At 40.3% G+C, this 72,089-nt stretch overlaps 1 protein-coding gene across 1 annotated transcript; it reads right to left on the bottom strand.

Moving 5' to 3' along the window:
* Positions 1–33,141: 33,141 nt before the first annotated feature.
* Positions 33,142–57,142, bottom strand: LOC100586364 (zinc finger protein 675). Its single transcript, XM_004089253.2, is given in 5 exon segments — positions 33,142–33,300; positions 33,302–34,760; positions 41,964–42,059; positions 43,178–43,304; positions 56,939–57,142. Coding segments are annotated over 5 exon segments (1,773 nt in total). The 5' UTR covers positions 56,942–57,142; the 3' UTR covers positions 33,142–33,212.
* Positions 57,143–72,089: the final 14,947 nt, after the last annotated feature.

Below are 72,089 nucleotides of genomic sequence, written 5' to 3'. Positions count from 1 at the left end.
CATATTTGCACTGGTTTTTCCTCATCTTTGTGGATTTATCTACCTTTGAGATTTGAATGAGGTTTTTGTGGGGTCTTCTTGATGTTGCTTTTTTCTTTTTTTTTTTTTTTTGAGATGGAGTCTCGCTCTGTCGCCCAGGCTGGAGTGCAGTGGCACAATCTTGGCTCACTGCAAGCTCCGCCTCCCGGGTTCACGCCATTCTCCTGCCTCAGCCTGTCCGAGTAGCTGGGACTACAGGCGCCCACCACCATGCCTGGCTAATTTTTGTATTTTTAATAGAGACGGGGTTTCACCGTAGTCTCGATCTCCTGACCTCGTGATCCGCCCGCCTTGGCCTCCCAAAGTGCTGGGATTAGAAGCGTGAGCCACCGCCCCCGGCTTTTCTTTCTTTTTTAACAGTCTTCTCTTCTGCAGTTCTGCTGCAGTGTGCTGGGGGTCAGTCCACTCCAGATGCTGTTCACCTGGGTATCACCAGTGACGGCTGCAGAACAGCAAAGATTGCCACCTGCTCCTTCCTCTGGAAGCTTCTTCCCCTGGAAGCTTCTTCCCACAGGGACACTGACCTGATGCCAGCCTGAACTCTCCTGTATGAGGTGTCTGGGAATCCCTGTTTGGGAGGTCTCACCCAGTCAGGAGGCACAGATTCAGGAACTGATTTAAAGAAGCAGATTGGATGCCCCTCACTGGTGTCAGTGTATTGTGCTGTGGGGAATCTCCCTCGTCCAGATCATCAGGACACTTCAGAGCCAGCAGACAGAAAAGATTATATCCACTGAACCTTAGATTATGACCGCCCCTTCCCCAGGTGCTCTGACCCAGAGAGATGAAAGTTCTGTCTGTAAACTTACAGCTGAAGTTCCTGGAATTTGTCCAGGGAGACTCTGCCCAGTAAGGAGAGATGTATCTGTTTCCCACTTAAAGAAGCAGTCTGGCCATGATCTGCCACAGCCACTGTGGCTGTGCTCTGGGGACTTTCACCCAGTCCAAACCTGTCTCTCTACCATTGGTAGAGGAAAACTACCAACTAGAGCCACAGTTATGGCAGTCACCCCTCTCTCCAAAATAAACTTGGTTGCATTACACATACTTCAGGCTGCTTTGCTGGCCAGCAGGTGTTCCAGTCCAGTGGTCTTAACTTGTGGGATTCAATGGGAGTGGGATCTGCTGAGTGAGACCACTTGGCACACTGGCTTTAGTCCTCTTCCCACATAAGTGGATGAATCTCCTGCCTCATGAGTTCTAGAAGCCACTGGAGTTTGCAAAAATTCCTGCAACTAAGTGCCTGCCTGAACGGCCGGCCGCTGACCCTAGCAGGTGCCACAGGTCCACACGGCTTTGTGCTTGGAATGCAAGGGCCTGGTAGTTTGGGAGCAAAAGGGACTCTCCTAAACCAGAAATTGCAAAAATCCATGGGAAAAGTGTAGCTTTTCACCTGGTAACATGATCTCTCACTACCTTTCTTGGCTGGGGGAGGGAGTTCCCTTTCACCCTGTACAGGTCCTGGGTGAACTGTGGCCCCACCCTGCTTTTTCTTGCTCTCTGTGGGTCACACCAACTGCCTAGCCAGTTCCAGTGAGAGAATCTGGGTACCTCAGTTAGAAATGCCGAATTCACCTGCTGTTTAAATTCGGTGGGAGTTGCAGACCGGAGCTGTTTCTACTTGGCCATCTGGGCCCTTCCCAATATAATACATTATTATTAACTATAGACACCATGCTGTACAATATATCTCTTGAATGTATTCTTCCTATCCAACTACAATTATGTATTATCTGACAGACATCCTCCCAAACACCCCTTCCTTTTAAATTCCTTGGGATCTGGTGGTCACCATTTTACTCTCTACTTCAATGAAATTTTTATAGAATCCATGTGTAGGTGAAATTATGAAATTTTAATCTTTCTGTGCCTGGCTTATTTCAAGTAATATATGTCCTCCAAGTTAATCCATGTAATTGAACATAATAGAATTTTCTTTTTTAAAAATAAATAGTATTTTATTGTGTGTATATACCATACTGTCTTTATTTACTCATTAGATGTTGAACTGCTGATTCTATATTTTGGCTATTGTGAAGAGTGTTGCAAACAACAGAGAGGTGCAAATGTTTCTTCATTCTCATTTTGTTTCTTTTAAATATATATGCAATAGTGAAATTGCTGTATTATAGGGTAGTTTGATTTTAAATTTTTTGAGAAATCTCTACTTTGTTTTTCCTAATGGCTGGCCTCATTTACATTCACATCAACAGTGTGCAAGCATTCTCTTCACATATTTATCTCTTTTTTCCTTTTTCTTTCTAATAGGAGTCATTCTAATAAGAGCGAGTTGATATATTATAGACTTTTTGGCTTTCCTTTCCCTGATAATAATTGACATTGAGGTTTTTCGTTTTTGTTTTTGTTTTTGACTCAGTTTCACTCTGTTGCCCAGACTGGAGTGCAGTGGTGCTTTCTCTGCTCACTGCAGCCTCTGCCTCCCAGGTTCAAGCAATTCTCCTGCCTCAGCCTCCCAAGTAGCTGGGATTACAGGTGCCCACCACCATGCCTGGCTAATTTTTGTGTTTTTAGTAGAAACTGAGTTTCACCGTGTTGGCCAGGCTAGTCTCGAACTCCTGACCTCAGGTGATCCACCTGCCTTGGCCTCCCAAAGTGCTGGGATTACAGGCATGAGCCACTGCACTCGGGCCACATTCAGCATTTTTTAGTATATCTACTGGCCATATGTATCTTTTCTTAAAAAATATTTAAAGGCTGGGCGCAGTGGCTCACGCTTGTAATCCCAGCACTTTGGGAGGCCGAGGTGGGTGGATCACGAGGTCAGGAGATTGAGACCACGGTGAAACCCCGTCTCTACTAAAAATGCAAAAAATTAGCCAGGTGTGGTGGCGGGCGCCTGTAGTCCCAGCTACTCGGAGAAGCTGAGGCAGGAGAATGGCATGAACCCAGGAGGTGGAGCTTGCAGTGAGCCGAGATCGCGCCACTGCACTCCAGCCTGGGCGACAGTCAGACTCTTGTCTCCAAAAAAAAAATATTTAAGCCCTTTGCACATTTTGGTAGTTATTTGTTTTTTGTTGTATAGTCATTTGAGTTTCTTACATATTCTTAATATTAACCCCTTGTCAAATGTATAATTTGCAAAAAATTTTTTTAGTTGTCTCATTTTAAGTGTGTCAGATTCTGCACAGCAGCTTTATAATTTGAATTAATTTTACTCATCTATTTTTTATTTTGTTCCCTGGGATTTTGAGTTTAAATCAAAAAAAGTCATGGCCCAGACTGATGTTATGGGGCTTTCACTCTATATTTTTTGTAGTAGTCTCAGAGTTTCAGGCCTTGCATTTAAGAATTTATTTGATTTTTATATATGCAGTAAGATGAGGGTTGTATTTTATTGCTCTGCATGTTGCTATTAAGTTTTCCTCAGTGCCATTTATTGAAGATACTGTTCTTTTTCTAAGAAATTGTTACCTTTATCTAAAATCAGTTAGCTGGAAGTGCATAGATATATTTCTAATTTCTCTTTTCTGCTCCACTGGCCTATGTGTCTGTTTTTGTTCAAGTACCATACTGTTTTATTTGCTTTAGTTTTGTAGTATATTTCAAAGTCAGATAGGGTGATAACTTCTGTCTTTCTTATTTGCTGGAGTTCTTTGACTATTCAGAGTCTTTTGTGGACCATAAAATTTTAGATTTTTAAAAATTTTCTATTAAATATGTCACTGGTATTTTGATAGAGGTTGTATTCTATTTGTAGATCATTTTGTGTAATAAATATATTTAACAATATTAATAACTCCAATGCATGAATAAGTAATGTTTTCCATTTTCATATGATTTTATTTTAATGTTCTTTAGATTATAATGTACAAGTGTTTCAACTTTTTAGTTAAATTTATTTCAAATTGTAGTTACTACAGTTATTGTAGATGAGATTGTTTTGCATTATAATTTCATTTTGAGATAATTATGAGTGTATAGAAATGCTACTGACAAACTGACACCTAATGAAACTAAAGTGCTTCTGCACAGCAAAACAAACTATCGACAAACAGAAACCTACAGTATAAAATAAAATATTTGCAAGCTGAATACAACATAAGATTAATATATAGAATCTATAAGAAATTTAATAAGAAAAAAGCAAATGATCTAAATAGACAGTACTCAAAGAAAGATATAAAAGCTATTAATAGGGCAGTTACAAGATGGCCAAATGGGAACAGCTCCAGTCTACAGCTCCCAGCATAAGTGATGCAGAAAGCGGGTAATTTCTGCATTTCCAACTGAGGTACCCGGTTCATCTCACTGGGGATTGTCGGACAGTGGGTGCAGGACAGTGGGTGCAGTGCACCAAGTGTGAGCCAAAGCAGGGTGAGGCATTGCCTCACCCAGGAAGTGCAAGGGGCCAGGAAATTCCCTTTCCTAGCCAAGGGAAGGGGTGACAAATGGTACCTGGAAAATTGGGTCACTCCCACCCTAATACTGCGCTTTTCCGATGGTCTTAGCAAATGGCACACCAGGAGATTATATCCCGTGCCTGGCTCAGAGGGTCCTACACCCCTGGAGCCTTGCTTATTGCTAGCACAGCATTCTGAGATTGAACTGCAAGGTGGCAGCGAGGCTGGGGGAGGGGCACCTGCCATTGCTGAGGCTTGAGTAGGTAAACAAGTGGCTGGGAAGCTCGAACTGGCTGGAGCCCACCACTTCTCAAAGAGGCCTGCCTGCCTCTGTAGACTCTGCCTCTGGGGGCAGGGCATAGCCAAACAAAAGACAGCAGAAACCTCTGCAGACTTAAATGTCCCTGTCTGACAGCTTGGAAGAGAGTAGTGGTTATCCCAGCAAGGAGCTTGAGATCTGAGAACGGACAGACTGCCTCCTCAAGTGGGTCCCTGACCCCGGAGTAGCCTAACTGGGAGGCATCCTCCCGTAGGGGCAGACTGACACCTCACAAGGCTGGGTGCCCTTCTGAGACAAAACTTCCAGAGGAATGATCAGGCAGCAACATTTGCTGTTCACCAATATTCATTGTTCTGCAGCCTCCACTGCTGTTACCCAGGCAAACAAGGTTGGGAGTGGACCTCCAGCAAACTCCAACAGACCTGCAACTGAGGATCCTGACTCTTAGAAGGAAAACAAACAAACAGAAAGAACATCCACACCAAAACCCCATCTGTCGGTCACCATCATCAAAGACCAAAGGTAGATAAAACCACAAAGATGGGAAAAAAAACAGAGCAGAAAAACTGAAAATTCTAAAAATCAGAGTGCCTCTCCTCCTCCAAAGGAACGCAGCTCCTCACCAGCAATGGAACAAAGCTGGATGGAGAATGACTTTGATGAGTTGAGAGAAGAAGGCTTCAGACAATCAAACTACTATGAGCTACAGGAAGAAATTTGAACCAATGGCAAAGAAGTTAAAAGCTTTGAAAAAAAAGTAGACGAATGGATAATTAGAATAACCAATGCAGAGAAGTCCTTAAAGGACCTGATGGAGCTGAAAACCAAGGCACGAGAGCTACGTGACGAATGCAGAAGCCTCAGTAGCCGATGCGATCAACTGGAAGAAAGGGTACCAGTGATGGAAGACAAAATGAATGAAATGAAGCAAGAAGAGAAGTTTAGAGAAAAAAGAATAACAAGAAATGAACAAAGCCTCCAAGAAATATGGGACTATGTGAAAAGACCAAATCTACGTCTGACTGGTGTACCTGAAAGTGACTGGGAGAATGGAACCAAGTTGGAAAACACTCTGCAGGATATTATCCAGGAGAACTTCCCCAATCTAGCAAGGCAGGCCAACATTCAAATTCAGGAAATACAGACAACACCACAAAGATACTCCTTGAGAAGAGCAACTCCAAGACACATAATTGTCAGATTCACCAAAGTTGAAATGAAGGAAAAAATGTTAAGGGCAGCCAGAGAGAAAGATCGGGTTACCCACAAAGGGAAGCCCATCAGACTAACAGCTGATCTCTTGGCAGAAACTCTACAAGCCAGAAGAGAGTGGGGGCCAATATTCAACATTATTAAAGAAAAGAATTTTCAACCCAGAATTTCATATCCAGCCAAACTAAGCTTCATAAGTGAAGGAGAAATAAAATACTTTACAGACAAGGAAATGCTGAGAGATTCTGTCACCACCAGGCCTGCCCTAGAAGAGCTCCTGAAGGAAGCACTAAACATGGAAAGGAATAACTGGTATCAGCCACTGTAAAAACATGCCAAATTGTAAAGACCATCGAGGCTAGGAAGAAACTGCATCAACTAACGAGCAAAATAATCAGCTAACATCATAATGACAGAATCAAATTCACACATAACAATATTAACCTTAAATGTAAATGGGCTAAATGCTCCAATTAAAAGACACAGACTGGCAAATTGGATAAAGAGTCAAGACCCATCAGTGTGCTGTATTCAGGAAACCCATCTCATGTGCAGAGACACACATAGGCTCAAAATAAAGGGATGGAGGAAGATCTACCAAGCAAATGGAAAACAAAAAAAAGGCAGGGGTTGCAATCCTAGTTTCTGATAAAACAGACTTTAAACCAACAAAGATCAAAAGAGACAAAGAAGGCCATTACATAATGATAAAGGGATCAATTCAACAAGAAGAGCTAACTATCTTAAATATATATGAACCCAATACAGGAGCACCCAGATTCATAAAGTAAGTCCTTAGAGACCTACAAAGAGACTTAGACTCCCACATGATAATAATGGGAGACTTTAACATCCCACTGTCAACATTAGACAGATCAATGAGACAGAAAGTTAACAAGGATATCCAGGAATTGAACTCAGCTCTGCACCAAGCAGACCTAATAGACATCTACAGAACTTTCCACCCCAAATCAACAGAATATACATTCTTCTCAGCAGCACACTGCCCTTATTCCAAAATTGACCACATAGTTGGAAGTACTCTTCAGCAAATGTAAAAGAACAGAAATTATAACAAACTGTCTCTCAGACCACAGTGCAATCAAACTAGAACTCAGGATTAAGAAACTCACTCAAAACCACTCAACTACATGGAAACTGAACAACGTGCTCCTGAATGACTACTGGGTACATAATGAAATGAAGGCAGAAATAAAGATGTTCTTTGAAACCAATGAGACCAAAGACACAACATATCAGAATATCTGGGACACATTCAAAGCAGCCTGTAGAGGGAAATTAATAGCACTAAATGCCCACAAGAGAAAGCAAGAAAGATCTAAAATTGACCTCCTAACATCACAATTAAAAGAACTAGAGAAGCAAGAGCAAACACATTCAAAAGCCAGCAGAAGGCAAGAAATAACTAAGATCAGAGCAGAACTGAAGGAGATAGAGACACAAAAAAAACCCTTCAAAAATCAATGAATCCAGGAGTGGGTTTTTTGAAAAGATCAACAAAATTGATAGACCGCTAGTAAGACTAATAAAGAAGAAAAGAGAGAAGAATCAAATAGACACAATAAAAAATGATAAAGGGGATATCACCACCAATCCCACAGAAATACAAACTACGATCAGAGCATACTATAAACATCTCTATGCAAATAAACTAGAAAATGTAGAAGAAATGGATAAATTCCTCGACACATACACTCTCCCAAGACTAAACCAGGAAGAAGTTGAATCTCTGAATAGACCAATAACAGGCTCCGAAATTGAGGCAATAATTAATAACTTACCAACCAAAAAAAGTCCAGGAACAGAAGGATTCACAGCTGAATTCTACCAGAGGTACAAGGAGGAGCTGGTACCATTCCTTCTGAAACTATTCCAATCAATAGAAAAAGAGGGAATCCTCCCTAACTCATTTTATGAGGCCAGCATCATCCTGATACCAAAGCCTGGCAGAGACACAACATAAAAAGAGAGTTTTAGACCAATATCCCTGATGAACATCGATGCAAAAATCCTCAGTAAAATACTGGCAAACCCAATCTAGCAGCACATCCAAAAGCTTATCCACCATGATCAAGTGGGCTTCAGCCCTGGGATGCAAGGCTGGTTCAGCATACACAAATCAATAAATGTAATCCAGCATATAAACAGAAGCAACGAGAAAAACCACGATTATCTCAATAGATGCAGAAAAGGCCTTTGACAAAAGTCAACAATGCTTCATGCTAAAAACTCTCAATAAATTAGGTATTGATGGGACATATCTCAAAATAATAAGAGCTATTTATGACAAACCCACAGCCAATATCATACTGAATGGGCAAAAACTGGAAGCATTCCCTTTGAAGACTGGCACAAGACAGGGATGTCCTCTCTCACCACTCCTATTCAACATAGTGTTGGAAGTTCTGGCCAGAGCAATCACGCAGGAGAAAGAAATAAAGGGTATTCAATTAGGAAAAGAGGAAGTCAAATTGTCCCTGTTTGCAGATGACATGATTGTATATCTAGAAAACCCCATCATCTCAGCCCAAAATCTCCTTAAGCTGATTAGCAACTTCAGCAAAGTCTCAGGATACAAAATCAATGTGCAAAAATCACAAGCATTCTTATACACCAATAACAGACAAACAGACAGCCAAATCATGAGTGAACTCCCATTCACAATTGCTTCAAAGAGAATAAAATACCTAGGAATCCAACTTACAAGGGATGTGAAAGCCCTCTTCAAGGAGAACTACAAACCACCGCTCAATGAAATAAAAGAGAATACAAACAAATGGAAGAACATTCCATGCTCATGGGTAGGAAGAATCAATATCATGAAAATGGCCATACCGTCCAAGGTAATTTATAGATTCAATGCCATCCCCATCAAGCTACCAATGACTTTCTTCACAGAATTGGAAAAAACTACTTTAAAGTTCATATGGAACCAAAAAAGAGCCCGCATTGCCACGTCAATCCTAAGACAAAAGAACAAAGCTGGAAGCATCATGCTACCTGACTTCAAACTATACTACAAGGCTACAGTAACCAAAACAGCATGGTACTGGTACCAAAACAGAGATATAGACCAATGGAACAGAACAGAGCCCTCAGAAATATTGCTGCCTATCTACAACTATCTGATCTTTGACAAACCTGACAAAAACAAGAAATGGGAAACGATTACCTATTTAACAAACGGTGCTGGGAAAACTGGCTAGCCATATGTAGAAAGCTGAAACTGGATCCCTTCCTTACACCTTATACAAAAATTAATTCAAGATGGATTAAAGACTTACATGTTAGACCTAAAACCATAAAAATGCTAGAAGAAAACAAAGGCAATACCATTCAGGACATAGGCATGGGCAAGGACTTCTTGTCTAAAACACCAAAAGCAATGGCAACAAAAGCCAAAATTGACAAATGGGATCTAATTAAACTAAAGAGCTTCTGCACAGCAAAAGAAACTACCATCAGAGTGAACAGGCAACCTACAGAATGGGAGAAAATTTTTGCAATCTACTCATCTGACAAAGGGCTAACATCCAGAATCTACAAAGAACTCCAACAAATTTACAAGAAAAACAAACAACCCCATCAACAAGTGGGCGAAGGATATGAACAGACACTTCTCAAAAGAAGACATTTATGCAGCCAACAGATACATGAAAAAATGCTCATCATCACTGGTGATCCGAGAAATGCAAATCAAAACTACAATGAGATACCATCTCACACCAGTTAGAATGGCCATCATTAAAAAGTCAGGAAACAACAGGTGCTGGAGAGGATGTGGAGAAATAGGAACACTTTTACACTGTTGATGGGACTGTAAACTAGTTCAACCATTGTGGAAGACAATGTGGCGATTCCTCCAGGATCTAGAACTAGAAATACCATTTGACCCAGCCATCCCATTACTGGGTATATACCCAAAGGATTATAAATCATGCTGCTGTAAGGACACATGCACAAGTATGTTTATTGCAGCACTATTCGCAATAGCAAAGAGTTGGAACCAACCCAAATGTCCAACAATGAGAGACTGGATCAAGAAAATGTGGCACATATACACCATGGAATACTCTGCAGCCATAAAAAATGATGAGTTCATGTCCTTTATAGGGACATGGATGAAGCTGGAAACCATCATTGTCAGCAAACTATTGCAAGAACAAAAAACCAAACATTGCATGTTCTCACTCATAGGTGGGAATTGAACAATGAGAACACTTGGACACAGGAAGGGGGACATCACACACCGGGGCCTGTTGTGGGGTGGGGGGAGGAGGGAGGGATAGCATTAGGAGATACACCTAATGTAAATGACGAGTTAATGGGTGTAGCACACCAACATGGCACATGTATACATATGTAACAAACCTGCATGTTGTGCACATGTACCCTAGAACTTAAAGTATAATAATAAAAAAAGCTGTTAATAAACATGCAAAAAATTGCTCAACATTCCTAATAATCAGAGATACATAAATCAAAATGACAATGTCATATCATCCCACATCCGTTAGATTGGCTGTTGTTAGAAAGTCAAAAAATAACAGATGTTTAAGTTATGGAGAAAAAGGAAATCTTGAAACACTGTGAAAATGCAAATTAATTCAGCCCCAATGAAAAGCAGCTTGGGGATTTCTCAAAGAACTAAGAATATAATTGGCATTTGACCCATCAGTCATATTACTGGGTATATACCCAAAGGAAAATAAATTATTTAATCAAAAAGACACCTGCATTCATGTGTTTATTACTGCACTATTCACAATAGCAAAAACATAATTATTTTTTTGAGACAGAGTCTTGCTCTTGTTGCTCAGCATGGCACGATCTCGACTCACTGCAACCTCCACCTCCCAGATTCAATGGATTCTCCTGCCTCAGCCTCCCAAGTAGCTGGCATTACAGGAGCCCACCACCACATCTGGCTAATTTTTATATTTTTAGTAGAGATGGGGTTTTGCCATGTTGGCCAGACTGGTCTCAAACTCTTGACCTCGTGATCCCCCCAACTCGGCATCCCAAAGTGCTGGGATTACAGGCGTGAGCCACCACACCTGGCCAAACAAAATTAAATTAGATACCCATACATCTTAAATTGGATTTTTAAAAAATGAGGTACTTATACACTGTGCAATAATATGCAGCCACAGAAAAGAATGAAATAATGTTTTTTGCAGCAGAATGAATGCAGCAGAAGACCATCATTTTAGGCAAATTAACACAGAACAGGAAAAAAATCAACATGTTCTCATTTATACATGGGAGCTAATCACTGCATGAGCATGGAAACAAAGATGGAAAAAATAAACACTGGAAATTCTAAAAAAGGAGGAAGGGAGACAAACATTAAAAAATATGTATCAGGTATGATGTACACTACTTGGGCAATGGAATTATCAAGTCCCCAAACCTCAACATCATGCGGTATGTTACAGGTCTGCACCTGTACCCTCTGAATCTAAAATAAAAATAATAGAAAGCTCTGTGGTAAAATGACATGTTACATTTCTCCAGTTCTGGGTTACTAGTTGAAATTAGGAGTGAAAAACAGGATTATGTCCCCTTTGGCCATAAGGGTGAATGTTTCTGTACCCAGTCTCCCCACATTCTATAAGCCAATCTCAGAAAGCTCTAAACCTATATCCCAAGAAGTGTTTTATTTCCAAGTGTGAAGCTAAAATAAATAACTCTACATCTTTATTTTTAATGTTTTAACTGTTCACTAGACTACAGAGTTAATGTATTACCCTGCTTTTTTGGGGAAAAATGATAAGTGGTTTAATTACATTTCTTCTTTAGAATAAACCATTTATGAAAATGTGAGGCTGTGGAAATCATGCTAAATTACTGAATTGGAAAGACAAAATGTTTTTGTAAAGAAAAGCATAGAAGTTTTATAGCCATAGCCCAAATATGATGAAACAGAGTGTGGGATATTTAGGACCACACAGCTACTAAATGCTCACTTCATCACAACCCTTCTTGTGAAAAAAGGAAAAATGGGTCAGCAGGTACTTTTAGAATACTTTTCTGATTCTACTGTAGTGTTAAATTTTTTGTCTTTATTATATGACATATAAAAGTCTTTACTTCCACAAAAGATGTCATGAGTTCAAAGTTAATATGCTCCCAAATATATTCTCCCTAGAAGGGCACTACTCTGTTTGCAGTCAAGGTGTAGCATTTCTGGCCTTTTTTTTTTTTTACAGATATGTTTGGGTGAAATAGGCAGGAAGTAAAGCAAAGTTAATCATAACATTTCTAGATTCTATAACTATAGCATCTGAAATCTAGTATTATGTCAACTAAAAATAATGACAATATTTCAAAGCTGAAAAAATAAATTGATAAATACTTTATATGTTTATTTTTAATAGTTTATAAAAATTTATAGTTTCTAATTGTAAGTTAAACAAGTTGAACATGCAGATACCTAAAATTTCTGTTTGGATGACAGTATTAATATTTTAATATCTTATGATTGTGAATCACTACTGCCTTATTGGGTTTACTGTAAAGCAGTTATTTATCTTCTAAATGTAAACAGAGAAGAGGATTTTTATAATCTTAAGCATACAGATTTACTAAGATTAGCACTTTTTTAGATTTGAATAAAATTTATAGGTTTTTAGTAATAAAAAATTAAGCATTTTTTCTAGTAGAAATAAAACAGCAATATAAATATGTTGTTAAAAATGTGTTTAAAAGAAACTTTACATGTGTTTGTTAAATAACATTTAAAACCACATTGTAAGTGACTGATTAGTAATTCCAATCTTTATTTTAGTCACTGAGAAAACTTAGTATACTTTTTCAATAGAAAAGAGTATTCTTATATTAGTGTTCCTGAAACTTTCAGAAACTATAGACCACTCAATAGATGATGATGTAGATGCAGAACACAAATGTTCTATATAATAATAGACTCATCTTAGCCTTTTTTTTTTTTTTTTTTGAGATGGAGTCTAGCTCTGTCGCCAAGGCTGGAGTGCAGAGGCATGATCTCGGCTCACTGCAACCTCTGCCTCCTGGGTTCAAGCGATTCCCCTTCCTCAGCCTCCTGAGTAGCTGGGATTACAGGCGCCTGCCACCACGCCCGGCTAATTTTTGTACTTTTAGTAGAGACAGGGGTTCACTGCGTTGGCCAGGCAGGTCTCAAACTTCTGACCTCATGATCCACCCGTCTCGGCCTCCTAAAGTGCTGGGATTACAAGCGTGAGCTACCATGCCTGGCCTCATCCTAGCTTTTAATATAAACATTCAAAAGTAAAATTAATGGCCTTTTTTTTTTTTTTGAGACAGAGTCTCACTTATCGCCAGGCTGGAGTGTAGTGGCGCCATCTGGACTCACTGCAACCTCCGCCTCCCATGTTCAAGCGACTCTCCTGCCTCAAACTCCCGAGTAGCTGGGACTACAGGATCGTGCCACCACGCCCAGCTAATTTTTGTATTTTTAGTAGAGACGGGGTTTCACCATGTTGGCCAGGATGGTCTCGATCTCTTGACCTCATGATTCGCCTGCCTGGACCTCCCAAAGTCCTGGGATTACAGGCTTGAGTCACTGCACCAGGCCCTTTTATTTTTTATTTTTTTATTTATTTTTTTGAGACGGAGTCTGGCTCTGTCGCCAGGCTGGAATGATGCAGTGGTGCGATCTTGGCTCACTGCAACCTCTGCCTTCCAGGTTCAAGCAATTCTCCTGCCTCAGCCTCCCAAGTAACTGGGACTACAGGGGTGCGCCACCACGCCTGGCTAATTTTGTATTTTTAGTAGAGATGGGGTTTCACCATGTTTGTCAGGCTGGTCTCTACCACCTGACCTCAGGTGATCTGCCCGCCTAGGCCTCCCAAAGTGCTGGGATTACAGGCGTGAGCCCCTGTGCCCAGCCAATTAGTGTCTCTTTTAAGTCACGAAAGGGATAACATTGTTAGAATCCATTTACCAAAGTATTTGTGTTAGGCTTAGTAATGAGAACTTTAAACCAAATATCAGGTTCTACGTACTACCTAAGTGTGAAAAAAAAAACCCTTGTTTTAAAATTTCTCTTTATTTCTACGAAATTAGAAAATTCAAAGCTAAAAATGTTATGTCAGGAATAAAAACAAGTATTGGGTGAGAGGGTGTTGGGCCTAATGGTTCAGATTGAAACTCATTATCAGGGAGTTCCTAATTGCATCTCACTGATACAAAGTGAAGAAGGTATGAAATAGTGAAAAACAGTGATATAAATTGAGTACTTACATATAAAATACAATTTTTAATACAAAGTAGCATTTAATGTACAGCTATAGATGAGAACTTTTGGTCAAATATTACCTGCCTTCAATAGAAATCAAAAAAATATTATTTTTTATTTTTATTTTTTTTTTGAGACGGAGTCTCACTTTGTCGCCCTGGCTGCAGTGCAGTGGCAATCTCCGCTCACTGCAACCTCCATCTCCTGAGTTCAAGCGATTCTCCCATCTCAGCTGCACAAGTAGCTGGGACTACAGGCACATGCCACAGCCCAGCTAACTTTTGTATTTTTTAGTAGAGACGGGGTTTCACCATGTTGGCCAGGCTGGTCTCAAGCTCCTGACCTTAAGTGATCTGCCCTTCTCAGCTTCCCAAAGTATTGAGATTACATTCTTGAGCCACTGCCCTCGGCCATAAAAAAAATTCTTTATTTTACCACAAGCATTTTATTATTGATGCATATGCTTATTTTGCTTAACATACAGTATCTTTTGATGAAAGACTTATACTTTTCCTTCAGTGTGTTGTTTATTGCTGAGAAGTGGCTGTCCGGCTAAGAAACTGCTATTCTCGGCAACACCCACATTGACTAATAGTGAATGGAAGTGATGTGTGGATAAGAAGCAAATGTGTCTTCCCTGCATCTCTTTTTTCATCCATTGGCTGAAGAACAAGAAAGATGTAGAGAGAAAATGGAAGAAGATGTAATTCCTGAAAAATGATGAAGTCCTCTTTTGTTTTTTTTTTTGTTTTTTTTTGAGACTTAGTCTCACTCTGTCACCCAGGCTGGAGACCTCCACTCACTGCAACCTCAGCCTCCCGGGTTCAAGCGATTCTCCTGCCTCTGCCTCACGAGTAGCTGGGACTACAGGCTCTGTGCCACCACGCCCAGCTACTTTTTGTATTTTTAGTAGGACAGGGTTTCACGGTGTTAGCTGGGATGGTCTCGATCTCCTGACCTTGTGATCTGCCTGCCTCAGCCTCCCAAAGTGCTGGGATTACAGGCGTGAACCACCATGCCTGCCTTTGAAGTCCTCTTAACAACAACAAAAACTTACCCAGGAGGCTGGAAGCAGTGGCTCATTCCTCTAATTCCAGCACTTTGGGAGGCCAAGGTGGGCAGATCACTTGAGGTCAGGAGTTCAAGACCAGCCTGGCCAACATGACGAAACCCCATCTCTACTAAAAATACAAAAATTAGCTGGGCGTGGTGGCACGTGTACCTGTAATCCCAGCTACTCGGGAGGCTGAGGCAGAAGAATCACTTGAACCCCGGAGGCAGAGGTTGCAGTGAGCCGAGATGGCACCATTGCACTCCAGCCTGGGTAACAAGAGTGGAACTCTGTCTCAGGGGAAGAAAAAAAACTTACACAGGAGATAGTGACGTGAGCAGAAAATATATTATTTTGCGAATCCTCCGAAATTGTAATATACAACCCAAACTGCTTTAACAAATATTCCTTCAGTTCTGACTCATCAAGATATGATTCAATTACCTGGTGAATCAAAGCTGAGAGGATAATAACTTATTTTACTTAGCATAATGTCCTCGAGGTTCATCAATATTGTCGCAAATGACAATAGTTTCTTTTTAAGGGCTAAATAGCATTCTATTGGGTAAATATACTACATTTTCTATATTCATTCACCTGTTGAAGAACACTTGGCTGATACAATATCTTAGCTACTGTGAGTAATCCACTTTCTTCTTTTTTTATTTGTTTTTATATCTTTTTTCTTTACTTTTTTAATTTCTAGAAGTATTTTAACTTTATTTATTTATTTATTTAGAGACGAAGTTTCGCTCTTGTTGCCCAGGCTAGAGTGCAATAGTGCGATCTCAGCTCACCACAACCTCCGCCTCCTGGGTTCAAGCGATTCTCCTGCCTCAGCCTCCCGAGTAGCTAGGATTACAGCATGTGCCACCATGCCCAGCTAATTTTTGTATTTTTAGTAGAGACAGGGTTTCTCCATGTTGGTCAGGCTGGTCTCGAACTCCTGACCTCAGGTGATCCGCCCGCCTCGGCCCCCTAAAGTGCTGGGATTACAGGCATGAGCAACTGAGCCAGGCCATTTTAACTTTAAAGTATAAATTGTGTCTTTTGACCGGGCCCGGTGGCTCACGCCTGTAATCCCAACACTTTGGGAGGCCGAGGTGGAGGATCACCTGAGGTCGGGAGCTCAAGACCAGACTGACACATGGAGAAACCCCGTCTCTACTAAAAACATAATTAGTTGAGCGTGGTGAGCGCCTGTAATCCCAGCTACTCAGGAGGCTGAGGCAGGAGAATCACTTAAACCCGGGAAGTGGAGGTAGCGATGAGCCGAGATAGCGCCATTGCACTCCAGCCTGGGCAACAAGAGCGAACTTCCGTGTCAAGAAAAGAAAAGAAAAGAAATAAAGAAACAAATAAATAAAAACTCTCTGCTCTGCTTAATCAGCGGTCACATTATTTTCACACTTCAAAGGCATTTTAGCTGCCTGAAAAGCAGAGTTACAGTTCAAGTGAGCGTGCTGAGCTGGTCCTCAACAGTGTCAGTCTATTCAAATTCACACAGATGATCTGGTAAAAATAGTGCACTTCAACAGCATTACCACAGCAATGTGGAACACACGTAATAAAACAAAAGGCTGGACACGGTGGCTCAGGCCTGTAATCCCAGCACTTTGGGAGGCTGAGGTGGGCTCGACAAGCACCAGCATGCCTGGCTAATTTTTGTATTTTTAGTAGATATGGGGTTTTGCCATGTTGACCAGGCTGGTTTTGAACTCCTGACCTCAAGTGGTTGCTTGTCTTGGCCTCCCAAAGTGCTGGGATTACAAAAGTGAGCCATTGTGCCCGGCCCAGTTTACTCCTTTTAATTTAAAATATACTGTACTTTTGTGTTGGATCATCATGGAGGACAGGAGGCAGGACTAGATTGCAGCTCCAGACAGAACAGCTTGCTGAAGCTTGCATTGTGAATTTTAGCTCTGAATCTATTGCAAGAACAAGCCAGAAATCCCAAGAGGACCCACAGACCCTCTGAAGAAAATAGAGTGCTCCTGCAGGATCCAGGAGACTCTCCAAATACTGTGAGTGTCCCAACTGTGGAAGTGGGAAAGGGAGATTCTCCTCTCCTGAACACACGCCCCCACTGGAGAAGCTAAAGTTCTGTTTGTAGAAGAAGTTTCTGAATTTACATGGAACTGAGTCAATTTAGATAGCCAAGTGAAATATAGGGGTAGAGGAAGCAGCAGAAAGGCCTGGGAGCTCACTGAATCCCCTAGTGGGCCATTTTTGTCTGGCACCAAAGGGATCCATCAGGAGGGTGACCAGAGGAGCAGGGGGTAAAACTGCACAGGGAGAAGGAAATCTCTAGCTGAACTTTGTGACAATTCGAATGGGGAAAGAAGCTTCTCTCCTGTATCCACAGCTGAGAAGCCCTCTGGGGGGAGGGCACAAATCTGGTGTGCAGATTTCACAAGCGGGGTAAGAACCAAGCCCCTTTCTTACACATTTGGGAGGTGGGTAGCTGGGGGCAAGTTTTCAAGCCCATCACACCCTCTGCCTGGAAACAGACTCGGGGCTGTTGCGGGGTACATGGTAGGAGGGAGACCAGCCCTTTGGTTTGTGTGGGAGCTGGCTGGGGCCTGTGACTGTCAGCTTTCCCCAACTTCCCTAACAGCATACATGACTCAGCAGAGGCAGCCATAATCCTCCTAGGTACACAACTCCAGTGACCTGGGAATCTCACCCCTATACCCCACAGCAGCCACAGCAAGACCTGCCCAAGAGGAGTCTGAGCTCAGACACACCTATCCCCGCCCCCACCTGATGATCCTTTTCTATCTACCCTGGTAGCAAAAGTCCAATGACATATAATCTTGGGAGTTCTAGGGCTCCACCCTCTTCTGGTCCCTCTCTATATTACTACAGCTGATGATTTTCTGGAAAGCACCACCTCCTGGCAGGAGACAAACCAGCACAAAACTAGAGCATTAAACCACCAAAGCTGAAAACCTTCACAGAGTCTATTGCACCCCGCTGCCACCTGCACTAGAATAGGTGCTGGTATCCACAGCTGAGAAGCCTATAGATGGTTCACATCACAGGACTCTGTGCAGACAACCCCAGTACCAGCCCAGAGTCACATAGACTTGCTGGGTGGCTAGACCCAGAAGAGAGACAACAATCACTGCATTTTGGCTCACAGGAAGCCACATCCATAGGAAAAGGGGAAGAGTGCTACAACACCCAGTGGGACAAAAGAATCTGAAAACAGCCTTCAGCCCTAGACTTTCCCTCTGACAGAGCCTACCAAAATGAGAAGAAGTCAGAAAACAAACCCTGGTAATATGCAAAACAAGGCTCTTTAACACCCCCCAAAAAATCACACTAGTTCACCAGCAATGGATTCAAACCAAGAAGAAATCCCTAATTTACCTGAAAAATAAATCAGGGGGTTAATTATTAAGCTAATCAGGGAGAGGTCAGAGAAAGGTGAAGCCCAATGCAAGAAAATCCAAAAAAAATCATACAAGAAGTAAAGGGAGGAATATTCAAGGAAATTGATAGCTGAAAGAAAAAACTAAAAAATTCAGGAAACTTTGGACACAATTTTAGAAATGTGAAATGCTCTGGAAAGTCTCAGCAATAGAATTGAACAAGTAGAAGAAAACTTCAGGGCTCTAAGAAAAGGTCTTTGAATTAACCCAAACCAACAAAGACAAAAAAAAAAAAAGAAGAATAAGAAAATATGAACAAAGTCTCCAAGGAGTCTGGAATTATGTTACATGACCAAACAAGAATAATCAGTGTTGCTGAAGAAGAAGAGAAACCTAAAAGTTTGGAAAACATATTTAGGGGAATAATTGAGAAAAGCTTTCCTGGCCTTGCTAGAGACCTAGACATCCAAATGCAAGAAGCACAAAGAACGGAAATTCATCTCAAAAAGATTGTTGCTTAGGCACATTTTCATCAGGTTATCTAATGTTAAGATGAAGGAAAGAATATTAAGAGCTGTGAGACAAAAGCACCAGGTAACCTATAAAACAAAACCTATCAGATTAACAGCAGATTTCTCAGCAGAAACTCTACAAGCTAGAAGGGATTGAGGACCTATCTTCAGCCTTCTCGAACAAAGCAATTATCAGCCAAGAATTTTGTATCCAGCAAAATTAAACTTTACATATGAAGAAAAGATAATCGTTTTCAGAAAAACAAATGCTGAGAGAATTTGCCACTATCAAGTCACCACTACAAAACAGCTAAAAGAGAGCTAAATCTTGAAACAAATTCTGAAAACACATCAAAACAGAACCTCTTTAAAGCATAAATCTCACAGGACCTAAAAAACAAAAATACAATTTAAAAAACAAAAACAAAAAAAGAGTATACAGACAACAAATAGCATGATGAATGGAATGGTACCTCACATCTCAATACTAACACTGAATGTAAATACACTAAATGCTCCACTTAAATGACAGAGAATTGTAGACTGAATAAGCATTCCCCAACCAACTATCTGCTGCCTTCAAGAGACTCACCTAACACATAAGGACTTGCAAAAACTTAAGGTAAAGTGGTGGAAAAACACATTTTATGCAAATGGACACCAAAAGCAAGCAGAAGTAGCTACTCTTAAATCAGACAAAACAAACTTTAAGGCAACGGCAGTTAAAAAAAACAAAGATGGACATTATATAATGATAAAAAGCCTTGTCCAACAGGAAAATATCACAATTCTATACATATATGCACCTAACAGTGGAGCTCCCAAATTGATAAAACAATTACTAATAGACCTAAGAAATGAGACAGACAGCAACACAATAATAGTGGGAGACTTTAATTCTCCACTGACAGCACTAGAAAGATCACCTGGTTGTGGTGGCTCATGCCTGTAATCCCAGCACTTTGGGAGGCTAAGGTGGGCAGATCACCTGAGGTCAGGAGTTCAAGACCAGCCTGGTCAACATGGTGAAATGCCATCTCTACAAAAGTAAAAAAATTAGCTGGGCATGATGGCAGGTGCTGGTAATCCTACCTACTTGGGAGGCTGAGGTGAGAGAATCACTTGAACTTGGGAGGTGGAGGATGCAGTGAGCCAAGATCATGCCATTGCACTCTAGCCTGGGTGGGAGAGCAGATTTCATCTAAAAAAAAAAAAAGTCATCAATACAGTATACAAAGAAACAATGTACTGAAACTATACACTGGAACAAATGCGTCTCTCTCTCTCTCTATATATATATATATAGAGAGAGAGAGATCTATCTATCTATCTATCTATATATCTATCTGTATATATATATCTATCTATCTACCTATCTATATATATCTATCTCTATATCTATCTATCTATCTATCTATCTATCTATCTATATATATATATATAGAGAGAGAGAGAGAGAACATTTCATCCAACAACCACAGAATATACATTCTATTCAAAAGTGCATGGAACTTTCACCAAGACAGACCATATGATAGGCCACATAACGAGCCTCGATAAATTTAAGAAAATTAAAATTCTATCAAGCACTCTCTCAGACCACAGTGAAATAAAACTGGAAATCAACTCCAAAAGGAGCCCCCAAAATCATGCAAATACATGGAAATTGAATAACCTGCTCCTGAATGATTATTGGGTCAAAAATGAAATTAAGATGAAAATTATAAAATTCTTCTAACTGAATGAAAAAGGGGACAAAATCTATCAAAACCTCTGGTACACAGCTAAGGCAATGCAAAGAGGAAAACTTATAGCCCTAAATGCCTGCATCAAAGTCTGAAAGAGCACAGACAATCTAAGGTCACACCTCAAGGAACTAGAGGAACAAAAACAAACCAAACCCAAACCCAGCAGAAGAAAGGAAATAACCAGTATCAGAGCAGAACTAAATAAAGTTGAAACAAAGAAAACAACACAAAAAATAAATTTAACAAAAAGCTGGTTCTTTGAAAAGATAAAGAAAATTGATAGACCATTAGCAAGATGAACCAAAAAAGAAGAGAGAAAAGCCAAATAAGCTCAACAAGGAATGAAACAAGATATATTACAACTGACACCACAGAAGTACAAAAGATCATTCAGGGTTACTATGAACACTTTTATGTGCATAAACTAGAAAACCTGTAAGAGATGGATAAATTCCTGGAAAGATACAACTCTCCTAGCTTAAATCAGGAAGAATCAGATATCCTGAACAAACCAATAACAAGCAACAAGATTGAAATGATAATTAAAAAATTACAAACAAAAAAAAGTCCAGGACCAGACAGATTCACAGCAGAATCCTACCAGACATACAGAGAAGAGTTGGTACCAATCCTATTGACACTATTCCACAAGATGGAGAAAGAGAAAACACTTCCTTGGGTTTTCCTTCATTCTATGAACCCAGTATCATTTTAATGCCAAAACCAGGAGAGGATATAACCAAAAACAAACAAACAAAAAACTACAGACCAATATCCCTGATGAACATAGATGCTAAAATCCTTAACAAAATACTACCTAACTGAATCTGACAACATATCAACAAAGCATGATCAAGTGGGTTTCATACCAGGGATGCAGGGATGGTTTAACATTGCAAGTCAATAAATGTGATATACCACCTAAACAGAATTAAAAACAAAAACACATGATCATCTCAATAGATGCAGAAAAAACATTTGACAAAATCCAGCATCCCTTTATGATTAAAACTCTCAGCAAAATAGGCATACAAGGGACATACCTCAATGTAATAAAAGCCATCTATGACAAACCCACAGCCAACATAATACTGCATGTGGAAGAGTTGAAACCATTTTCTCTGAGAACTGTAACAAGAAAAGGATGCCCACTCTCACCACTCCTCTTCAACATAGTACTGGAAGGCCTAGCCAGAGCAATCAGACAAGAGAAATAAATAAAGAGCATCCAAATTAGTTAAGAGGAAGGTCAAATTGTCACTGTTTGCTGATGATATAATTGTTTACTTAGAAAACCCTAAAGTCTTCTCCAGAAAGCTTCTAAAACTGATAAAAGAATTCAGCAAAGTTTCCGGACACAAAATCAGTGTACACAAATTAGTAGCTCTCCTATATACCAACAGTGACCAAGCTGAGAATCAAATCAGGAACTCAACCCCTTTTACAATAGCTGCAAAAAAAAATTAAATGCTTAGGAATATGCCTAACCAAGGAGATGAAAGCTCTCTACAAAGAAAACTACAAAACACTGCTGAAAGAAATCATAGACAACACAAACAAATAGAATTACCTCCCATGCTTAGGGATGGGTAGAATCAATATTGTGAAAATGACCATACTGTCAAAAGCAATCTACAAATTCAGTGCAATTCCCATCCAAATACCACCATGATTCTTCAGTTAGAAAAAACAATTCTAAAATTCATATTAAACTGAAAAAGAGCTCACATAGCCAAAGCAAGACTAACTAAAAAGAACAAATCTGGAGGCATCACATTACCTGATTTCAAACTGTACTATAAGATGATAGTCACCAAAACAGCATGGTACTGGTATAAAAATAGGCACATAGACCAATGGAACAAAATAGAGAACCCAGAGATAAATCCAAATACTTAGAGCGAACTGATCTTCAACAAAACAAACAAATACATAATGTGGGGAAAGGACACTCTTTTCAACAAATGGTGCTGGGATAATAGGCTAGTCACATGTAGGAAAATAAAACTGGATCCTCACCTCGCCTCTCACCTTATACAAAAATCAACTCAAGATGGATTAAGGACTTAAATCTAAGACCTGAAACTAGAACATTGAAAAAAACCCTTCTAGACATTGGCTTAGGCAGGACTTTATGACCAAGAACCCGAAAGCAAATGCAATAAAACAAAGATAAATTCTGGGACTTAATTAAACTAAAGAGCCTTTGCATGGCAAAAGTAAAGTCAGCAGAGTAAACAGAAAACCCACCGAGTGGGAAAAAATCTTTACAATCTATACATCTGACAAAGAACTAATATCCAAAATCTACAATGAACTCAAAAAAAGCAACAAGAAAAAAAAAGAAACAATCCTTCCAAAAAGTGGGCTAAGGACATGAATAGACAATTATCAAAAGAAGATATATAAATGGCTAACAAACATATGGAAAAAATGCTTAACATCACTAATGATCAGGAAAATGCAAATCAAAACCACAATGTGATACCATCTTACTCCTGCAAGAATGGCCATAATCAAGAAATCAAAAAATAGTAGATGTTGGCATGGATTCAATGAACAAACAACACTTCTACACTGTGGGTGGGAATGTAAACTAGTACAACCACTATGGAAATCAGTGTGGAGATTCCTTAAATAACGAAAAGTGGAACTACCATTTGATCCAGCAATTCCACAACTGGGTACTCAGAAAAAAAGAAGTCATTATATGAAAAAGATACCTGCACATGCATGTTTATAGCAGCACAATTCACAGTTGCAAAATCGTGCCCAAATGCCCATCAACTGAGTGGATTAAGAAACTGTGGTAGATGTATATGATGGGAATACTACTCAGCCTTAAAAAGGAATGAATGAATGGCATTCTCAGCGACCTGGTTGAGATTGGAGACTATTATTCTAAGTGAAGTAATTCAGGAATGGAAAACCAAACATCATATGTTCTCACTAATAAGTGGAAGCTATGTTATAAGGATGCAAAGACATACTAATAACATAATGGACTTTGGGGATTCAGGGAGAAAGGATAGAAAGGGAGTGAGGGATAAAAGACTACAAATAGGGTTCAGTGTATACTGCTCAGGTGATGGGTGCACCAGACTCTCACAAATCACCACTAAAGAACTTACTTATGTAACCAAACACCACCTGTTCCCCAATAACCTTTGGAAATAAAAACAATTTTTAAAAAATGTCAGCCTCAGCACATGCAGTATCAGCTGTGCTTCAGAGACCTGAATTCCTTTGATTCGTTGTCCAGCTAAAATTAAATTAACTTACATTTTAAAATGTCAGCGTTTTCAAAGGAAGTAAAATGAGCTTGAAAATATTTTAGATAAAAATATTTTTGTAAATTTTACAGGTTAAGGCCGGGCACGGTGGCTCACGCCTGTAATCCCAGCACTTTGGGAAGCCGAGGCGAGTGGATCATGAGGTCGGGAGATCGAGACCATCCTGGCTAACATGGTGAAAACCCGTCTCTACTAAAAATACAAAAAAAAAAAAATTAGCCAGGCATGGCGGTGGGCGCCTATAGTCCCAGTTACTCGGGAGGCTGAGGCAGGAGAATGGCATGAACCTGGGAGGCTGAGCTTGCAGTGAGCCGAGATTGCACCACTGCACTCCGCACTCCAGCCTGTGTGACAGAGCGAGACTCCATCTCAAAAAAAAAAAAAAAAAAATTACGGGTTAATGTGGTATCAGACTAAAATAATTAGTAGAGTACATTTGAAACACTTCAGATTACAAATATTTAGTCCTTTTTAGGATACAGTTTTAAAAATTAATCAGTATTTTTATGAATAAAACTTTTTTTCTGAATTGTAAAATTTTATTTTCCACACATCAACATTCTTATTAACACAGCTTGATTGAAAAAATTCCGACCATAAGCATGTTGATTATTTTCCTTTGGAACTGGTGAAATCAGAAAAATAAAATATTTATTTTGCATATATAGCATCAAAAATATTCACTTAATGTGGCCTTCTGCGAGTATATTAAAAGCCTTTCTTCTGGCCGGGCACGGTGGCTCACGCCTGTAATCCCAGCACTTTGGAAGGCCGAGGTGGGTGGATCACTGTCATTATTTCTAGCTGACATGACGTAACAATTTACATGCTGTGGCTGTAGAAACTGGAAATGTCCTGGTTGACTCTGCTTTACTTCTTGCCTTCCTATTTTAGAGAAACAAAGCAGCACAAGAAAGGCCAGAAAGGACACACCTTGATTGCAAACGCACCGGTGTCTTTCTAGGGAGAATATATGGGTGATAATATTAATTTGAAATTTATGGCATCTTTTGTAGAAGTATGGACATCTATATGGCAAATAATAAATACAAGTAAAAATTTAACACTACGATAGAATGAGGAAAGTTTGCTAAAAATACCTTTTGATCCATTATTCCTTTATTCACTAGTATTGTTGTCATGGAATGGTTGCAGCAGTGTGGTCTTAAATAGCCAAAACTCTGTTTCATCACCCTTGCACTATGGCCGTAAGTTTTTTTTTTTTTTTTTTTTTTTGAGACGGAGTCTCACTCTGTTGCCCAGGCTGAAGTGCAGTGGCATGATCTCAGCTCACTGCAACCTCCACCTCCTGGGTTCAGGCGATTCTCCTGCCTCAGCCTCCCGAGTAGCTGGGACTACAGGTGTGTGCCACCATGCCCAGCTAATTTTTTATCTTTTTAGTAGAGACAGGGTTTCACCATGTTGGCCAGGATGGTTTCCATCTCTTGACCTCATGATCTGCCCACCTCGGCCTCCCAAAGTGCTGGGATTACAGGCATGAGCCACCACGCCTGGCCCATCTTTTTTATATGTGGTAAAATTCGGCTATGAATTTATCTGATTCAGGGCTATTTATGTTTATTACTAATTCAATTTCATTATACATTTTTGCTCTGTTCTAGATTTTTGTTTCTTAATGGTTCAATTTTGGGAGATTGTGTGTATCCAGTTTATTTTCTCTAAATTTTTTAGTTTGCATGCATAGAGATGTCCATAGTAGTTTCTGAGGATGTTTTATATTTATGTGGGATTAGCTTTCACATGTTTAACATTTAAATACATGCAGAATAAAAGTTTGACAAAAGTCATATTCCCTCATGATAAATATGTGAATAAATTAGGTATAGGGCAAATGCACCTTTAGCCAATAAATGCCACATATAACAAAAATTGCACAGCTAACAACATAGTAGATGGGGAAATGTTGTGAGCTTTTGCTCTAAGAGCTAGAATAACACAAGGATGCCCACTTTCTTCAGTCTTACTAAACAGAGTACTAAATGTCCATGGCAGAGAAATTAAAAAATAAAATCAAAGGCATCCATATTGGAAAAAAATTAAATTATTGCTGCTTGCAGATGACATCTTAAGTATAGAAAAGCCTAAGACTTTACTGAGAACCACTAGAATAAACAAATTCATTAAACTGGCAGAATATAAAATCAACATACAAAATTAGTAGCATTTCTATACACTAATGATTAACTATCTGAAAATGAAATTAAAAACCAATCCCATCTACAATAACTGTAGTTACTAGACTTTGAATTAAATTTAACTAAAAAGTTGAAACATGTTACATTATAGAATAAAGAACCTTAAAGAAATTAAATAATACACAAATGAAAAAATTACAAATATTTGCAAAAAACTATCAAACTACCAGTGACACACTAAATAGAAAATTTTAAATACATATCTAAAATTTTATATACATATATCTAAAATTTATATGGTACCACAAAACACCTGAATAGCTAAAACAACCAAGAAAAAAAAGATTGAAATTATCTCCCAAACTGACTTAGAAATATACTACAAAGCTATAGTAACCAAAATGGTATGGTACTTGAATAAAAATAAACACATACACAAATGAAGCAGAAGAGAGCAGAAACATATTCATGCATTTATAGCTAAGTGATTTTTAGAGATAGGTGACAATTTCTTAGGGAAAGGACAGTATCTTCAATAAATGGTGTTGAGAAAACTATATAGCCACATGAAGAGCAATAAAACAAGATCTGCATATCACATCATATATATAAATCAACTCAAAATAAATTAGATACTTAACTGTAAGGCTTGAAACTGGAATTACTACAAAAAATATTGATCTGGACAGTGACTTTTTTGTTGTAATCTCAAAACCCCAGGAAAATAAAGGAAAAACAGATGAGTCATATTACTTCAAATTAAAAAGTTGCTGCACACAATTCTCATACAATTAACAGGATTAGACAACTAAAGAATCAGAGAAAATATAGGCAAATCATACATGAGACAAGTTTTTTTGTTGTATACTAAAATTACTACACCAAAAAAACTTAAAAATGAGCAAAAGATTTGAATATTTTTCAAGACATACATATTGCCAAGCTATAAATAAAAAACGCTCAATATCAATTATCAGAAAAGGAAAGCAAAAAAAAATTACTATGAGATATCAACTCACTCCTGTTAGAATGACTTATTAAAAAGTGTTAGTAAAGCTGTGCAGAAAAGGGAATGCTTGCACACTGTTGGGTTGAATGTAAATGAGGACAGCCAGTATGAAAAACAAAAGAGAGATATCTCAAAAAATTTAAAATCAAACTATCAAATGCAGCAAGTGCAATATTGGATACATATCCAAAACAAAATCGGAATGAAGAAACATTTGCAACTCTATGTTGTTTGCAACACTCTTCACAATGGCCAAAACATAAAATCAATGGTTCAACATCTAATTAGTACATAAAGACAATGTGGTATATATACACAATTAAATACTATTCATCTTTTAAAAAGAAAATGTAGTTTTCAATTACATGATTAATCTGGAGGACATTAGTTGAAGTAGGGCATAGATATTATTATTTTATAATTTCACTTACAGATGGATTCTAAAAAACTTAATCTCATCGAAGTAGAGAGTAACATAGTGACCACCAGATGCCAAGGTATTCAGAAAGGGAAGCTTGAAAATATATCTGTCAAATAATACATAATTATAGTTGGGCAAGAGAAATAAGTTCAAACAATACATTCTACAGCATAGTGACTATAGTTCATAATAATGTATTTGCATTTTTTAAAAAAATTAAGACAATATCATGTGCTCTCACCACAAAAAAGTTAACTATGTGAAGTATTACCTAAAATTAAGCATTTGACAAGGTACATATACTTCAAAATGTAACGTTTTACAAAATAAATACACATATTTATTACAGATGGTAATGGTATGAAATACACTAAAAGGGCAGGTGTTTGGGTTGGGCACGGTGGCTCATGCCTGTAATCCTAGCACTTTGGGAGGCTGAGGTGGGCAAATCATGAGGTCAAGAGATCGAGACCATCCTGGCTAACATGGTGAAATCCCGCTTCTACTAAAAAGACAAAAAACTTAGCTGGGTGTGGTGGCACATGCCTATAGTCCCAGCCACTCGGGAGGCTGAGGCAGGAGAATCACTTGAAGTAGGGAGGTGGAGGTTGCAGCGAGCCGAGATCATGCCATTGCACTCCAACCTGGTGATAGAGCAAGACTCCTTCTCAAAAAAACAAAACAAACTTACATTGATAAGCAAACTCTCCAGTTAAAATCGATTTTTCTTTTTTTTGAGACAGGGTCTTGCCTTGTCACCTAGTCTGGAGTGCAATGGCGCAATCTCAGCTCACTGCTACCTCTGCCTCCTGGGTTCAAGCGATTCTCCTGCCCCAGCCTCCTGAATAGCTGGGATTACAGGTGCATGCCACCCCACCTGGCTATTTTATATCTTTAGTAGAGACATGGTTTCACCATATTGGCCAGGCTGGTCTCAAACTCCTTACCTCATCATCTGCCTGCCTCGGCCTCCCAAAGTGCTGGGTTACAGGTGTGAGCCATCGCACCTGGCCAAAAAAAACAATTTTTCAATTAAAAATACCAACTTTCTCATCAAAACCTACAAAGTAGCATGTGAAATGACATGGCATTAAAAAAAAGTGAGAAAATTGTAGCTATAAAACAGAAAAAAAGAAGTGCTGTGATGCCATAGTTAGAAACCACATAAGACAAATGAAACTGGACAACTGGAAAACAAAACAAGCAGAATTTTGCTTTATATTCAGCAAGATTCAGGTTTGCTGCCTAAAAAAAGATCCTCTCCACATAAAGAATCAATGTTTTTTCTTTGTCATTTATATTTTACATCTCTGACTTAAAGTTACAAACTAGCTCTAGCAGGAATATTTACAGATTATAAAACATGTTACTCAGCAAGCACTGTCATGTTTTTTGCTACATTTATGTATTAAAACATCCTCATGACTTATGAAGCCTCCTTAGTACTTACCTGAATGTTACGGGAAGTCAGGGACCCTGAACAGAGGGAACATCTGGAGCCGTGCCGGAGGAACATAAATTGTGAAGATTTCATCTTAATATGGGCATTTATCAGTTCTCAAATAATACTTTTGTAATTTCTTATGCCTGTCTTTAATCTCTTAATCCTGTTATTTATCTTCATAAACTGAGGATGTACATCACCTCAGGACCACTGTGATAATTGTGTTAACTGTACCAATTGATTGTAAAACGTGTGTTTGAAAAATATGAAATCAGTGCACCTTGAAAAAGAACAGAATAGTGACTTTTATGGAACAAGGGAAGACAACCATAAGGTCTGACTGCCTGCAGGGTCGGGCAAAAAGAGCCATATTTTTCTTCTTGCAGAGGGCCTATAAATAGACATGCAAGAAGGAAATATATCAATAAATTCTTTTCCTAGCAAGGAATATTAATACTCTGGGAAAAGAATGCATTCCTGTGGGGAGGTCTATAAATGGCTGCTCTGGGAATGTCTGTCTTGTACAGTTCAGATAAGGACTGAGATAAGCCCTGGTCTCCTGCAGAACCCTCAGGCTTACTAGAGTTGGGAAAACTCAACCCTGATAAATTTGTGGTCAGACCTGTTCTCTGCTCTCGAACCGTGTTTTCAGTTGTTTATCAAGACAATACATGCACTACTGAACATAGACCCTTATCAGTGGTTCTGCCTTTGCCCTTTGCCCTGTGATCTTTGTTGGACCCTTATTAGTGGTTCTGCATTTGCCCTTTGCCCTGTTCCCTCAGAAACGTGTAATCTTTGTTAGACCCTTATCAGTGGTTCTGCTTTTTGCTCTTTGAAGCATGTGATCTTTGTACCTACTCTCTGTTCTTACACCCCCTCCCCTTTTGAAAACCTTAATAAAAACTTGCTGGTCTGAGACTCAGGCGGGCATCACGGTCCTACCGATATGTGATGTCACCCCTGGCAGCCCAGCTGTAAAATTCCTCTCTTTACAGTCTCTATTTCTTAGCTGGCCGACACTTAGGGAAAATAGAAAGAACCTACGTTGAAATATTGGGGGCGGGTTCCCCCAATACCTGAACTGTCTCAATCAACAAATAAATTTACTTCTGTCAATTATAAAAAGTGAAAGGAATAACAAGTAGGCTTATATAAGGTTCTTCAATTAAAAGAACAAAATAGAATGTTTTAATTCAATAAAACAATACACTAATTGTGGAATTACATCTAAAAATTATTTTGTGTGCCCTAAATTTTATAAAAATAGTTTGACCACTTCACGTAATGAAAACCTCATAAACTATAAAAGAAAAAAAATTATAAGGAACAACAAAAAAAGTGGGCTAGGCATGAGTACCAATCAAGTAAAAACAAAATTTGCATAAGGAGATTTTGAACCCATAAGTCATACTATTTTACAGTAATTCAGTAGAAAGAGTATAGATTTGCTTTCAGCATTTTTGAGGTTTATAGTTTTCTGGTAAATTAGTTACCTTACTAAAATGTTTTGTTCCAATATTGCTTCCTTCTGAAAATAGGTACAAATTTATACTCACACAAACATGCTTACTCCATTTCTTACACTTAGGGTTTAACTTAAGAGTAATGTATGTATATATTTAACTTTATGTAAATCAAAACTAACAAGTCTGTATGTATTTGCAGGCAGAGAAGCAACATATTCAAAAATATATATAAAGATTTTTTTAATGTTTATTTAGGACTCAGAATGTGTGGACTTTTATACTTCTATATAATTTTTAGTATAACCATAAAAATAGCCCTGTAGTCAATAACAATTGTACATTAAAAAAAACTAAAACTGTAGAATTGGTTTATAATACAAAGGATAAATGCTGGAGATGATGGATACTTAATTTTCCCTCGTAATTATTGCATATTGTCTGTATCGAAATGTGCTATATATGGCATAAATATACGCATACAATGTATCCACAAAAATTAAAAAGTATAAACTTAAATGAGAAATAAAATATTTAACCTATGGGAACAACATTCTTTAACCTCCTTGCAGTTTAAACTCACTGGCAAAAGGGATTACTAGAAATGTTAGTCCATTATGTTACCAAATAGTATGTTACCATCTTTTGCCTACACCCTTGAGTAAGGTGAAATAGGTTAAAGTTAGTGGTATAATAACTTTATTAAATGCACAATTTTATAAACATGTTAAATAAAATTTTAATAAAATATTAAGTTCACACATAACTTAAAATGTTAAGAATGTACATTTTATTACACAAAAGTACAATTAGTAAAATAATTTACTAATTTTAACTAAAATTTCAAATGCTTTTTTCTCACTATAATGTAGAATATTACTCTGAACACCTATCTCATGTGTCACTTATATTAACAAAAAGAGCCTCTCCACTTGGATTTTTATCATGTGTCTTACATTTTAATGTCCTTATACCCTTCCATAAAAAAGATCATAATGCCCAACTAATAAAAAAAATTCTATCTCTGATGCAGCAGCAATTAGTCACAAGTTTTTTATGTGAATACAATAGAAATGAAGAAAACAAGAAGAGTTTTGAATTTTGAGAGGTGAATTACATTATTCATGTTGCAAATAATCTGTATTTTTTAAGGTAAAAAGTATACTTTCAATGTAATTATAACTTCTTGAAAAACTTTCTACATCTTTTAAAGTTATACACAAATAATTTATCTAACAACTCTAGTTCTGGATTTTTTTTATACTCAGCACTCTGATTTACTGTAATGTCTGAAGTGTCAGTGCCTTAGATATTTCTACTGTGAGTTATCTGATATTTACAGACTTAATTTTGGAATATTGTTTTATATTTACTGGATCTGCAAAAAATATATATAGAGAGAGAGAGAGACAGACACAGAGACAGAGAGAGAGAGGGAGAGAGAGAGAGAGAGAGATGGAGTTTCACTCTTGTTGCCCAGGCTAGAGTGCAATGGCACGATCTTGACTCACTGCAACCTCTGCCCCCCCCTGGTTCAAGCGATTCTCCTGCCTCAGCCTCCTGAGTAGCTGGAATTACAGGCACTCACCACCATGCCTGGCTAATTTTTGTATTTTTAGTAGAGACAGGGTTTTGCTACGTTGATCAGGCTGGTCTCAAACACCTGACCTCAGATGATCCACCCGCCTTGGCCTCCCAAAGTGCTGGGATTACAGGCATGAGCCACTGTGCACAGCCTGCAGAAATATATTTTAGTACTAACTCTCTGGTGTTTTCTAAAGCTATAGATTTTGAAAACATGTGTTTTTCTAAATGTATTACATTTGCAGAGTTTTTCTCCCACATAGATTCACTGATGTTGAAAAAACTTTGAGCAACTGCTTCAGGGTTTTTCTCTAGTACAAAATGTATATGATAAGATTTGTGATACCAGTAAATGTATTACAACCCTCTTTATGTTTGTAATCTTTGTCTTCAAAACGAATACTCTTCTTCGCTTTAAAGCCTTATATTTTCTTAAAATCTTTAGACAGTAATTGCATTTATAATGCTTTTATTAAGTACCAACATTCTGATATTAAGATATCAACAGATATTAATGGCTATTTTACATTTATATTTGTACAATTTTTCTTAAGTATAAATGCTTTCCTGTGCAATAAGGTTTGAGCCTTAATTAACAGCATTGCCAAATTCTTCACACTTGTAGTTTTTTCCAGTATGAATTATCTTACATACAATGAAGTGTGAAAACCATTTAGTCGGCTGGGCACGGTGGCTCACGCTTGTAATCCCAGCACTTTGGGAGGCCAAGGCGGGCGGATCACGAGGTCAGGAGATCGAGACCACAGTGAAACCCCATCTCTACTAAAAATACAAAAAATTAGCCGGGTGTGGTGGCGGGCGCCTGTAGTCCCAGCTACTCGGAGAGGCTGAGGCAGGAGAATGGTGTGAACCCAGGAGGCAGAGCTTGCAGTGAGCCGAGACTGCGCCACTGCACTCCAGCCTGGGCGACAGAGCGAGACTCCGTCTCAAAAAAAAAAAAAAGAAAACCATTTAGTCTTTGACACATTCTTTACATTCCTAGAACTTTTCACCAGTATGATTTCCTCTATATTTAGAAAAGTTTGAGGTGTTGTCATAATAATTGTCACATATTCCAGTTTTGTAGTTTCTCTCCAGTATGAATTTTTTTATGTTTAGTAAGGTTTGCAGATTGGTTAAAAGCTTTGTCACATTTTTCACATTTATAGGGTTTCTCTCCAGTATGAATTATCTTATGTTCAGTAAGTTTTGAGGATCGGCTAAAAGCTTTGCCACATTCTTCACATTTGTAGGGTTTCTCCCCAGTATGAATTCTCTTATGTGTAGTAAGGGATGAGGAGTGTTTAAAAGCTTTGCCACATTCTTCACACTTGTAGGGTATCTCTCCAGAATGAATTTTCTTATGTTCAGTAAGTTTTGAGGACTGGATAAAAGCTTTGCCACATTCTTCACATTTGTAGGGTTTCTTTCCAGTATGAAGTTTCTTATGTTCAGTAAGTTTTGAGGATCGGTTAAAAGCTTTGCCACATTCTTCACATTTGTAGGGTTTCTCTCCAGTGTGAATTCTCTTATGTGTAGTAAGGGCTGAGGAGTGTTTAAAAGCTTTGCCACATTCTTTACATTTGTAGGGTTTCTCTTCAGTATGAATTTTCCTATGTTCTGTAAGATTTGAGGATCGGTTAAAAGCTTTGCCACATTCCTCACATTTGTAGGGTTGCTCTCCAGTATGAATGTTTTTATGTTCAGTAAGTTTTGAGGATCGGTTAAAAGCTTTTCCACATTCTTCACATTTGTAGGGTTTCTCTCCAGTATGAATTCTCTTATGTGTAGTAAGGGTTGAGGATTGGGTAAAAGCCTTGCCACATTCTTCACATATGTAGGGTTGCTCTCCAGTATGAATTTTTTTATGTGTAGTAAGATTTGAGAACTGGTTAAAGGCTTTGCCACATTCTTCACATTTGTAGGGTTTCTCTCCTGTATGAATTATCTTATGTGTAGTAAGGTGTGAGGACTGATTAAAGGCTTTGCCACATTCTTCACATTTGTATGGTTTCTCTCGAGTATAATCTTTTTTATATTCAGTAAGGTTTGAGAATTGGTTAAAAGTTTTGTCACATTCTTGACATTTGTAGAGTTTCTCACAAGTATAAATTCTTTTATGTTTAGTAAGCTTTGAAGATTGGTTAAAAGCTTTTTCACATTCTTCACATTTGCAGAAATTCACCTTGGTATAATTTCTTTCATGTCGAGTTAGGTGTGAAAGCATGCAAAATGATTTGCCACATTCTTTACATTTGAAAGGTTTATTTTCCATATGTTTTATCTTATGTCTATCTGAATGTGAAAATTTATTAAAGACATTCACATATTTATCACATTGAAACATTTTGCTCTGCATAGTTGGTAAACATTGGTTAAGTCCATTATAACCTCCCTTGTGCACCTTACATTCATCCATACGTTTACAGCCTTTTAACTCAAAATTATCATTTCCACATTTTTCATATCTTCTCAGTGTCACTCTTTCAAAAGAATCTTTTATGTTCTGCTCTGGCCAAAACTCTTGGGCAAAATGAGAACACATTACTGAAAGAAATAAAAATAATACATTACTTTACAGACTCAGATAAATATACTTTCCAAGCCTAACTTATAAAATTACACAAACTACATCAGCAAGATGGCATCACAGGCCATAATTAAGTGTATGCATTGCCCCAGGTGAGCACAATGCAAAGAGCCACATAGAAAAAAAAAAAAAAAATCTGTCACATTTACCCAACACAGCTTTTTCTACTCCCCAATATAACATAAATGTTTTTAGAAGTAAATTACAGCCAGGTGCAGTGACTCACACCTGTACTCGCAGCACTTTAGGAGGCTGAGGCAGGCAGATCACGAGGTCAGAAGTTCAAGACCAGCCTGGCCAACATAGTGAAACCGCATCTCTACTAAAAATACAAAAAAAAAAATTAGCCGGGCATGGTGGCAGGAGCCTGTAGTCCCAGCTAATTGGGAGGCTAAGGCAGGAGAACTGCTTGAACCTGGGAGACTAAGGTTGCAGTGGGCCGAGATCGCACCATTACACTCCAGCCTGGGTGACAAAGCAAGACTCTGTGTCAAAAAAAAAAAAAAAAAAGTAAATTGCAAACTTCAATTATTTACATATAGAGGAATACCTGAGAGTGGATAATTTATAAAGAAAAAAGGTTTATTTGGCTCATAGTTTGGCAGATTGCACAAAAAGTGTGTGCCAGCAACTGCTTCTGGTGAGGGTCTCAGGAAGCTTACAATCATAGTGCAATGCACAGATTAACTGGACACATCACATGGTAAGATACAAAGCAAGTGTGAGGTAAAGAAGCCAGGTTTTTTTTTTTTTTTTAAAGAACTAGCTCTTACTTGAATTAACGGAGTGTAAACTTACTGATTAACAAGAGGATAGTGCCAAGCCATTCATGAGGAACTTTCCTTCATGACCTAAGCACCTCCCACTAGGTCGCATATTCACCTTCTATCAGGACCCAAATCAACAATGATGATTACACTGCAATATGAGGTTTGGAGAACACAGACATCCAAGCCATATCACAGACCAAATAGGCTTAACAGACCTGTACAAACCTTTTTAATCAAAAGCAAGAGAATACACAATATTCTTATTTGCACCTGGTGTATTCTGTTAGGACACAAATCAAGTCTTATTAAATTTAAGAATGCTGGCTGGGTGCAGTGGCTCATGCCTATAATCTCATTGGAAGACCCAGCTGGGCCAGAAATTTGACACCAGCCTGGGCAACATAGTGAGACCCTGTTTCTACAAATAATCAAAAAATTAGCCAGGCATGGTAGCAGCCATGGCATGTCTGTAGTGCCAGCTACTTGGGAGACTGAGGTAAAAGGATCACTTGAGCCTGGAAGGTTATGGCTGCAGTGAGCCAAAATTATGCCACTGCACTCCAGCCTGAGTGACACAGTAAAATCTTCTCTTTAACAGCAACAATAAATACATTTAGGAAGACCAAAATTATAAACATTTTCTGACCAAAAGTGAATAAAACAAAAAATTAAAAGCAAAAGTAAAATTGGCAAATTGAAAAATATATGAAAATAAAAGTCTTCAACATATTCTTGGCTCAAGGGCCAAAACACTTAATTTTTCAAAAATGTCAATGCAACCAAAAGTGGTGAACAAATTCAACATAATCTCTATAAAAATCGCATTAGCACTGGCTCATGCCTATAATCCTAGCACTTTGGGAGGCTGAGGTGGGCAGATTACCTGAGGTCAGGAGTTTGGGACCAGCCTGGCCAAAATGGTGAAACCCCTTCTCTACTAAAAATACAAAAATTGGCTGGGTGTGGTGGCATGTGCCTGTAGTCCAAGCTACATAGGAGGCTGAGGCAGGAGAATCACTTGAACCCAGGATGCAGAGGTTGCAGTGAGCCAAGATAGTGCCACTGCACTCCAGCCTGGGTGACAAAATGAGACTCCATCTCAAAAAAAAAAAAAAGGTACACATACACACACACACACACACACACACACACCGGATTATTCAGCCTTAAATAAATCTTGTCACATTTTAAGATAAACTTTGAGAATATTATGTCACCTGAAGTAAGCCAGTAACAAAATGATGGATACTATATGATTCCACTTATGTGAGATATCTTAATTAGTCACACTCATAGAAAGTGCAAGGGTTTTTGTCAAGGGCTGGAGGGAGGATAAAATGGGCAGTTGTTAATGGGTATTGAGTTTTAGTTTCACAAGATGAAAAATTTATAGAAGTCTTTTGCATAACAGTACAAATATACTAAACATGCCTGAAATGTACGGCTTTTTTTTTGAGAGAGGTTCTCACTCTGTCATCCAAGTTTGAGTAAAGTGGCACAATTATGGCTCACTGTAGCCTCAAACTGCCAGGCTAAAGTAATCCTGCACCATCGATCTCCCAAAAAGCTGGGACCACAGGTGCACACCACCATGCCTGGCTATTTTTAAAAATTTTTTGTAGACAGAGAATCTCCATACATTTCCCAGGCTAGTCTCATACTTTTGGGCTCAAGCAATGCTCCTGTCTTGGCCTCCCAAAATCCTGAGATCAAAGATGTGAGCCACCACCATGCCTGGCTCTGAAATACACACTTCAATAGATTTTAGATGGTAAAATTTATTTTATGTGGTTTTACAATTAATTTTTTTAAAAGAAAAACTGGAAAAAATACAGAATTATAAATCTTTACATAAATCACAAAAGTGTTTCCCTCACACAAAAGAAATATATATTTATTATCAAACACATAGTGAAAATAAGACTATCTCACCAGGTGTGGTGGCTCAGGCCTTGTAATCCCAGTACTTTGGGAGGCCGAGGCAGGTGGATCACCTGAGGTCAGGAGTTGGAGACCAGCCTGACCACATGGAGAAACCTCATCTCTACTAAACATACAAAAAATTAGCTGGGCGTGGTGGCACATGCCTGTAATCTCAGCTGCTTGGGAGGCTGAAGCAGGAGAATCGCTTGAACCTGGGAGGCAGAGGTTGCAGTGGGCGGAGATCACGCATCACACTCCAGCCCGGGCAACAAGAGTGAAACTCCATCTCAAAAGAAAAAAAAAGACTATCCCCATGACTAATCACTTAGACAAGATAAAACAATCATTGAAAATCAGCTAAGAAAGAATACATACAAGATAAGCCATAACCAAAATTGGGGTCATATTTATAGATAAACACACATATGTAATCTGATTGGGATAGATATATGGCTGATTTATTTCTTAATTAAATCCCACAGACTTAAAGTGTACAAACAATTGCAAATGTCTAAAATGGTAAAACAAAAAAACACAATAAACAGATGTCAAACTCAAAAAACACACTAATATGGAATGGCAAAACCATAATAAGAGAAACATTTATTCATAAAATCTTGCAGGCAACACTGATGTAGCATTAAAAATAATGTGTCTAGGCCAGATGCAGTGGCTCACGCCTGTAATCCCAGCACTTTGGGAGGTGAGGTGGGCGGATCACAAGTTCAGGGGTTCGAGACCAGACTCGGCAACATGGTGAAACGCTGTCTCTACTAAAAATGCAAAAAAATTAGCCAGGTGTGGTGGCACACACCTGTAATCCTAGATACTCAGGAGGCAGAGGCAGGAGAATTGCTTAAACCCAGTAGGCAGAGGTTGGAGTGAGTCGAGATTGCATCATTGCACTCCAGCCTGGAAAACAGGAGCAAAACTCCATCTCGAAAAAAAAAAAAAAAAGATAATTTTGGGGCGGGCTCGGTGGCTCACACCTGTACCAGAACTTTGGGAGGCTGAGGAGGATGGATCACGAGGTCAGGAGTTCAAGACCAGCCTGGCCAACATGGTGAAACCCTGTCTCTACTAAAAGTACAAAAATTAGCCAGACATGGTGGCGTGTGTCTATAGTCCCAGCTATTCAGGAGGCTGAGACAGGAGAATCGCTTGAACCTGGGAGGTGGAGGTTGCAGTGAGCAGACATTGTACCACTGAACTTCAGGCTGGGCGACAGAGCAAGACTCTGTCTCAAAAAAAAAAAGAAATTTTATGTTTTAAATATACACTATTGTCACACAAAACAAAACTGCTGTAATCCAACTTTAGAAGCAAAAAAATTGCCTTACATTGCTATATATATATAAAATGCTAAATACATATAAATGTTAAATATATAAAAAATATATGTTGCAGAATATGGTTAGAGTGTCTGATATATAAAACAAATATCTGTGAATAAATAATATTATTTAGATATAGGCTGGACAAAATGGGTGCAAATCATAGAACTCTTTTTTCCTACATCAAGCCTAAATTTATAAGTAACAGTTTTAGTAAATATGGAGTGCCTACAAATTATCTAATTTACTTTAGGCATTACATGTAAATTCTAGCATATTGTTCTAAATTTCTAAATCTAAAATTACAGACAAAATTGAAATAGAAAATGGAGAATAAAAATGTATAGCAGGAGTGAAATCGGTAAGATGGGAGAATAAAAGGTGCCGTATTTTGTTATCTCCTGCACAGCAAGACAATTTGTCAGCCATCCCTGACAAAAATGCCTTTATGAGATAGCCAGGCATCATGGCTCACACCTGTAATGAAAGATACATGGTATATTAAGTTTAGAGAATTGCTCCAGGTTAGGATTTCAAAATCAGCCTGAATTATGTATGTAGCAAGACTCCATCTCAAAATAAGTGCCTTTGAGAGCTTTGAGATCCAGAGAGAGGGAGTTGTGGAACTCTGATAAAGCCCAAGATTTAAAAGTCTTCTTTTCAGAAGGCAGGCCCTCATTCAGGTGCAAACTACCGGATCCCTGCTCTTAACTACAGACTAGGAAATGGTCCCACTGAGAATTCTGAACTTACTATGTAACCATCCCAAACTCCTCCCAGCCAAAGTCTGGAAGAGATACTGCCTTTCCAGAGGCCTGGAGGAAGATACCCATTTATAGCCATGCGGGCTGGCCTACAGACCTTAGCCTTTACTGTGGTCCCTGAAGCAGTTCAATGACTCAGTTCCAGCTCGCTGAGCCACAGTTTATGGTCAGTTCTGCCTATATAGAAACCCACACAGTGACCTGGAAAGATCCCTTCTGGTACTTGCTGAAAGCCAGCCATTCACATTTTGATATAAGGCCCACCAGATGCAGACCCTACTGCAAAAATCTGCCCTAGTGTCTGCCCTACAGAGCAAAATCCCCTGCCAAAATTCAGTCTGTCCAAAATGGGAATTTAAACTACCCAAGTTTTTTAGGACAGGCCAACTAAAGGTAGACCCTAGTGCAGACCCAGCAGCCTTGTGACAAAGCTACAACCCCCTCTCCACTACAAACCCAGAGGGCATCCATCACTGAGGGTCCAACAAAAGATCTTTACCTTCTGAAACCAGTTTATAAAAACTTGAGGTGTTTTCTCCTTCTGTACACAGATGCCAATGCAAAACTATATTGTGCCCATTGTCAATGCTGCTAGTTTAACATAACACTGAAAGTACTGGCAGAAGAATTAGTCAAAAATGAAAAAGAGCAATTGAAATTGAAGACACATAAGTAAAAAGTTGCTGGCTGTAGCTCATATGATCATATATATATAAACATAAACAGTGCATTAAAACTTGTAAATACACTCAGTAAATCAGAAAAATATAAAACTAACATACAAGTTAAGGTTCCATAAACTTAAACTCTCTGATAAAATAAGGAAAAAAAATCTTATTTACAATAGCATTAAAATAATAAATTTCTGAGAACAAATTTAACCAAGGAGGTACAAAATCTTTACAGTGAGAGATATATCAGTGAAAGATATTAGAAAAGACATAAACTTGAAAATATTTTATGTCTATGAATTGAAAGAATAAATACTGTTTAAGCGCCATGTTATCCAAAATGATCTATAGATTCAATAGACTCCCTATAAAAATTCCAGTGGCATTTGTTTTTCACAGTAATAAAAAATATAATTCTAAAATTTAAATGAAACTATGATATACTTTAAATAGCCAAAGCAAGCCTTGAGAAAAAAGAACAAAGCAGAAGGATATCATACTTTATAATTTTCTTTTCTTTTTTTTGAGACGGAGTCCCGCTCTATAGCCAGGCTGGAGTGCAGTGGCACAATCTTGGCTCACCGTAACCTCAACCTCCTGGGTTGAAGCAATTCTCCTGCCTCAGCCTCCTGAGTAGCTGGGATTACAGGCATGTGCCACCATGCCTGGCTAATTTTTTGTATTTTTAGTAGAGATGGGGTTTCACCATGTTAGCCAGGTTTCCAAACTGCTGAATCAAAAGAAAGATTTATCTCTGTGAGATGAATGCACACATCACAAAGCAGTTTCTCAGAAAGCTTCTTTCTAGTTTTTATCTGACCTCCTGATCCGCCCACCTCAGCCTCCCAAAGTGCTGGGATTACAGGTGTGAGCCACCATGCCTCGCCCTTGAGCTGCTGCACCCAGCCCTTTATAATTTCAAGACTACATTTGAAGACTATAGAAATACAAACAAATAAAATGTGTAGAAAAATGAAAAAAAAAAAAAGGGTGGGGCATAGTGGCTCACACCTGTAATCGCAGCACTTTGGGAAGCCAAGGCAAGCAAATGACCTGAGGGCAGGAGTTTGAGACCCGCCTGGCCAACATGGTGAAACCCCACCTCTACTAAAAACACAAAATTAGCCAGGCGTGGTGGCACGTGCTTGTAATCCCAGCTATTTGGGAGGCTGAGACAGGAGAACTGCTTAAACCCAAGAGGCAAAAGTTACAGTGAGTCGAGACTGTAGCACTGCGCCCTAGCCTGGGCTACAGATCAAGACTCTGTCTCAAAAAAAAAAAAAAGAAGAAAAGAAAACAATAGAAAAGAAACCACTTCTCACACGTTTCAGACATGATGAAAAAAAGAACTTAAAAAACCATTTAACAGTTTCTCAAAATTAGGTAGATATTTCTGTGCCTCCAAAAAAAATGAGTAAGGATTCAGATTGCACAGTCTCTTGTATGCCATGAAGAGGACAATGGTTCTCACTGAAAACTTGAAGGAAAATTACCAAAAACACAAACAGAAACCTTAGAGAATTTAAAAGCATAAGACAGAAAATGCTCAAATGTGAGAGCATAAAATACTCAGGCTTTCCAGAAACTATTTCCTTTAAAACATGGCTTCCCAAATCACATTTTAAGGGCTGGCTTTCTCTTTGACCTTTGGACCTCTCATCAGTGTCACCTGTTGTATTCACTTTCATTCTCACTTACCTGGTGGTTCATCTACCATCTCATGTCTCTTCATAGTCAAAGGCTCTTTTTCTTGCTTCAGACAGGTGATCAGGTCTTGCTTAGAGACAGCAATACCTGTTTTATTAAAAAATAAATAACATGAATCTTGCTCATATTCTCCAATTACCAACCTAGTAATGTGCTCAGTAAACAGAATGTAATAGAATAGTCTAGTAAACTAATCCCAAAATACTGACTTATAACAGAAATTTTTAAATACTTAGAAAATATTCTAAATTTGTAGGTTCTTAATTTCACTACCCAGTACTACTGAATCAAAACTTGGTGTTGGCAATTAGATTTTAAGTTGTGGGCAACAATATTTTATGCCACTAAACTTCTGAAATTACCACCAATCTAGAGTGAAGGACACAGATCAGCTCAGGAATGTAAGTTCAGATCAAGATGAAACATACTAAAGAAATTATTCTCTATACAGACAAACCCTTAAGATTTTCTTAAAAACAGGGATCTGAAACTCATTTATGCAAAGCATACATTACCAAAATATATTCTACAAAGAAGAGAAATGAAACCTTTACGGTATATTAGAAACTATATAGGCCGGGCGTGGTGGCTCACGCCTGTAATCCCAGCACTTTGGGAGGCCGAGGCGGGCGGATCACGAGGTCAGGAGATCGAGACCATCCTGGCTAACACGGTGAAACCCCGTCTCTACTAAAAATACAAAAAATTAGCCAGGCGAGGTGGCAGGCGCCTGTAGTCCCAGCTACGCGGGAGGCTGAGGGAGAATGGCGTGAACCCCAGGGGGCGGAGCCTGCAGTGAGCCGAGATCGCGCCACTGCACTCCAGCCTGGGTGAAAGAGCGAGACTCCGTCTCAAAAAAAAAAAAAAAAAAAAGAAACTATATGTTGGGACAGGCATGGTGGCTCACACCAGTAATCCCAGCACTTTGGGAGGCCAAGGCAAGTGGCTCACCTGAGGTCACCAGCCTGGCCAACATGGTGAAACCCTGTCTCTACCAAAAATACAAAAAAAATTAGCTAGGCATGGTGTCTCACGCCTGTAGTCCCAGCTACTTGGAAGGCTGAGGCACAAGAATTGCCTGAAGCCGGGAGGCAGAGGTTGCAGTAAGCCAAGATCGCACCACTGCACTCTAGCCTGGCGACACGGCCAGACTCCATCTCAAAAGAAAAAAAAAAAAAGAAACTCTGTGTTTAAGTTATCCTTACCCAGGAAGACCAGGTTTCTGTAGTTCTCTAAAATCACATTTTTATATAAATTCCTCTGTGCAGTGTCCAGGCATTGCCATTCTTCCAGAGAGAATTCTATGGCCACATCCCTAAATGTCAACAGTCCCTGAAAAACACATACACACAAACATATTCACCAGGTAGCCAACAGAGATTATAATTTGACTCAAGGTAAAATGAGACTAAAGAGAACAGGTTCTGACTTATAGGAGTGACTGAAATTATCCAATAAAATCATATTTTTTACACAGAAATATTTCCTAATGTGTTCTCTCACCCTGAGAAAACAGAGTGGCACAAGAGCCACAACCCCAGTGTATATATAATAATTTTCTAAATAATAACATATATAATAGGTCAGGCACAGTGGCTCACGCCTGTAATCCCAGCACTTTGGGAGGCCGAGGCGAGCAGATCACCCGAGGTGGGGAGTTCCAAGACCCACCTGACCAACATGGAGAAACCCAATCTCTACTAAAAATACAAAATTAGACAGGCGTGGTGGCGCATGCATGTAATCCCATCTACTCAGGAGGCTGAGGCAGGAGAATCATGAGAATGGCTTGAACCTGGGAGGTGGAGGCTGTGGTGAGTGGAGGTTGCAGTGAGCTGAGATCGTACCATTGCACTCCAGCCTGGGCAAAAAGAGTGAGACTCTGTCTTAAAAAAAAAAAAAAAAACATAATTAAGGGCATAAACACAAACATGTACCTTTTTGAGTGCTTCACAAGCTTCTGTGTAATAAATGCTATCTTGTTTAAATAATAGCTAATTGAGAACACAGATGGAGCCTCAACATTTGATGTTCTCCATTTTTACTAAGGACCCCAGGTTTTCCCAATAGAAAGCTTGAGTTAGCTACACCTTCCCATGTTCAATAGCCACAGGTAACATTTTTAATACTGCAGATTATAAAATAATGGTGAGAATTCTGCATGGCATATAAGAAGCCATGATGTAGAGAAGGCTCTGGTATATAGAAAAGAAGCATTTTTTAGAGACTCCTGACTATCATAAGAGTTTGTAGAATTAGTTAAAACAAACTCATTAGGGAAAAAAAACCAAAGTAGAGAAGTCAAAGTTTGCAAGTACTAAACGCATGGCATTCCAGGAGGCAGAGCAGACACAGCTCTTGAGCTGAGACATGTTTAACTGAAAAAAAGCCATTTTTTCCTTTCTCTGAAAATTCTTTTCAGATGCGATTCTCTGGACAAATTACACCTGCATCTGGAGACTATGCCTTTAAAGGTATCAGCACCACATGTTTACCTGCTACCACCACACTCACAGTCAGAAGGACTAAGACTCACAGAAAAAGTCCACCCATTTCTGTCCTTCATACCAGAAGCGATTCAGGAACCATGAGCTGCTCCACAGAGATAAAAGTAAAAGTTTCTTTTCTTCTGTCCTCAGGTGCCCTCCCCTGCCATGGACACCAGTAATTTCTGCTACAGCAATGAAAATATGGGCTACACTTTCCTGTCACTACCAAACCAAACAGAACCAGCCCTTTGACCATTCTTTAGAGCAAAGGTGGAACTTAACTCTCATGAATATATCTTGAACCCCTCATACTTGATTTTGGCCTCACGTTAGAGTCACATGAGGCAGTTAATTAAAACAACATGGGCAGGAACAGTGGCTCACACCTGTAATCGCAGCACTTTGGGAGGCCGAGGTGGGCAGATCACTCGAGGCCAGGAGTTTGAGAACAACCTGTCCAACATGGCACAACCCCATTTGTACTAAAAATACACAAATTAGCCAGGCATAATGGTATGCGCCTGTAATCTCAGCTACTTGGAAGGCAGAGGCAGAAGAATCGCTTAAACCTGGCAGGCAAATGTTGCAGTGACCTGAGGTCGCACCACCGTACTCCAGCCTGAGCAACGGAGTGAGACTCCGTCTCAAAAACAAAAAACAAAACATGATACCTCCGCCCAGAAGAATAAACAGACCTGTGGATAGGGCACAAGTAGATATTTCTGCAAACTGGCCATGTAATCTTAATTAGAAACCTGGGCTGGGCATGGTGGCTCACACCTGTAATCACACTTTGGGAGGCCAAGGCTGGGGGGATCACTTGAGGTCAGGAGTTCCTGACCAGCCTGGCCAACATGGTGAAACCCCGTCTCTATTAAAACTACAAAAATTAGCCGGCCAAGGTGGCACTTGCCTTATAATCCCAGCTACTCAGGAGGCTGAGGCAGGAGAATCGCTTGAACCCAGGAGGTGGAGGTTGCAGTGAGCTGAAATCGCACCACGGCACTCCAGCCTAGGCACCTGAGCAGGACCCCGCCTCAAAAAAAAAAAAAAAAAAAATCAAATCAAACCACTTAGCTGGGCATTGCCTTTAAAGCTTTAATGAGCTTAAAAAATACTTGGAAACTGTGACTCCACTCTCTGTGATGTAATTCTGCAGACTTAGGGTTCATGAGTGGTTTTTTCGTTGTGTGTGTGTGTGTGTGTGTGTGATGGAGTGTCGCTCTGTAGCGCCGGCTGGAGTGCAGTGGCACGATCTCGACTCACTGCAACCTCCGCCCCCTGGGTTCAAGCGAGTCTCCTGCCTCAGCCTTGAGTAGCTGGGATTACACAGGCGCCTGCCACCACAAGCAGCTAATTTTTTGTGTATTTTTAGTACAGGCAGGGTTTCACCATGTTGGTCAGGCTGGGCTCAAACTCCAGACCTCTAGTGATTCGCCCAACTTGGCCTCCCAAAGTGCTGGGATTACAGGCATAAACCACGGCAGCCAGCCATTAATGGGTATTTTAAACCCATTAATGTTCCCTATCAATGCTGACATTGCTCTTCTGGGGCTCGTGATTAGCATTAGAGAAAGCAGGCACAGCATGGAGTCCCTTACACTCAGCACTCTTGTTACAACACAAATACTTCTCAAATGAAGACTACCAATTTTCATATTCTTTGCTGGCTCCTTAAAGTTTACAGAATAAACGGAAGGCAGCAACGTCTAAATAAGTCTGCATTTGGAAACCATGAGGTACACATGTACTAATGAGGCAGGAGAATAGGGTCTGGAGGCAGGGAACCTAAGACCATTTCACACCAAATTCCTAGGCCTAAATGGAAAGGAAAACTAACTTTCCATGCCTAAGTAACAAAAAGACCAGTGGCTATTGCCTTTGCAAATCCCCATTTTTCTGTGAGGCAGATAGGAAATTGGCTGCCCACAACCAATCAGACTGATTGTGGGCTGAGTCTCCATATGAATAAAAATGACACTTTCTAACTTCACCTTAGCCTCTGATTGGTTGCTTTTGCAATCAATCGGATATTTGCAGAGGATTGTGACCTTTGTAACTTCGCTTCAGCCTCTGATTGGTTGCTTTCTGCAACCAATCAGAGCAATTGTGGGCCACCACTTCATTTACATGAGGTGAGCACCAAGTGGCCAATGGGAAACCTCTAGGGGATATTTGAACCCAAGAAAATTCTGTGTCTGGGACCTTAAGCCATTGTTCGGGCCCACTTTCAACACTGCAGAGTGTAATTTCATTTTCAATAAACCCGTTTTGTTCCTTTGTTGCTTCATTCTTTTCTTGCTTTGCTGTTTCATCCAATTCTTTGTTCAAAAGGCCAAGAATCTGGACAACTTGCAGTCAAGACCCTCTACTGGTAACTTACTTTAGTGAGCTAGGCAGGAGAGGGGGTAGGCCCAAAGTATGGGACTTAATTTTTCCCTTTCTCCTTTTACATACAGGGAAGTCTTTCTTTCTCTTTCTCTCTTTCTCTCTCCTCCCCCCTCCCCCCCACCTAAGGCCACTTTTTGATGAAACTGAAAGGTTTCCACGTGGAAGCGCCTGACTACCACCTCACAGTTTGGGTGAGGGACCCGAGACCTTGCTTTTGTTTGTTTTTCTGAGTCCTGTTGTTTTTGTCCTTTTTCTGAGATCTTTTCCTTTTCTCATTTTTCAGTCTTTCAGTAGCCATTTTCTAGTAGCTGTTGGTAACTGAGTGGAACTAGCCAGAGCCACTCTCTGATGTGAAGGCCAACGAGCAAACAGAGCTGCCTGTCCTGCCTAGAAGGGGGAAAGGTTTTCTATCCTTTCTGGTTATAGTCCCTGATCCCTACATATGACACAGTTGGCAGCGGGCAGTTCACCCAGGGTGAACTCACATGTTTCAGGTGACTTAAACCTTCTTTTCTTTTCTTATGCTAAATTCTTCCCTTCCCCTACTCAACTAGCTATGGACAGAAAACCCACCTAGCTATGCAAAAAGGTTATGTAAGTCAGAGGGTCCAAGCATGTTGCAGGTGGTCTGTGAGGTGCATGGTGGAGGGGGGGAACTTATGAAAGAAAATGTATTAAAGAGTTGCTTTAAATGGGATAGATAAACCTTAAAAAAAGCTCATAGTAGGCCAGGCGCGGTGGCTCATGCCTGTAATCCCAGCACTTTGGGATGCCGAGGCAGACGGATCATGAGGTCAGGAGTTCGAGACCTGCCTGACCAACTAAAAATACAAAAAAATTAGCCTTGCGATGTGGCACGCACCTGTAATGCCAGCTACTCAGGAGGCTGAGGCAGGAGAATCGCTTGAATCCAGGAGGCAGAGGTTGCAGTGAGCCAAGATCATGCCACTGCACTCCAGCCTGGATGACAGATGGAGACTGTCTCAAAAATAAAATTTAAAAAAAAAACAAAAAAAACTCATAGTAGGTCATCAGTGGTAGAGCGAACCATTCTAAAGTGGTGCTGGCACCTATCTAAGGTCAGAGCCATCTGACAGACTAAGTCTCGGGCCTAATGAGGGGATGCTCCCAGAGACCCCAGTCTGGGCCAAGAATTTTTCCAGGGAGATGCCCCAGGAAAAATTTGGGTCACCTAATGAGCCCTCTACTTTGCAAAGTCCTCTTTTTTTTTTTCTAGATCACTATGAGCAACTCTCAATCTATTTCACCTGATTCCACTGTGGGCCACTCTATTTCCAATTCTGATTCCCTGCTTGGCTATATCTTCCACCATTAGAATCAATTTGATCCTGACAATCTAAAGAGAAAATGTATAATATTTTTCTGCAATACTGTCTGGCCCTATTATGAGTTCAGAACGCTGGGCAGTCAATGGTAGCATTAATTATGACACTATCCTGCAATCAGGCCTATTTTGTAAGAGGCAGGGCAAATAGTCAGAAATCTCCTATGTACAGCCCTTTATGACCCTATATCAAAACCTAACAATCGGTGAAACTCCCAGAACCTACCCCCCAAAGGAAAGTTCTAAGGCAGAAGTGGATATTATAGATAATCTTTTACAGGGCCACCTGGTTCTGAGGGTGAGCAGCGACCATCCTTGCCAAGCGACCCCTTGCCAAGTGCTTCTAAGGCTAAAACTCAGGAGCAAACACCGGGGACCCTACAAGTTCCCCTCATACTCAAGGGGGAACCCTGTATTGAACTCTCTCTCCAGCCCTGCTACCTCTTAGGGTAGCAGGAACTAAGGGGCCAGTCCTAGTGAAGGTCCCCTTCTCTATAACTGATACACAACAATGTAAGGAGAAGCTAGGAAGCTATTCTGAGAATCTTGGGAAATTTGCTGATGGGTTTCAAACTTTGATCTCTCATGGAGAGATGTTCAATTTATTCTAGCAACCTGTTGCATCCCTTCAGAAAAAGAACAAATCTTTGAGGCCACCCACCAGGAAGCGGACGGATTATTCACCTGAAACCCTCAGGGCAATCACTCAGGACCAGAAACAGTTCCCACTACTGATCCTCATTGAAACTACAACACCACTGTGGGAAACAACCAGGCTAAATTTCTTGAGGGTCTCCTTGGAAGAATGAGAAAGACAATAACTAAGGCAGAAAATTATGATAAAGTACAGAAGGTTACACAAAGTAAGAAGAAAAATCTAGCCATGTTTTATGGCAGGTTGGAGGAAGTCTTTTAAAAAATATACTAATCTAGGCCGGGCGCGGTGGCTCACGCTTGTAATCCCAGCACTTTGGGAGGCCGAGGCAGGCGGATCACGAGGTCAGGAGATCGAGACCACGGTGAAACCCCGTCTCTACTAAAAATACAAAAAAATTAGCCGGGCGTGGTGGCGGACGCCTGTAGTCCCAGCTACTCGGAGAGGCTGAGGCAGGAGAATGGCATGAACCCGGAAGGCGGAGCTTGCAGTGAGCCGAGATTGCGCCACTGCACTCCAGCCTGGGCCACAGAGCGAGACTCTGTCTCAAAAAAAAAAAAAAATATATATATATACTAATCTAGTCCCTTCCTCTCCTGAAGGGAAAATATTAATGGCAAAGCATTTTATTAGCCAATCTGCCCCGACATTAGACATAAGCTCCACAAGCCACAGATGGGGCCACAGACTAATCAAAACCAGCTTCTTGATTATATGTTTATGGTGTATAACAATTGTGACCTGAAGGAAGGAAAAAGGAAACAGAGTGAAGAAAAACAGCAAGCCAAAATTATGGCAGCCATCATTGGTGATGCCCTGAATGCCCAAAGAGCATCTAAGGAAACTCTGAAGGGCCATAAAGATAAAGCCAGCAGAGACTCTTGCTTCAAATGCAAGAAAAGTGGGCACTGGGCAAAGGGATGTACTAAGCCCCTGCCAGGCCCCTGCTGTCATTGCAAAGGTACCAGTCATTACCCCTGGAGAACTGACTGCCCCTGTGCCACCATGAGGTTGGGTCAGAAAACTCTAGCAGTGCAAAAGGAGGAATTAGATGAAGACTGAAGGGGCCTGGAATCTTCCTCACTGCCCGTCTAGGAACATCGTAGCAACTATATCATGCCCAACTCAGCCGTTTATTTAGTTGCTAGTCTAGACTAAAAGTTCCTGGATGATAGGGACCATGACTGCTTTATCTATTTATCTAATGGTCATATGAAATGGAAGCAATTAGTTTATCTGAGTCTCCAGACCTCTTCCTTGTTTTTCACCTAAGTACCAGGAAACTGGAGAAACTCTCATCTGAGTACCAACCAAAGACATCTCTTGTATGGGGGGAGGAACAAACACAGGATGACTTATTTCTCTTGCATTGAGACAGAATCAGAATTAACCACTCATGTCAGCCTTACACAATTCTGTTCTGGACATTTGCAAATTTCTCAAAGATGCCTAGGTGATTGTGAGAGGGTTCTCAGTGCCCCTGAGCTGGTGGCCCAATGATAAAATAGGGATGAGAGACTCAGGCTAAATGAAGAATGGAACTGTCCTGGTAGAGCTCCAGAACTTGAATTGCATGTCCTGATTAGTTAGCTCTTGGGTGAAAAAAAAAAAAAAAAAAAAAGGACAAGAATATTCTACTCCAGTATCACATTTTATGGGTAGGTATAGTTTGGTCATGGCACTGGATACCTTGTAGTCTTAACCTCTTACTCTGAAGATGCTTGTTTACACTTACAGATTCTGTAGAAAGTCATTGGACAGATCTGAGAAGTTCAAAAAGCCGCACCCTCAAAAAGGGGTTTTAACATTTCTATGTTGACATCTCACAATGCAGAAAATGTCTCCTGTATGTTTTCTGTACATTCTCAATCCAAAGCCTAACCTTGACTTGTGAATCCCAGACAGAGGTTAGACCTTATGTGCAGATTCTACGTCAGATAAACCTGGCTCTGCATTCTTGTGTGTCACAGAAAGTGGAGTACAATCAAAGGAGAGGTCCACTCACAGAGGCTGCTCTAGCTCATTCTAAATGATATTTCTACCTAAAAGGAAAAAGCTGAGGCAACATAAATATAAATAGACAGTTTTGGGGGGACCAAGCTTGAGGATTATAACATGAAAGCAAAGACTCAAGTTGCCTGCAATTTATACTTTGCTTACTACCAGTTACAAGTGTATTTGTAAAGGTAAAAAGAGGACAGAGGCTGGTCCCTCTTTGGGCTGGTACAAACTTGTTTGTCAGAAATTCTTATTTACAGGAATAACATTAATTATTGATTGGATATACATCATTAAGGTTTAGTGTCCAGTGTGGCATTATTAATTTAATTCACAGCTACTGGTGGCAATAGCAAACAGTTTCAAGGGATGAATACATATAGTTGAAAGTGGGGAGAAAGACATAATTGTGCTCTCATTTTAATGTTTCTTCAAGTTTGAAAACTAAAAGGACCTGCATTTCTCAGTTATAAGTGTTTTAATTTCAAAAATTTCAAGATCTAGATTCAGAATTTGGAGCTGCAGATTTAGGTTCTGGATGGATAAGAATATCAGCAGGTGTTACCTGCACATTTGTAAGCATTTCAGTAACAGGAGGAAGTGGAAAGTGGAGATTCTCATGTCTACTCAATGCACACCTGTTACTCTAATTGAGTTTGTGGGCCCCATCGTCTCTAAATCAGTTTCAGGTCTGAAGATACAAGAGTAACTGAAAGAGGTAAAATGGCTGATTGCTGCCCTGTGAAGTTCGTAGAAATCTGGCCTAGCCCCTCTAGAAGTGACTGTAGAGGACTATAGATACCAAATAGGAGAGACAATTCTGCCTGCATATTTAGGTGACAGAATGCACTTTGCAGCAAATTTGGGAGTTGACTGGAAGCCTGAGAGGGTAAGCCCACTCTAGAGTAGATCGTGGTTGGCACCTTATATGTTTCTATCATATCTGGTCATTCTAAACAGTGTTTGGGAAATATCATTAAAATAAAGATTTTCTGGTGTGGGACAAGGGGAGGGAGAGCATTAGGACATATATCTAATGCATGCAGGGCTTAAAATTAGATGACAGGTTGACAGGTGGAGCAAACCACCATGGCACATGTATAACTGTGTAACAAACCTGCACGTTCTGCACATGTATCCCAGAACTTAAAGTATAATAAAAAAATAATAATAATAAAAGAAAAAATTTTCTCCAGCCCCAGAGAAACTCCACAATGATAGAACATTAAGAAAACTGTTGGCTGGGAACAGTGACTCATGCCTGGAATCCCAGCACTTTGGGAGGTTGAGGTGGGTGGATCACCTGAGGTCAGGAGTTTGAAACCAGCCTGGCCAACATAGTGAAACCCTGTCTCTACTAAAAATACAAAAATTAGCTGGGTATGGTGGTGGGCACCTGTAATTCCACCTACTCAGCAGGCTGAGGCAGAAGAATTGCTTGAACCCAGGAGGCGGAGGTTGCAGTGAGCCGAGATCAAGCCACTGCACTCTAGCCTAGGCGACAAGAGCAAAACTCTATCTCAAAAATAAAATAAAATAAAACAAAAATAAAAATAAAATCCTGAGTCACGAAGAATGCCAAAATATGTTAATATGATATACATATATTTTTAAAAAGCAGAGAAAATTATCTACATATAACCTAAATGCTTGAAGAAGTGAGAGATGGGCAGGCCACAGTGGCTCACGCCTGTAATCCCGGCACTTTGGGAGGCTGAGGTGGGCGGATCACATGAGGTCAGGAATTCAAATCCAGCCTGGCCAACATGGGGAAACCGCATCTCTACTAAAACCACAAAAATTAGCTGGGTGTGGTGGCGGACATCTGTAATCCCAGCTACTCGGGAGCCTGAGGCAGAAGAATCACTTGAATCTGAGAGGCGGAAGGCTGCACTAAGCCAAGATCATGGCACTGCACTCCAGCCTGGGTGACAGAGCAAGACTCTGTCTTAAAAAAAAAAAAAAAGAAAGTTACGTAGTAAACAATTAGTCTTATAAGAACACTTCTAGGAAGTACCAAATTTCATCTCATAACACTTAGCATTAAATTCAGAAATCAAGATCATAGGATATAGAACAGATATTCACTGTCACAAATTTATGGTGCAAAAAGAGGAACTATGTTTTCATGAATCTATGTAACTCATCAATTATCTACTACATTTTCTGGTGGAAATGTATTTAATTTTTACAGCCAAAAAGGAAGAGAGATTGTCTCGCTCTGTCACCCAGGCTGCAGTGCAGTGGTGCGATCTCGGCTCACTGCAACCTCCGCCTCCCGGGTTCAAGCGATTCTTCTGCCTCAGCCTCCGAAGTAGCTGGGACTACAGGCATGTGCCACCATGCCCGGCTAATTTTTGTATTTTTAGTAGAGATGAGATTTCACCATATTGGCCAGGCTGGGCCCAAACTCATGACCTCGTTATCTGCCCACCTCAGCCTTTCAAATGCTGGGATAATAGGTGTGAGCCACCCCACCTGGCCCTTATTCTTTTCCTTGGTAGGATTCTAACAGCTAAACCTTGGAATTCTGTTTGAAATTACCCAGCCATAAACACAATTGACAAATTTTCTAAACTCACTCTGGGAAAGAAAAAGGTAAATAAAAACTTTTAACAAACAGAATACATAATTAGATTTTTGTTTCTGAAACCCAACTCTTACATGCTCTTTGCACATATTTTCTTACCTTTCAAATACTACTAATAAAATGCAATTTACATTTAAAAAAACTAAAGTCACCAGCGGGGCATGGTGGCTCACGCCTGTAATCCCAGCACTTTGGGAGGCTGAGGCGGGCAGATCACGAGGTCAGGATATGGAGACCATCCTGGCTAACACAGTAAAACCCCATCTCTACTAAAAATACAAAAAAATTAGCGGGGCGTGGTGGTGGGCACCTGTAATCCCAGCTACGCAGGAGGCTGAGGCAGGAGCATGGCTTGAACCCGGGAGGCGGAGCTTGCAGTGACCCCAGATCGTGCCACTGTACTCCAGCCTGGGAGACAAAGTGAGACTCCGTCTTAAAAAAAAAAAAAAAAAAAAAAAAACACTAAAGTCAAAATAAGTGCACTAATCTTTTCAAGGTGACAAACCTAGGGAGTGGCAATGCTGATTAGAAAACAGATGTGTGGGGCGGGCGCGGTGGCTCACGCTTGTAATCCCAGCACTTTGGGAGGCCGAGGCAGGCAGATCACGAGGTCAGGAGATCGAGACCACGGTGAAACCCCGTCTCTACTAAAAATACAAAAAAATTAGCCGGGCGTGGTGGCGGGCGCCTGTAGTCCCAGCTACTCGGAGAGGCTGAGGCAGGAGAATGGCGTGAACCCGGGAGGCGGAGCTTGCAGTGAGCCGAGATTACGCCACTGCACTCCAGCCTGGGCGACAGAGCAAGACTCCGTCTCAAAAAAAAAAAAAAAAAAAAGAAAACAGATGTGTCGGCCCAGTGGAGTGGCTCATGCCTGTAATCCCAGCACTTTGGGAGGCCAAGAGGCGCGGATCACCTGAGGTTCGGGAGTTCGAGACAAGCCTGGCCAACACAGGAAAACCCTGTTTCTACTAAATATACAAAATTAGCTGGGCATGGTGGGGCATGCCTGTAATCCCTGCTACTCGGGAGGCTGAGGCAGGAGAATCACTTGAACCTGGGAGGTGGAGGTTGCTATGAGCCGAGATGGCGCCATTGAACTCCAGCCTGGGCAACAAGAGCGAAACCCCATCTCAAAAAAAGAGAAAACAGATGTGTCTAATTCATGTGTCAAGTCAGGCCACCAATCACTTGAGAGATTCTCCCACCCAATCCTGCTCACTTAAGTGCTCAATGATCACCCTCTCACTGCACTATGCCTCAGTGACTGACCCAAGTGCATTTTACTTTGCAAGTTTTTGCATCATTTCACTGAGGTCACTTTTGTCTTTTGAAATGCTATTTTTTCTTTCACAAATCTTAGACAATCCAGGGGACAGAAATCATTTCTGTGTTTTTCCCTCAATACCAGCATCTGATTGGCTGACCAGCAATATGTCTCCAAGAAATGGAAGCTGGGTTGAGTAAAAGCAATCTTAATGTCTCAAGGGTTAGTTTTTCTTTTTTTGACCTGGAGTTTCATTCTTGGTGCCCAGGCTGGAGTCCAGTGGTGCGAACTTGGCTCTCGACCTCCGGAGTAACTCGGACTACAGGCAGGCACCACCACGCCCAGCTAATTTTTTTGTATTTAGTAGAGACGGGGTTTCACCATGTTAGTCAGGCTGGTCGCTAACTCCTGACCTCAGGTGACTCACCGCCTCAGACTCCCAAAGTGCTGGGATTACAGGCGTGCGCCACCGTGCAGGCAAGGGTTAGTTTTTCAAAGGAAGAGCGCGGGGGAGAGTCCTATCAGTCCAAGGGCATCCATCTGTTCCACTGAGAGGCTACACTCCATACCTCAGGTTGTTTTATGAAAGAAAATAACCCAGTATTCACTAAACACTAGAGCAGACATAGCCATGGTAGATATATTGGTTTATTCACAGAAACTACTGAAGCCCAGAACCAGAAAAAACTGAAGGTGGCTGAGGGCACATCACCCACAAAGTTTCCAAAGGGAAACCCTGACTCAAAAATATTCTGATACCATCTCTGTGCCTAGAGAAGATTTTTTAAAATGAGGCGAAAAGATTATTTTACAATACGGTGTCAGGGAACTGTTCTTTTTCTTCTCATAAAAAATATTTTCAAACAGAAAACGATTTTTTTAAATGCCATTAAACGTCAAAAATGCTTAGTTAAAATACAGTATCTAAGGTGTACAATAAAAGACAAATAGTTGATAATGTGAATTAGAAAGGGGAAGCTGGCATTTGAGAATGTGAGAAGAAACTGGAAATTTAGTATTTTACTGCAAGTCATAGTTAGTCTGGAGGAATGGGATGAGGGGTAGGTTTGAGACCCAGCTTGAGACAACTGTGAAAAATGCAGGGGAAAATCAGTCCCCTGTGGAGTGTGAAAATAACTAAGTAGCAGACAATTAGACTGAGGTTACTCTAGTCCCTGGGTTCCTACTTTTTAAAAACTCTAACTCAAATGCATTTTTTTGTAAATTACTGAATTGAGGGAAACAAAATTTAGGCTTAACCAATCATAAACTGCCAATTAACCTCTGATTACATAACCAGGAAATGTCCACCTTAATCGTACAAATCAAGTAACTATGAACTGTACCTAACCAATTATTTCATTTGGTTTTCTTCATCATGTACCTTTAAAAGTCTTTCCTTCAAGCTGCTCTCATAAGTCACAAGCTCCAAACCACAGCTGAGTGCTCCACAATTTTTGAATCACTCTTTGATTAAATTCTCCAATATTTTTGTGGTGACCCCCATAATTTATTTATTTAATTTACTTATATATATTTTTTGAGACGGAGTTTCGCTCTTGTTGCCCAGGCTGGAGTGCAATGGCGTCATCTAGGCTCACTGCAATCGCCACCTCCCGGGTTCAAGCGGTTCTCCTGCCTCAGCCTTCTGAGTATCTGGGATTACAGACATGTGCCACCACGCCTGGCTAACTTTGTATTTTTAGTAGAAACGGGGTTTCACCATGTTGGTCAGGCTAGTCTTGAACTCTTGACCTCAGGTGATCCACCTGCCTCGGTCTCCCAAAGTGCCGAGACTACTGACGTGAGCCACCGCGCCCGGCCCTCCCATAAAATTTTAATGGGAGAAAACAGGAACTGGGAACCCCACGGACCAAAACTCTTCCAATTAATGAACCCGCACCCTGAGTCAGGATTCTCCAGTGACGCCTCTCCCGTGGTCCCTGCACAATCTGAGAGAGATGCGGCGCTGCCGGTACAGAGCTACCAGAGAGGGCTACAGGCCAGGGCACGCACAGTCACTACGCAGAGAAGAGACGGGACGCCCCGGGGCCTGGCTGTCAGCGCGCCGCCATCTTATGGCTGCAGGGGACTGAGGCCGAGCTGGGGAAGGAGAACTCGGGGTGCAGATCGTGGAGCTGACTGCGGGGAGGCCTGAGTCCCGCCATAGCCACTTCCCACCGGTTCCAACCAGCCCCTTTCCCCTCTCGGGATGTCGCACCCGGAACTCTCACCATTTCTAGGCTTCCAGGGGGTCCTGGAGTCTTAGCTGTGGATCTCCCAATTTCTGCAGGTCACAGGCCCACAAACGCTGGACCTTTACAAGTAGAGGACACAGAGCAATGAAGGCGAGACCTGGAGCTCCGGCTGCAGCGAGAGACAAAGGCGCCGCCAAATCCCGGAAGCCATCTTGTCTGCTCCAGCTGCGTGCCTGATTGGACGGTTCCCAGCCCAGCGTGCCTGATTGGACAACGTTTAAGGTCCTGACCCTTCAGGCCCTGAGTGACAGAAGATGTGATCAGACACTGGGCTGGGTGAAGAGTGACAGCCTACGCTGCAGCCTTTTCAGCCAGGGCTTCCTCTTTTAGCTGAGCCAGGCCCATCCCAGAGGGTATTTGTAGTTAACCTTGTGTATAAGGTCATATACATTTATAAATGATATATGGTTACTCACAAATAAAAATAATATAATAATAATTATTTTAGAATTTCAGATTTTATGACCTTCCTGGCTTCTGGTCCTTTTAGTAGGCAGCCTGAGAATTTTAAAAAGAGGCAATCCTCAAATAAAATGTGAGCTACATGTGAATTTTAAATTTTCTAGTAGTCAAACTTTAAAAAGAAAAAAACAAGTGGAATTGATTGTAACAATCTAATTAACCCAATATATCCAAAGTACTATCATTTTAATATGAGAGCAATATGAAATTATTAATGAAACACACATATATATGTGTGTATATGTATATACACACACACACACACAGACACTCACGCATATGGAACTAAATCTTTGAAAATAACTCTGTATTTTACCTAACACATTGCAATTCAGACCAGCCACATTCCAGGCACCCAGTAGCCACACGTGGCCAATAGCTGCCACATTAAAGTGCAGCTCTGATGTCAGGGGGGTGAAGAGCCTGAACATCCCTTTTTTGCCAGAGGTGAGGGGACAGCCTGTCTCTACCAACATCTCTCTTCAATTCCAAGGAAGAAACAGTTAGTGACCACAGAAAGAACAGAGGACAGATAGAATAAAATAACCACAGGTCGACCTGTGGTTACCTCTGGTTATTTTATTAACTACTGCTGCCCACCTGTTGCTCACCTTAATTCCAAACATCAGACAGTGAACAAAGAATGATGAAGCCATAAAACAAGAACACTGTATCTTCAGATGTATCCACAGTCTTAACCTCCGATGTTTAGATATGGAGAAAATAGATAAAAGGCAAACTTATTTTGCTGTTTGGCCTTGGCCCTAATGGTCAGCCTGTGGTTATCTGTTTTCTCCTGTGGTGTGGTGAACTGTGTGAGTATAAGCACCAATCACACGCAGACATGTCTACATGTATTTTTGCATTATTCAATATTCTCTTACAAGACATTGGACTTTAAATCAAGAATAAAGGTAATGTGAGTCTTTGTTCTTGCCTTGGTGCTGCCCACAGGGTGCATCGTGACATATTGCTAAGTTCTGCATTCAGGTTATGTGACTTTTTTCTTTTACCCAGGCCCAGAATATTTTGCACAATAGAACATATTACTAGACCCAACATATATAAAATAGGAGGCCCTCGCCTGGGCCCTTTTTACGGAGGGCCTTGTGACATATCTCTGCATCAATCACCTAAGAGATGCAACTCTCCATTTTTCCCTGCACTCTGCCCACAGGAAAAATTGTCTTATCACTAAGCCTAGGTACCAGGTGATGTGTCTCTCCTGCCTGGGCCTTGAACCGCAGAAAGCATTGTTACCTATTGCTGGGCTCAGCACCCAGGTGATGTGACTCTGCTGCCTGTGTCCTGCTGTCAGGAGAAGGTTGTAACATATTCCTGACTGAGTAGTCAGGTGATGTGACACTCCTGTCTGGTCCCTGCCCTCAGAAAATATTGTGACATATTCCTAGGCTGGGCGCGGTGGCTCACACTTGTAATCCCAGCACTTTGGGAGGCCGAGGCGGGCGGATCACGAGGTCAGGAGATCGAAACCACGGTGAAACCCCATCTCTACTAAAAAAAATACAAAAAATTAGCCGGGCGTGGTGGCGGGCGCCTGTAGTCCCAGCTACTCGGCGAGGCTGAGGCAGGAGAATGGCGTGAACCCGGGAGGCAGAGCTTGCAGTGAGCGGAGATCGCGCCACTGCACTCCAGCCTGGGTGACAGAGCAAGACTCCGTCTCATAAAAAAAAAAAAAAAAAAAAAAAAAAAAACATGTCCTTCAGCAACACTTCAGGACCTTTAACCTTGGGTACATCATCTCACAATTCAGAAGGGCCCTTCCAAACTCAGGAATGAACAAGTGGCTGTTGGCTGTCTAGGTTCTCCATGAGTTCACATTTATCATTGAATTTATGTCCGCTTAAATATCAGGTTTGTTTCTTCAATTTAGGTGTATAACTCTGATAACTGAGGGGTAATCATAGGTAATCTGACTTGAACCACAAAGTTTATTCAAATGTCACATCTAAAAAATTTTAGTACTGGCTTATTTAACATAAAAATGTGTCAGAGGCTGGGCGCAGTGGCTCTTGCCTGTAATCCCTGCACATTGGGAGGCCGAGGAGGGTAGATCACAAGATCAAGAGATCAAGACCATCCTGGCCAACATGGCAAAACCCCGACTCTACTAAAAATACAAAAATTAGCTGGGTGTGGTGGTGAGAGGTGACAGTGTGCTGGCAGTCCTCACAGCCCACACTTGCTCTCGGCGCCTCCTCTGCCTGGGCTCCCACTTTGGCAGCACTTGAGGAGCCCTTCAGCCCACCACTGCATTGTGGGAGCCCCTTTCTGGGCTGGCCAAGGTGGGAGCCGGCTCCCTCAGCTTGCAGGGAGGTATGGAGGGAGAGGCGCGAGCGGGAACCGGGGCTGCGCATGGTTCTTGCAGGCCAGCTGGAGTTCCAGGTGGGCATGGGCTTGGCGGGCCCCTCACTCAGAGCAGCCGGCCGGCCCTGTCGGCCCCGGGCAATGAGGGGCTTAGCACCCAGGCCAGCGGCTGCGGAGGGTGTACTGGGTCCCCCAGCAGTGCCAGCCCACCGGTGCTACGCTCGATTTCTCACCAGGCCTTAGCTACCTTCCCATGGGGCAGGGCTCGGGACCTGCAGCCCGCCATGCCTGAGCCTCCCACCCCCTCCATGGGCTCCTGTGCGGCCCAAGCCTCCCCGACGAGCGCCACCCCCTGCTCCACGGTGCCCAGTCCCATTGACCACCCAAGGGCTGAGGAGTGCGAGCGCAGGCGTGGGACTGGCAGGCAGCTCCACCTGCAGCCCCGGTGCAAGATCCACTGGGTGAAGCCAGCTGGGCTCCTGAGTCTGGTGGAGATGTGGAGAACCTTTATGTCTAGCTCAGGGATTGTAAATACACCAATCAGCACCCTGTGTCTAGCTCAGGGTCTGTGAATGCACCAATCAACACTCTGTATCTAGCTGCTCTGGTGGGGCCTTGGAGAACCTTTATGTCTAGCTCAAGGATTGTAAATACACCAATCAGCACTCTGTATCTAGCTCAAGGTTTGTGAACACACCAATCAGCACTCTGTGTCTAGCTCAGGGTTTGTGAGTGCACCAATCGACACTCCGTATCTAGCTGCTCTGGTGGGGCCTTGGAGAACCTTTGTGTTGATACTCTGTATCTAACTGATCTGATGGGGACCTGGAGAACCTTTATGTCTAGCTCAGGGATTGTAAATGCACCAATCAGCACCCTGTCAAAACAGACCACTCAGCTCTACCAATCAGCAGGATGTGGGTGGGGCCAGATAAGAGAATAAAAGCAGGCTGCCCGAGCCAGCAGTGGCAACCCACTCAGGTCTCCTTCCACACTGTGGAAGCTTTGTTCTTTCGCTCTTTGCAGTAAATCTTGCTACTGCTCACTCTTGGGGTCCACACTGCTTTTATGAGCTGTAACACTCACCGCAAAGGTCTGCAGCTTCAATCCTGAAGCCAGCAAGACCACGAGCCCATTGGGAGGAACGAACAACTCCAGACGTGCCGCCTTAAGAGCTGTAACACTCACTGGGAAGGTCTGTAGCTTCACTCCTGAGCCAGCGAGACCACGAATCCACCAGAAGGAAGAAACTCTGAACACATCCGAACATCAGAAGGAACAAACTCCGGACACGCCGCCTTTAGAACTGTAACACTCACCGCAAGGGTCCGCGGCTTCATTCTTGAAGTCAGTGAGACCAAGAACCCACCAATTCCGGACCCAGTGGCACATGCCTGTAGTCCCAGCTACTCAGGAGGCTGAGGCAGGAGAATCGTTTGAACTGGAGAGGCGGAGGTTGCAGTGAGCTGAGATCATGCCACTGAGACTCCAGCCTGGTGACAGAGCATAATTCCATCTCAAAAAAAAAAAAAAAAGTGGCAGACTATTTTCCTGATGTTCAACTATTTTTGTTTTTCCTGAATTAGCAGTTTTATGAGTCAGTGTCTTCTTTAGAATTCTCATAATCCTTACCCAGTCCAAACAATATAATTTTAAAATTATCAGAAACCTGTACTCAACTTGTCTGGGCTATTTCCATCTTTTCATGAACCTCCTTACAGACACAGTACTCTAGGATTTTGCATGCTTTTGAAGTTTATAGAAACTACATCAGAATTAAACCATTAACTGTAGAAATGACTTCAAATAATTATAAAGAAACAAATGAAACAAATTTATTATGTCTATGACCTGCAATAACTCATCATAACCATAATTATGACTAATAGCTTATACTCAGATATATGATTTTTAGAAATTTCATAATATTATGAAACAAATGTTAATAATATATATTAAAATAGAAGTTGAAGAAGATCAAACATTATCTTTAATTCAACAATGCTTTTCATGTTATTTAACATATCAAATAATTACATTTTTTACTCTTTTGGATGTTGCATAGACCCTCTGTAGCATCCAAAAGTTAGGGGTCTAGGCCGTGCGCAGTGGCTCATACCTGTAATCCCAGCACTTTGGGAGGCCGAGGCAGCTGGATCACCTGAGGTCAGGAGTTTGAGACTAGCCTGGCCAACTTGGTGAAACCCTGTCTCTACTAAAAATACAAAAAATTAGCAAGGCGTGATGGTAGGCGGCTGTAATCCCAGCTACTTGGGAGGCTGAGGCAGGAGAATTGCTTGAACCTGGGAGGTGAAGGTTGCAGTGAGCCGAGATCATGCCATTGCACTCCAGCCTGGGTGAAAGAGTGAGATGCTGTCTCAATGAAAAAGAAAAAAAAAAGTTAGGAGTCTAATAATACATAAAATTTGTGTTCAAGAGAAAATTGTTATACTTTTAAATTAGTGTATTATCAATGGTAAAGCTAATTTTAATAAAACCTTACAAATAAATTCATCAAATTTGTCATTTTTGGCCAATCTAGATTTCCATAAATATGTTATAATCTCTCGTAATTAATCGTTTAAACTTTTTATATTTTATTTTTATCTACTATTTTATTTTTTCAATTTGACACAACCATTAAGTAATTTCAAACTACACTAAATGTTTCTAACTTCCTTCATCAAAAGCATTTTTTGCTTTCGGTTCTACACTCTATGCAGAATTGTTTTTCATACATCTAATTGATTTAATTATATACAAATCACATTAACTCATTTTTTTTTAAGATGGAGTCTAGCTCTGTCGCCCAGGCTGGAGTGCAATGGTGGGATCTCAGCTCACTGCAACCTCTGCCTCCTAAGTTCAAGCGATTCTCCTGGCTCAGCCTCCAGAGTAGCTGGGACTACAGGCGCATGCCACTATGCCCGGCTAATTTTTGTATTGTTAGTAGAGACGGGGTTTCACCATGTTAGCCAGGATGGTCTCAATCTCCTGATCTCATAATCCTCCTGCCTCAGCCTCCCAAAGTGCTGGGATTACAGACTTGAGCCACGGTGCCTGGCCTCATTAACTCTTAACAACCTTTTAGTGAAATTCCTAGGAAGCAATTTTGAACTGTTTGTTTCAGTGTTTGTAGACAAAATTTATTTTATATTTTAAATAAAATATTTTTTTAATTTTTTTAAATAACAGGTCTAAATATATTTAGCTTTTTTATATTATATAAAAATAAGATTCTAATCAGGCATGGTGTCTCATGCTTGTAATTCCAGCACTTTGGGAGACCAAGACAGGAAGGCTGTTTAAGCCCAAGAATTCAAGACCAGCTGGGGCAACATGGCAAACTCCCATGTCTACAAAAAATACAAGAGTTAGCTGGGCATGGTTGCCCGCAGCTGTAATACCAGCTATTCAGGAGGCTGAGGTAGGAGGACTGCCTGAGTCCAGAAAGTTGAGGCTGCAGTGATCCATGATGAAGCTTTTGCACCCCATCCTAAGTAATAGAGTGAGAACCTTTCTTTAAAAAAGACCAAAGCATATGAACTTAATGTTATGGGGTTTTTTTTGGTTTATTATTATTATTATTTTAACAGTTTTGGGGGTACAGGTTAGGTTTGGTTACATGGATAAGTTGTTTAGTCGTAATTTCTGAGATTTTGGTGCACCCATCTCCTGAGTAGTGTACACTGTATCCAATGTGTAGTCTTTCATCTCTCACCCACCTCCCACCCTTCCACCTCAGTCCCCAGAGTTCTGTGTATAATTCTTATGCCTTTGCATAAGAGCTTAGCTCCCACTATAAGTGAGAACATATAATATTTGGTTTTTCATTCCTGAGTTACTTCACTTAGAGTAATTGTCTCCGACTTCATCCAGGTTGCTTCAAATGCCAATATTTTGTTCCTTTCTTGACTGAGTAGTATTTCATTGTTTGTGTGTGTTTGTGTGTGTGTGTATATATATATAGTGATATATATGCGTGTATATATATAATGTGATATATATATATATGCACACATATATATCACATTTCTTTATCCATTCATTGGTTGATAGGCATTTAGGCTGGTTCTGTATTTTTACAATTGCAAACTGTGCTGCTGTAAACATGTGTGTGCATGTGTCTTTTTAATATAATGATTTCTTTTTCTGTGTGTAGATACCCAGCAGTGGGATTGCTGGCTCAAATGATAGTTCTACCTTTAGTTTTTTGAGTTTTTTTTTTTTTTTTTGAGACAGATTCTCACTCTGTCACCCAACTGGAGTGCAGTGGCGCGATCTCAGCTCACTGCAACCTCTGCCGCCTGGGTTCAAGGGATTCTCCTGCCTCAGCCTCCCAAGTAGCTGGGATTACAAGCAGCTGCCACCACGCCCTGCTAATTTTTTCTGTATTTTTAGTAGAGATGGGGTTTCACCATCTTGGCCAGGCTGGTCTTGAACTCCTGACCTCCTGATCCACCTGCCTCAGCCTCCCAAAATGCTGGGATTACAGGCGTGAGCGACCCCGCCCAGCCCTACCTTTAGTTCTTTAAAAAATCTTCATACTCTTCATACTGTTTTTTTATAGTGGTTGTACTAGTTTACATTCCCACCAGCAGTGTAAAAGTGCTTTTGTTTCACCACATTTCTGTCAACAGCCAGTATTTTTAAATTTTTTAATTAAGACCATTCTTGTAGGAGTAAGGTGGTATCACATTGTGGTTTTGATTTGCATTTCCCTGATAACTAGTGATGTTTAGCATGTTTTTATATGTTTGTTGGCCATTTGTATATCTCCTTTTGAGAATTGTTTATTCATGTTTTTAGCTTATTGTTTCATGGGATTTTTTTTTCTGATTCTTTTGAGTTCCTTGTAGATTCAGAATATTTGTCTTTTGTTGGATGCATAGACTGAAGATTTTCTCCCACTTGGCGGGTTGTAAGTTTACTCTGCTGATTATTTCTATTGTGGTCAAGAATGTTTCTGGTTTAATTAAGTCCTGTTTATTTTTCTTTGTTTTTGTTTTATTTGCTTTTGGGTTCTTGGTTATGCACTATTTGCCTAAGCCAATGTCTAGAAGAGTTTTTCTGATGTTAGCTTCTACAGTGTTTACAGTTTCAAGTTTTAGATTTAAATCTTTTCTCCATATTGAGTTAATTTTTGTATAAGATAAGAGATGAAGATTCAGTTTTATTCTTCCACATGTGGTTTGCCAATTATCCCAGCAGCATTTGTTGAATAGGGTGTCCTTTTCCTACCTTACGTATTTATTTACTTTCTCAAAGATCAGTTGGCTGCAAGTATTTGGCTTTATTTCTGAGTTCACTATACTGTTCTATTTGTCTGTGTGTCTACTTTCATACCAGTGGCATGTTGTTTTGGTAACTATAGCCTGGTAGTATAGTTTGAAGTTAGGTAATGTGATGCCTCTGATTTTTTACTTTTTGCTTCGTCTTGCTTTGGCTATGTGGGCTTTTTTTAGGCTCTATATGAATTTTAGGAATTTTTTTCCTAGTTCTGTGAAGAATGATGGTGGTATTTTGATGAAAACTGACTTGTAGAATGCTTTCATCAGTAGGGTCATTTTTACAATATTGACACTACCTATCCATGAGCATGGGATATGTTTCCATTTGTTTGTGATATCTATGGTTTCTTTAAGCAGTGTTTTGTAATTTTCTTTGTAGATGTATTTCACCTCCTTGGTTAGGTATATTTCTAATTATTTTATTTTTTTGCAGGTTTTTGCAATGGGTTGAGTTCTTGATTCGATTTTCAGCTTGGTAGCTGTTGGTGTATAGCAGTGGTGCCGATTTGTATACATTGATTTTGTATTCTGAAAGTTTACTGAATGTATTCATTAGATCTAGAAGCTTTTTAATAAATCTCTAGAGTTTTCTAGGTATAAAATCACAAATTCAGAAAACAGTGACAGATTGACTTCCTCTTTACAGATTTGAATGCAATTTATTTATTTATTTATTTATTTTTATTGTCTAATTGCTCCAGCTAGGACTTCCAGCATTATGTTGAATAGAAGTGGTGTAAGTGACAATTCTTGTCTTGTTCCAGTTGTCAGGAAGAAAGTTTTAATTTTTCCTCATTCAGTATAATATTGGCCATGGATTTGTCACAGATGGCTTTTATTACCTTAAGGTATGTAACCCCGTGCCAATTTTGCTGAGAGTTTCAATCATAAAAAGATGCTGGATTTTAAATATGTTTTTCTCGTCTGAGTGTAGTGGCTTATGCGTGTAATCCTAGCAGTTTGGGAGGCTGAGGCTGGTGGGTTGCCTGAGCTCAGGAGTTCAAGACTAGCCTGGGCAACATGGTGAAACTCTTTCTTTACCAAAATACAAAAAATTAGCTGAGTGTAGTGGCGCACACCTGTACCTTTAATTTTAGCTACTTGGGAGGCCGAGGCATGAGAATCTCTTGAACCCGGGAGGCAGAAGTTTCAGTGAGCCGAGATCATGTCACTGCACTGCAGCCCAGGTGACAGAGATTTCATCTGAAGAAAAAACAAATGTTATTCTGCATCTGTTGAGATAATCATATGGTTTTTGTTTTTAATTCTGCTTATGTAATGTATCACATTTATTGACTTACTTATGTTAAACCATCCCTACATCCCTGGTATAAAATGCACCTGATCATGGTGTATTATTATTTGATATGCTGTTGTATTTGGTTAGCTAGCATTTTGTTAAGAATTTTTGCATCTATGTTCATCAGGAATATTAGTGTGTAGTTTTGTGCTATGTTCTTTCCTGGTTTTGGTATTAGGGTGATACTGGCTTCATGGAATGATTTAGGAAAGAACCCTTTTTGTCTATTTTTGAAATAGTTTTATTTGGGTTGGTACCAATTCTTCCTTAAATGCCTCATAGAATTCAGCTGTGAATCCATCTGGTCCCAGGCTTTTTTTTTTTTTTTTTTGGCAATTTTTTATTACTGTTTCAATCTCACTACTTGTTATTGGTCTATGTAGAGTTTCTACTTCTTTCTGGTTTAATCAAAGAGGGTTGTACATTTCCAGGAATTTATCCAACTCATCTAGGTTTTCTAGTTTGTGCATATAAAAGTATTCATAGTAGCCATGAATTACCTTTTGTATTTCTATGGTACTGGTTGTAATATCTCACATTTTGTTTCTAATTGAGCTTATTTAGATCTTCTTCTTTTCTTGGTTAATCTCACTAATGGTCTATTAATTTTGATTATCTTTTAAAAAACAAGCTTTTTGTTTCATTTGTGTTTTGTGTTATTTAAAATTTCAATTATGTTAATTCTTCTCTGATTATTGTTTTTTTTTGTTTTTTTGTTTGTTTGTTTTTGTTTTCTGCTGGGTTGGGGTTTGGTTTGTTCTTGTTTCTCTAGTTCCCTGAGGTATGAGGTTAGATTTTCTATTTGTGCTCTTTCAGACCTTTTGATGTAGGCATTTAATGCTATGAACTTTCCTCTTAGCACCACTTCTGCTGTATTCCAGAGGTTTTGATAGGTTGTTTAGTTATAAAAAAATTTAAATTTCCATCTTGACTTCATTGCTGATGCAACAATTATTCAAGAGCAGGTTATGTAATTTCCATGCATTTGCATGGTTTTGAGGAATCATTTTGGAGTTGATTTCCAATTTTATTCCAGTGTGGCCTGAGAGAATACTTGATATAATTTTGATTTTCTTAAATTTGGTAAGACTTGTTTTGTAGCCTATTATATGGTCTATTTTGGATAATGTTTTATGTGCTAATAAATAGAATGTATATTCTTCGGTTGTTGAGTATAATGTTTTGTAAATATCTGTTAAGTCAATTTATTCTAGAGTATAGTTTAAATTCATTGTATCTTAGTTGACTTTCCGTCTAGATGACTTTTCTAGTATTGTCAGTGGGGTATTAAAGTACCCCATTATTATTTTGTTGCTTTCTGTCTCCTTTCTTATGCCTAGCAGAAATTATTTTATAAATTTGGGAGCTCCAGTGTTAGGTGTATATGGATTTAGAATTGTGATCTCTTCCTGTTTGGACTAGTTCTTTTATTATTATATAATGTTATTCTTGTTTTTTTGTTTTGTTTCGTTTTTTTACCATTGTTGCTTTAAAGTCTGTTTTGTCTGCTATGAGAATAGCTACTCCTCCTTACTTTTTGTTTCCATTTGCATAGAATATCTTTTTCCATTTCTTTGCCTTAAGTTTATTTGAGTTTTTATTTGTTAGGCAATGCTCTTAAAGACAGCAGATACTTGGTTGGTAATTTTTTTTTTTTCTTTTGAGATAGAGTGTCACTCTTACTGCCCAGGCTGGAGTGCAGTGGCACGATCTTGGCTCGCTGCAACCTTTGCCTCTCAGGTTCAAGCAATTCTCCTGCCTCAGCCCCCTGAGTAGCTGGGATTACAGGTGCACACCACCACACCTGGCTAATTTTTCTATTTTGTAGAGATGGGGTTTCACCGTGGTGGCCAGGCTGGTCTCGGACTCCTGACCTCAGGTGAACCACCCACCTCGGCCTCCCAAAATGCTGGGATTACAGGCGTGAGACACCGTGCCCAGCCATAAATTTTTATTTATTCTGCCATTCTGCATCTTTTAAGTAGAGCACTTAGGTTATTGACATTTAATGTTAGTTTTGAGATGTGAGGTACTGCTGTATTCATCAGGTTAGCTGTTGCCTGAATATCTTTGAGGTTTTTTTGTTATTGTTTTATAGGCCTTGTGAGATTTGTGTATTAAGGAGGTACTATTTTGGTGTATTTTGAGGTTTTGTTTCAAGATTTAGAAGTTCTTTTAGCATTTCTTCTATTGCTGACTTGGTACTGGTAAATTCTCTCAACACTTGTTTTTCTGAAAATGACTTTATCTCTCCTTCATTTATGAAGCTTACCCTCACTGGATACAACATTCTTGGCTAAAAATTGTGTTGTTTAAGGAGGCTAAAGACAGGACTCCAGTCCCTTCTTACTTGTAGGGTTTCTGCTGAGTAAACTGTGTTAATCTGGTAAATTTTGTTTATAGGGTACCTGATGCTTTTCCTCACAGCTCTTATGATTCTTTTCTTCATTATGAATTTAGATAACCTAATGACTATATGAATAGGTGATGATCCTTTTGTGATAAATTTTCCAAGTGTTTTTTGAGCTTCTTGTGTTTGGATGTCTAGATCACTAGCAAGGCCTGAGGATTTTTTCTCAAGTATTCACTCATATAAAATTTCCAAACATGTAAATTTATCTTTTTGTTTTTTTCAGGATCACCAATTACTTCTAGGTTTGGTCATTTAACATAATCCCAATTTTCTTAGAGGCTTTGTTCATTTTGTTGATTCTTTCTTCGTCTTTGTCAGACTGATTTAATCTGAAAGACTTTTCTTCAAGCTCTGAAGTTCTTTCTTCGACTTATTGTAGTCTATTGTTTAAACTTTCCAGTTTATTTTGTATTTCTGTAAGTGTGTCTTTCATTTTTAGAAGTGGTGATTGTTTTTTAATTTATAGTATTTATTCCTTTGGAAATTTTTAAATTCATATCTTGTATTAATTTTTAAAATTTCTTTAAGTTGGTTTTCTTGTTCCTCTGGTTTCTCTAGTAGCTTAATAATCAACTTTCTCAATTTACTTTCTGGCAACTCAGACATTTCTTGTTGATTTAGAATGATTACAGAAGAGCTAGTGCAATATTCTGGGGGTGTTATAGAACCTTGTTTTGTCATATTGGAATTACTTCTCTGGTTTCTTCTCATTTGGTTAGACTATTTCAGTGGAAAGATCTTGGACTCAAAGGCTCCTGTTCAGATTCTTCTGTCCCATGGAGTGATTTCTTGATGTGGTGCTTTCTCACTTTTCCTAGGGATGGGCTTTCTGCAAGTCAGACTACAGTGATTGTTATTGTTCTTCTGGGACTAGTAAACCAGCGCAGCTCCACAGCTCCAGGCTGATATTGAGGAATGTCTACAAAGTGTCCTGTGGTGTAATCTGTCCTCAGGTCTCTCAGCCATGAATACCAGCACCTGCTTCATTGGAAGTGGCAGGGAAATGAAGTTGACTGTGTGAGAGACCTTGGTTGTAGTTTAATTTAGTGCATTGGTTTTCTCAATTGCTTGTTATGCAAGCAGTGAATTTGTCATGTGGACAGCCTCAGGACCTCCGGTTAGCCACGATGTTACAGGTGGTGGAATTAGTTTTTTTTTTTTTCCTTGGAGCAGGGCTATTCTGTTCCGAGTTGCTGTTATGGCTTGTGTCAGTTGGCCTCCAGCCAAAAGATGGTGCTTTCAGGAGAGCACCAGCTGTGGTAGTAGAAAGGGGGTATAGACTTGCCCTATGTTAACCAGGATACCCGTTCAGGATTCTCAGGTGATGGGTGGGACCACAGATCTTCCAAAAGTTAATTTATTTCACCTTCGGCTACCAGGTTGAGTAGAGAAAAATCATCAGGCAAAGGCAGGATTAGACTGGTCTGAGCTCAGACTCTCAGGGGGTGTGGCTTGCTGCAGCCACTGTTGGAGGAGAGGTGGTTCTCAAGCCAATGGAGTTATGTTTTAAGGGAGGTTATGGCTGCCTTTGTTGCTTCATACAGAGCACCAAGAAAAGTGAGAAAAAGCTGGCAGCGGCAGGCCTCACCCAGCTCCCATGCAGCCAGCAAGGCCAGTCTCATTCCATTCCCACCCTGTCCTGCCAAAAGCATGGAGTTTATATCAAGGCAGCCAGTGTGCAGAGTTGAGATCTTGCCCCAGGCTACATGCCTATCCCTGAGAAAGTCAGAAAGGCTTTCAGGCTTCACGCCTCCCCACCTGCCCACACCCTTCGCTGCACAGTTTCTGTGCTTGTATCTGCACTTCCTGTTCACTTCTGCAGACTCTGCGCAGTAAAATTTATGCTTGGTCAAAATTATTGCACAAGTCACTAAAAGCTTTTTAAAATTTTTTTGGCCCCTCCCTGATTCTGCTAGCTGCCTTTCGCAAAGACCCTTGTGAAATAAAGTCAAGAATGACTCCTTTGGTCTTGAGCTGGGGACTGGGAATGCCTATAGGCTCTTTCCCTGGCTTCTTCTTCTTTTGTATTTCACTCAGCTCCCTAAATTCATTTCACCTCTAGGTAAGGTTAAATACATTTCCTTTGATCTGGATTTTTCAGGTCCCCCAGTGGGGATGTGTGTTCAAAGGTAGACTTTCTTTCTCTCACACTTTGGGGAACTCACAGTTCTTCAGCTGTGTCACAGAGTTTGCAGTAACAAGCTGCTTCTTTCAAAGGGTCAGTGAAATCTTTTGTTTTTTCCTGGTATGTTCCTGCAGTGGTTATGTCAGAGGCGTTCGAAACAGAGCAACTCCATTTTGAGTGAGGGCTACAAAAATGAGGCTGAGACGCCGGGCGTGGTGGCTCACGCCTGTAATTCCAGCACTTCGAGAGGCCGAGGCGGGCGGATCACGAGGTCAAGAGATCAAGACCATCCTGGCTAACACGGTGAAACCCTGTCTCTACTAAAAATACCAAAAAATAGCCGGGCATGGTGGTGGGCGCCTGTAGTCCCAGCTACTCGGGAGGCTGATGCAGGAGAATGGCGTGAACCCAGGAGGCGGAGCTTGCAGTGAGCCGAGATCACGCCACTGCACTCCGGCCTGGGCGACAGAGCCAGACTCCGTCTCAAAAAAAAAAAAAAAAAAAAAAAGAGGCTGAGACTTGCTGGGCTGCATGCCCAGAAAATTAGGCATTCCTAGCCTCTAAATGTTTATGGTTAAGGGAACAAATTAATAATATTTACCAAACAGACTCAGACTTGGGAGTGTCCAGATAGCCTGATATCTGGAGAACAAATGCATTCCTAATTTTGCTTTAAAGAAAATAATATCGATTCTCACAAAATGTAGTAAGTAAGAAAATTAATTATGTATTACAAATCCTTGTAGCAGAACACATCTTCCCATATATACAAGCATTGTACCTAGGGGGGATGTGTTCCTTCTCTTACTTTCAGGAACGTCCTGTTTTGTCTATGCAGTAGCTGTCCTTTCACCACTTTACTTTCTTAATAAACTTGCTTTTGCTTTGCACTGCAGACTTGCCCTAAATTCTTTCTTGCGTGAGATCCAAGAACCCTCTGTTAGGGTCTGGATCGGTATCCCTTTCCTGTAACATGTTTCTGGTGACCACAGAAGGGACTATAGTGCAGAAACCCTGACCCAATGGCTACCTTTGCCTAAGTGTTGAGGTCCTGTAATATCTTTCTGGCCAACCATGGGACGATACTAAAGAAACCCTCCAACCCAAAGGAAATAGGCTGCAGCACTGATTGGATGACTTTGGGTAAGTGGTGGGGTACCCGCTTAAAGAATGGGATTGGGTTAGAGGCCCCTCTTAATAAAAGGAAA

Source organism: Nomascus leucogenys, chromosome 10, assembly GCF_006542625.1.
Source record: "Nomascus leucogenys isolate Asia chromosome 10, Asia_NLE_v1, whole genome shotgun sequence".
Classification (NCBI taxonomy): domain Eukaryota; kingdom Metazoa; phylum Chordata; class Mammalia; order Primates; family Hylobatidae; genus Nomascus; species Nomascus leucogenys.
Note: the sequence above shows the minus strand (reverse complement) of the source record. Positions and strands in the feature narration are given on the sequence as shown.